The sequence below is a fragment of the Equus przewalskii genome, chromosome 13, assembly GCF_037783145.1.
Source record: "Equus przewalskii isolate Varuska chromosome 13, EquPr2, whole genome shotgun sequence".
Lineage (NCBI taxonomy): Eukaryota > Metazoa > Chordata > Mammalia > Perissodactyla > Equidae > Equus > Equus przewalskii.
The window spans coordinates 39,264,254-39,325,201 of NC_091843.1; the positions used below are offsets into that span (position 1 = coordinate 39,264,254).

Below are 60,948 nucleotides of genomic sequence, written 5' to 3' on the forward strand. Positions count from 1 at the left end.
TCTCTTCAGATTTACGATGCAGATGCTGTCACTTTTCCTTTTGTAAACGTAGTATTCCACGTGGAAGTCAAGGTGGGTGCCACCTAAGTGGGTTCTTGCTGCAAGGAATTTGAAGACATCCTCCTCCTTCATTTATGGGACATCAAGGGATCTGGACGTTGTGAAAGTTTCCCTTTAAGTTATGAGAGGAACCCAGAGCATTGCCGTGGACCGCTCTCTGGGTAGCATGGAAAAGACAGCAAATATTCTAACTGTTGTGTCCTGGACACTGTTTTGTCACTGGGTTTGTGGAAATGAACAAGAAAAATCCCATGTTTTCTCTGGAGGAGAGAGGGCACACTGAAAATTCTCATACTATTTAAACTCTTCCAAAGGACAAGGATGGAAAGTGTCCTAAAGCGCTTGATGAGGATAGCATAACCCTGAGTAAAACTTGAAAAAAAAAAAAGCACAAAAAAGGGAAAATTAAGAATGAACTCACTTACGGATGTCTATGAGGTAGGTAGTATGTTAACACAACCATTTCTCCTTCTGAAAGAGAATTTGGCCTTTCCATTAATTTTTTAGTTCTGTTGCCCTGAAAACTAGATGACGTAAAATATCAACTAGGCTTGATTGGCAAGGTTATCTGGACTGGGAGGACTCTGAGTGAACTATAACTTCCTCATGGGGACTCACAGCCTTGGGCTCCCCTGAATGCAGGTGCCTTGGGAGCTGTGCCTATGGAGCTCTGTGCCTATTGGCTCCTCTGGGGCATGAGGGGAGGCACCCTGAGGGCAAAGCCAACCCCCAGAGAGACAGAGATGCCCGAGTCCTGGTCCCCCCACCTGGGGCCCACTCCCTCCACAGATTCAGCATCTTGTGAGATGGTAAATTTCCGCAATGTTTAAGCCAGCGTTAGCTGGGGTTTCTGCAATTTGTGGCCAAAGCATCCTTGGTGACGTAGGGCTGTCCTCTACCTTTCCAACCTCCCAGGCTTATCCTGGGAGCCTTATTCAGCCAGTTGGGAGGAGGCAGCTCTTCTCGACAGCCAGCTGACTGCAGCGGTCAGGCTGATTCCAGCCCTGCCAACACCTTGATTTCAGACTTCTGGCCTCCAGAACTGTGAGAGAATGAATTTCTGCTGCCTTGAGTCACCCAGTTCATGGTACTTTGTTATGGCAGCCCTAGGACAACAATACAGCTGATCGCTAGTTCTACCTCCCCCAGCCCCAGAACCACACTTTGCATCAAGCGGACTTAGGATTGGGGCTATATAGTTGGGTCGGCCGAAATAGGCATTGACATATGACATAGCAGACAAGAGCACAGGCTCTGGGGTCCAATAAATCCAGTTCAAGTTGCCGGCTGTGTGACTAAGGTGACTTGCAGCCTCTCTGAGCTTCCATTTCCACATCTATATAATGAGGATAATAAAGACTGCTGAGAGGGCTGAGTCGGAGAATGTACATAAAGTGGGTAATATGTTACCTTGTGTGTAGTAAGGGTTCAACAAGTTCTAGTGCCTTCCCTGATGTGATCCAGGACAGGCATTCTCATCCTTTCTTAATTAGATGGACACTACTAAATTGGCCCCAGCAAAGGAGGTCCCACAGTCTCTAACAAATATAGGGGCAGGTTTCAGGTAACAATGGGCTGCGTCGATGGGAGGAAGTAAAATTCCATTTATAAGGATAACATGGATTGTGATTCACCAGAGGTGAGGAGGAGTAGAAGGGGCGAGTGGAGAGAAATGGATCCTAAGTCCTGGAGCTCTGGAAGCTGCATGGGAGCAGGAAGTCTTGTGCTCATGGGACCCAGAATTTGTTTAGGAGGGATGCGAGGGGAGAGGTGCAGGGCACCCAGCTGGAAATCACTCTCCCTGGGGGGAAGCCGTTATAGGGATGACAGCACGTTCAGTGGGGCTTGGCCCCTCACACTTGGTTGGGAAATACTAACCTAGAAGTAACTATTTGATTAAGAAATTAGTGCATGAAGATTCTCATGACTAGTTATCTCTTGGCTGTTTAGAAAAAAAGGCATAATGGGTTTTACTTAGAAATTTAGTGCCTTTTTAGGGGTATGTCATTTGGCACTGTGGTTTCCTAGAATAAATAATCATTTTGCTTTATTACTAGAGAAATAATCTGTGACACATGGGTTTTTATCACAAAATAAAAATGTCAAACTTTTTCTTTGGAACAAAATAAATGGTTGAGTATTGTCATTTATCATTCGTTGTAAATATACTATCTATGCTAAATCTTGATAAGCGTCCCACTGTCTAACTTCTTAATTTTTAAAATAGGTGAGTAATTAATTTCTGAGCTTGGTGTATTTCCTCTGTAGGAGATCATTTGCATACTTAGCTTTCGATACTGAAAGAAATCCTAGAAGCTAACCCTCAAAAGCTGTAGACTTTGCCTAGATAAACATCTGCTGTTTAAACAGTGTTTTGAACTGCAGAGCTACCATTTAAATACCCTTAAGTCTTTCCTTTTTTGTAACTGAGTGGTTGGGGAGATGGAAAAGAATTGTAAAAAATAGTCACCTCTCTCTCTCTCTTTCATCCTTTACAAAGCTGGAGTTCCCACACGGGACACGCCTTCCCCATACAGTCACTCTGAGAATTGAAGGTGAGAAGAGATTGAAAAGCACTTCAAATTCTCAAGGGGCTATAGAACAGGAGGGTTGGTTTCTTTCGTTGCTTAATCACTCTTCGAGTGCTTTCCTGGTTCAGGTTTTTAAAAGTTATATCTGCTCTGTATTTGTAATGACTCACTGGGAACAAATACTGGTTATTTCCCAAATAATATAAATTTAATAAATTTTTTAAAAATTAGGTTTACTCATCATTCATTCATTTAACCAGTAATTCTTGAGCACTTAATATAGACCGTGCCCTGGGAATACAAGAGTGAACAAGAGTCAGTCGTCATATTGGTTCTCACGAAACTTACATCCCACTAGGAGGAATAGACACTGACAGAGTCATCCAGATTGCAATGATTACTGTGGTCAGGGAGGGCCTCCTGGAGGAAGTGGCATTTGCGTTAAGGCCTGAAGGATGAGAATGGGTCATACATGGAAGAGCTGAGGAAGAATATTCCAGGCAGAGCTTAGCAAAAGGAAAGGCCTGGAGGCTAGAAATAGAAAGAAACCAACGTGACTATAGGGTGGTAGGTAAGGTGGAGAGCAGAGCATGAGTGGAATCTGGACCAGAACAGGCCACATTTCAAATGGGAATGTGGTTCATTCCTGAGGAAGCATCCCAAATGGAACACTCCTATGCTTCCATGACATAAAACTGGGTGATCTGCCCCAGATTCCTGTATGGGCGAGTGTTGATGGTACATTGATGCTTGTAAAGGCTAGGTAACCAGCCCACGGAGCACCAGTGTCCACTGGTCACCTTTCCCTGCATCAACTCTTGGGGTGGGTAGGCGGGTGGGTGACCCAAGGCCAGTTGGTCAGGCCGGGAGTTGGCCCAGGAAGAAAGGAATGTTAATTCACCCACTTTTCTCCTGACTTCAATACATAGGGCTCTTCCTGGTAAAGCAGGGTCTACCAGAGATATGGTTTATGGCGGGCACCTGGCTATACCAAGAGAAGACCTTTGGCTCCTGGGGCCATCAAGCTCACTCCACAGACAGCCACAGGAGAGGATGGGCCTCCAGCACTTCAGAGAACCTGGCAGCTGATGATTCCAGGTTCCCCATTCCCCACCCCTCTGTACAGAGGCCTGCGCTGAATAGCCAGAAGGGTAATGGGAGAAGAGACACTTGGGCCACCAACTCCTAGTTCTACCCTTCCCAACAGGGGAAGATAGCTGATGGTGTCTTCTGAAAATGAGGAATGCAGTGTGTGAGCTACACCGGGGTGGCAAACTTTTTCTGTAAAGGGCCAGACCGTAAATAATTTGGGCTTTACCAGCTACGTGCAGTCTCTGTCACACATTTTTCTTTGTTAACTATTTTTTTAACAACACTTCAAAAAGGTTAAAAACTGTACTTAGCTTGTAGGCCTTACACTGGATCTGGCCAAGTAGCTTAGAGTTTGTTGACCCCTAAACTAGACGTTACGCTGACGCCCTTCAAATTGAGGCTACTTAAGCACTGAGTAAACACTTCTTTTAATCTTTACAAGAAATCTCTGAGGGAGGCCTGTACCACAACCTCGCCCCTCTCCCCGTTTTCCACATCCTTATCCTTATCTTACAGTCTGGACATCGAAGCTTGGGTAGGGAGACCAAGGCGCCCAAGGCCATGTGGCTAACAAGTGATAGAAGCAAGATTTGAACCCAGGCAGCCTGATTCCAGGGTCACTGGTCTTACCCACTACGCTATACTACCTCCCACTAGTGACTAGAGACATGGCTTTGAACAGGTCCGTTCTCTTTCTGGGTAGAGCCCCCTCTGGACAGTCAGAGGGGTGGCATCATGTTTCGCTCAGTCGGGGAGGCATGCCTGGTGGTACGTGAAATGCTTTCCGTGGTTCACACAGCATTAACTAACATTGACTCACATCGTGAGAAGATGATGGCCTTTTCAGGTCTCTTTTAAGTCTCCCAATGATGTCAGGGGAAAAGGTTCAGTCTGATGCTACCATATCTTTCACACCTCTCCAGCACATGCTAATTTCCATTTTATCAGAGCTTTCCATTTTTCCTGAGCTTCAAGGCTCAGACTCTTCAGTAGACAGTAATAGCTAGCTAGAATTTAGTACTGCTATTGTATTTTGATTGTTACTTTCTATTGTTGCTTTCGTAGCTTTATTTTTATTGCTTTTATGATTATTTTCTATTTATGCAAAGTGTTGGTGTCGCTATTGCTGCAATTCTCTTGTCTATTCCTTCGTAGTTGTAAGATTGCTGCTGAAGCTCCTGCTATCACACCTATGCCCAAATTGAAATAAGGTGAAAGAGCAGGTTTCAGCTACCTTTGTCTCCTATTACCAGGAAAGCAAAGGAACTCTACAGACATTGCATTGGTCAGAACACATCAGATGGCCACCTGCAGCAGCAAGACAGGCTGAAAAAGTGGGTGTTTGACTGGGCACCGTGCTGCCCTGAACTAATTAGGGTTCTATCAACAAGAAAAGGGCATAGATACTGGACCCCATAATAAAAGTGTTTGCCGTAGGCTGGGGGGCCTTCGAACTTTCTCCTTAGAGCCTGCAAGGGACAGGCATGAAGTCAGAACTGCGGGGGAATTCGGGGACTTTAGCAAAAAGCCGATTCCTTTTTACCTTGTTTGCCACCAAGATGCTCCCCTTCCCCTTAGAGCAGCCAAACAGCAAGGACCCATCATCACTCCTAAGGAGCAACATGCACTGGGAACACCAACATTGCCACACACTCTTGCAGCAGTAGTGGGAAAGTCTTACAGCATTGTCCCTGTTGGCTGCTATGGCTCAAAATGCTGAGCAGAAGAACCGCTCCCCCCCCCCTTTTCAGTTTCTAGTGAATAGAAGATATATCTTCTTAAGTGCACCCACCTCCAAATGTGTACTCTAGAAACCAGATTTGAAACCTTATAAAATCTCGGTTTATGAGCACCTTTCTTACTATAAAAACTACTTTTCAAATTAATGTTTTAATTCAACATGCGTTTAGTGATAGCCCCCTTTTCCCCAGGCACCTTCCCAAGCCCTGGGGATATAGGGAAAAACTAGACCCACAAGGCCCACAGGGCGTGTATCCCGGTAGGAGAGGCAGACGAAAAACACAGAGAGGCAGAAGAGCAGGAAGATTAGGAGCTGGACCCAGCAGCCAGACTTCTGGGTTTGAATACAAATTTTGTTTCTTTCCGGCAGTGTGGCTTTGGCCAAATCACCTGCCCCTCTGTGCCTCAGTTTCCTCATCTGTAAAATAATGAGGAAAATCACAGTACTTACCTCAGAGGGCTACATGAGACTGCTTTCTGGTTCACAGTGATAAGAACAGACCCATCAAAGGGCCGGGAAGCTAAGATACAGACGGTATTTTAAAAGGTAAAAAATAGGCATGACAAATTAGTACCTACCTCATTTGGTGGTAGTACGTATTACATGGTTTAATTCTCATAAAGTGCTTTGTTTTTTTTTTAAAGATTTTATTTTTTTTTTTCCTTTTTCTCCCCAAAGCCCCCCGGTACATAGTTGTGTATTCTTCGTTGTGGGTTCTTCTAGTTGTGGCATGTGGGACACCGCCTCAGCGTGGTCTGATGAGCAGTGCCATGTCTGCGCCCAGGATTCGAACTAACGAAACACTGGGCCGCCTGCAGCGGAGCGCGCGAACTTAACCACTCGGCCACGGGGCCAGCCCCTCTCATAAAGTGCTTTGAATTGTGACTGGTGTGTAGCAGGTGCTCAATAAATGTTAGCTATTATCCTATCTCAATCACTGAGTTTTTACTTGATGTTGCACAGTTCTATGTAAGTTCCCTAAGAATGTTAATGAACCCTTGAGGCCATTTTTACCGGGCTATTGCTGCATTCTTGTGCTTACAATTGAAGAGTCCCTCCTTCGGACACCTGTTCAAAGGAATACTTGCACAAAGATGCATTTGTATGACGTGGAGAATCTGGCCCAGGCATGAAAGACATTGTTAAGACTGGGAAATAAAGTACAGTAACATTGAGGTTGCAATGACTGACTGAGCTTGCAAAGACTGACGTTGCAAAAACCCTGACAGACAGAATAGCTAAGGAAGCTGTACTATGTCTCATCTCCTGCCCCCCTCCCCCATGTCCCCCTCTCCCCCTCCATGGCCTTCTTCTCTGGAACACCTGTGACTGGCTATTATGTCAGCATTTCCAATAAAGTAAAAAAGGGAAAATACAGCCCTGGGCTTTCATGGAAAGTATTCTAACTCTCACAACCAGAATCTCTGCCTTAAAAAAAAAATTATGGTTTTAAGATCTTTAACTTTTCCTGCAGCATCTCAGCACCCACCTTTTTGAAAAGCATCTTTTCTGAGGAATGATATTTCCTGGCACGATGTAACATAGTCTTTGCCAAGTGACTCAATTTGATATGTATAGATATATATTTTTCAATGTCAAGAGGCCCAAAATTACAGAGAAAAAGTGGGCACTTGGTATCAGTTTGATATCAGGGTTTTTCCATGTTTGCCAGGGGGCTTTAAATATGACTTGATCTGAGGCATCCACAGGCAGAGTCCCAGTCCTGTGTCAAGATGCTTCTGGTCGTGGTCCTTGCTTCTGCCCTCCTCCTCTGCTCTGTGGCTGGCCAGGGGTGCTCCACCATGGCAGGAATCATGGATGTCAAGTACCTCATCGACAACCTACAGGTAAGCTTCAGAGAGGGTGCCGGCGGGAAAGGCAGCTATCGGAAATGTAATTGAAATATAAGAGGATGAAAAACGCACCACCTACTATGGGTTCTTGTCTCTCTACTTACTTTAGGAGCACCCACCTTCAAAATGCAGCTGCAGCACCAATGTGAGTAAATGCTCTTTTAAAAACTTTCCAAACTAATTTTAATTTTCTCATCTAGAATCTTCACTCTGGAATTTCTCTTTTGCAGGTGACCGATTGTTTGTGTCTGCCCATTCCTTCTGTGAGTAGAATAAAATAATATAATCTTGTTTTTTAAACGTTTTTAAGGAAAAATAAATTGCCCTATTTGATATTTTAAATAAGAAAGTATTACTTACTTGCAATTGTTACAGATTAGTGTTTCCTTTTAAGACCAGGCTCCTGAAATTCTATACTATATACATGTCTTTGTATTTAGTCAATCTTATGCTCCTTGAGAAGTTTGAACACTTTTCAATATTTAGGAAAGAATCTTGAACGTGTTTTTGACTAGTGGTCTTGAATGGAATCAAACCGGAACTGAGAATATAACAAGTGATACAGCTCACATCACGCTACTTTCTAACCCATTTGCCAGTAACTCCAGGGTTGCAAAACATTGTGAAGAAAATGACAACTCTCTGTCCTTCTTCTGGCGTAAACTATGTGCCATGCCTTCTTTCTCCCTCCCTCCCTTCCTTCCCATTCTTTTATTTAGCTGTTTCAGTGTGGCTCTTGCATGGTCTGAACGCTGTCCTCTGGCAGGAGAGGGTGTCTGAGGGTGTGGGTCAAGGGGAAGTGAAAGGGTTTCCGGGCGGTCATTGCCCTCCTTGGCAGAGAGGAAGCGAGGCAGGAACTTCCCGGTTAAGGCGAGGAGGAAGAACTGAGCTTTACCTGTGCTGAGCTTTGCTCTCTCACAAGCAAGGCCTGGCAGAATCTGAGCTTTTCACTCCAGCTGAGGTCAGACATCACACTCTGTTGCCTTCTGAGGAGGATCCACGCATTTAAAGCTCAGCCCAGCCTCTCGGTTTCTATTCTGTGATTTTAGCTTCTGCTGAAACATTGGCTGTATTCAACTGGCACATCCCATTAGGCTGGTGTGAAAAGGCTTTTCCTTTCTCTGTACTTTCAAACTCAGTGTTCCAAGACTTGAAACAGGAGAGCATCGCTTGAAAAGGAGACTCAGAGCTGGCTGTTTGCCAGGCCCACAGGCCTCAGGTTCCCTGATGGAACATGGTGGAAATCTCCAGGGAGTGTCACTGTGGAAAAATGGCCTCACCTTGAAATAGGAAGGGTCATTTCCTAGACTGGCAAGGGGCCTCTCTAAAATTAATGCAAGTTTAGATTACGTTGGTTAAATTAAAATTGTATCTAAAAGCATTCTCTTTGTGATTCCTTCTCAAAGCTGTCTCTGAGTGTTTCCTTTCATAAATCCTTATTATTTACCAGGACGACTGCACCACAGCATGCTTCCAGGAGGGTCTGTCACAGATGACCAACACCACAGTGAAAACAAGATTCGCCCTGATTTTCAACCGGGTGAAAAAAACAGTTGCAGCCCTAAAGAACAACAAGTGTCAGGTGAGCTTGTTCTCATCCGTGATATGTTCTGGTTGGTTATTTTTGTGTGAATGTCAATGCTGACTCTCTCTGAACGAGAAAGGATAATACAGTTGGAATTGGTAGTTCAAGATTGATAAGGGGCATCTAAGAATTTGAATCAGAACAGTGAAATTAAAGTGAGATCTGTGCCAATAGTCTATTGCTCCCCTTGGTTTTAGAAAACACTCACACCCATATTGCCATTTACTTCTCTCCATCTGCTGAACAGTGAAAGAATCTGCCCTGACTTTAATTAAAAGTGAAAATCTAGAGAATCAGGGCTATAGCTCACACAATACTAAGTTGTCCTAGAGATTCGATTGGTTAGCTGGGTGAATGTGGTACCCTGTAAGTTAAAGATTTTTTTGCTTGGCTAAGAAGGGGTTTAAAGGAAAATGCAGCGAGATCCAGGTGGAAGTTCGCCCTTTGCCCTAAATGCCCATCATCATATACCTCAGTCCATGGAGGGAGGGCGAGAGGGTGGACTCTGAGCATTCACGTCCCTGCAGGAGACCACGGGAGGGAGAGTTCACTCAGCTAACAGCATGTGCTTCTGCAGCCACAGCGCGGAGTTCTAAGTGCTTAGTATATGCCGTTTTCCTGAATACCCACCTTAAAGACAATTGTTAGACTTATCACTTTGTACAGGAGGAAACTGAGGGCTCAGCGAGGTTAACCAATTTGCTTGAGGCTACGTATTTAATAAGTGGCAGAGTTAAGATTTGAAGTCTGGTCTATGTGGCCCCAAAGTCCCGCTCTTAGCCATCGTGCTTGGAAGGACAACCGAAAAGGATAATAACAAAATTTCTAGCTTTAAAGAGTCCCAAGAAAAGGTTTCCTCTAATGAGGAGATTTAGGGCCATTTGATACATCTAAGTGTGTGTGTGTGTGTGTGTGTGTGTGTGTGTGTTTTCAGGACCCATGAAATCCTACCACAAAGTCATCCCACCCACTCTGTCCATACAAAATGCTAGCCTGGGACCTCCCCGTCCACTTGCTCTATGTCTCAAGCCCCCTGCTGCTTGCACACCTCGCTCCCCATGGCCTACCCACCCCCTCCACCGCGCTCTGGGCAAGGGGGTCCCGGGGCTGCTGGGTTCCATACTGTTTTAGTTACTTCGTTGACTTTTATCCCCTTTACAGTTGTTTTCCTGTGAACAGCCATGCAACCAAACCACAAGAGGCAACACAGTGACATTTCTGAAGAGTCTTCTGGAAATTTTCCAGAAAAAAAGGATCAGAGATGCAGAGACCCAGATAGGCAGAGTATGAAGAGGAAATATTATTTATTTTATTTATTGAATTTAAAAAACCTCCTCTTTAAGTTGTTACAATTAAAAAGTCGAGTAAGCCATGATAAGTTAAAATCAGTTGTAATAATTTGTTTAAAATTTTATGTCTTTATTTTGGAATAAATATATATGGGAAGAAAAGCACAAAACCTGGTCTCTAGGGGCTTATTTGCGCCTTGCTGCTCAGATCACAGAAAGCTACAAACTCGGTCAATGGGCTGAACGGGTCCAATATTCCTGTGATAACAATAGGATGTGTTATCCTGAATACTGCCTAGAAGCCTCACGAGCTGTGTCTGGGGCTGTCGGGGTGCAGTTATGAAGGGGCTGGTGGGGACAGTCTGAGGGTTGCTACCTCAGGGGGCTAAAGGGTATGCCCGAGGTGCCCTCCCTGTGGGCTCTGAGGGAGGGAGGCTCAGGGCACTGCCAAGGCGTTTGGGGTCCTGAAACCAACTCTACCTGAAATGGGAGAAGGCTTTAAATTATAAGCCCAGGAGGGGGGAGACTGCTCAAGAACGTGCTCGCGTTCCCAGAGGAGAGAGGAAAGTGCTTGAGGCCAAACCAGAAGGTCACAGAGCAGACTCTTTGGGTCAGAGCACAAAGCAGAGAACCACTGGGATGGATCCAGTTGTCTCTTCACTTGAAAGAAGCTCAGCCAGTGCCCACCACGTGCCAGATGGAGTGCCTGGCTGGCGTGCAGAGCCTCGTGGTGGATATACCCACGGGATCCTTGAACTAAGTGTTCTGGCTGACATAGTGTGGCTGTAGCTATCTGTGACAGCTAATTTTGTGTGTCAACTTGACCAGACCCCAGGGTGCGCAGATATGTGACTGAACATTATTTCTGAGTGTGTCTGGAGGGGGTTCCTGGGCGAGATTAGTATTTGAATCGGTAGACCCAGTGAAGTGGATGCTCTCCCCAGTGCAGGCGGGCCTCATCCAATCCATTGAGGGCTGAATGGAACAAAAGGCAGGGGAAGAACTGGCCTTCAGCCTGACACTTGAGCTGGGACCTGGCTCTTCTCCTACACTCAGACTGAGACTGACACCATGCGCTCCCCTGGTCCTCAGGCTTTCGGACTTGGATCAGAACTATACCACAGGCTTTTCTGGGCCTCTAGTTTGTAGACAGCAGACTGTGGGACTTCTCAGCCTCCATACTTACATGAGCCAATTCCTTATAGTAAATCTGTCTATCTATCTATCATCTATCCATCCATCCTATTAGTTCTATTTCTCTGGAGAACCCTGACTCATAAACTAGCCATCTCACCTAAATACTCAACCTGCCTGCCACCCCCAGTATTTCTGATCCTGGCTTCTGTTCCACAGTACTTAGCACCTTCTAAGATGCTCTCCCATTTTTTAATTTATCATGTTTGCTGTTTACCGCCTGTCTCTCCCTTCTCAAATGCTAGTGCCCCGAGGGCAAAGAACTTTGTTTTGCTCACTGTTGTGTCCTAAATGCCGGTCCTGAGCCTATGCTACTCCTATACCAGAGGAGGTGCTCTATAAATATTGACCGAATGGATGAAAAGCCTTTGAGATGCAAAAGCAAAGTATGAAGTGGTGGGTAGGTCAGGATCGTGCTCGCCTGGAGAAGGGGTGGTACCCAGATGTACTATCTGTGCTCAGAAAGGTGAGGTCCCTTCAAATACCTCCAGGCAGGCCGCAAGGCTGGGATTCCCATGACCAGCCCACTTGGGAGGGGACAGCCTGCTAGGAAGCATCCTGCTTGGCATCCCTGGCTCTGTGTGACGGGCAGGGTGGAGGCAGGGTTAAGGTGAAGGTCTTGGGGTTGGTCTGACAGTCAGAATGGCCCTCTCCCCGACTGCCTGAAGACTCAGAGGCTCGGAAAGAACTTAGAGGAATCTACCATGGGGAGTATTTTTTTAGGTACTAATAAGATTCGAATTGTTTTCCCTCCCTGTTGGGCTAGACCAGCCTTTTGATCACAATAATATGTAAAGTTCAGAGCACCAAGAGACAGAGTTCCTCAAAGGGATTTGCTTGGCTTTTATCTTTTACCAGTTACAACGTCAAGCAATATCCAACGGGACTTGCACTGCGCACAGCTGTTGGCCCAAGGTAGAGTCTCTGAGGATCACGTAGCCCGGTCCTTGGAGTTGTGCGGCTCCTGCATTGATGGGGATGGGCACAGGTTTCACCCTCGGCCTGCAGACAAGTCCCTCTCACATAAGAGAGGTGAAGCAGGAGTTTTAGCAAAGGGGGCTCATGTCAGGGGAGCATTTTATTATCTTCTTGGGTGCAGAAATTGTGGGTTCATGGGCACATCTAATCATAATTTTTTAAGTCTTCATTTGGACAGAAAGAGACAAGTTTCTCGGTGATTAATTTCCAGTGACACGTAAATCTAAGAACAAGTTGGATTCCCAAGTCAAGACGCTTTCAGAAAGGGACCACTGGTTGAACCTTTGTCCTCCCTTAGCACTGAAGGCCACCAAGCATTTTGCAGGGGACAGAAACCTTGAGACAAATAGACAATAGTCATAGTCCGCTCACCCATCTGTTTCCCGAGAGAGGTGAAAACCATTATGTGGCAGCCGTGGGTGGTCGGGGTGGGGCAAGGTTCTATCAAGGAGGTTTTCTGAGGATCTCCCATGACAGTGGGTGTGAGAATTCGTGTTCCAACTATTATTGTTTTTATTAGTATCTCCCAGCATCCGCAAATGATTTCTTCCCCGAGACTCAAACTCTGACCTCTAAGTATCCTCAGTGCCCTCCCATCTCATGCACAGGGCTCCCAGGGCTAGCATCCTGACCCTGCACGGTGCACTGAACGCCATATCCAGGTGTGGCTGTCTTGCCTGGCTACCTAGCTGCTCTCTGGATTCCCATGGACAAGGTGCCGAGAAAAAGGTCTATCAAATACTAATATATTTATTATTGTGTATTAATATTAATCATGTAATTACTAAGCCCTTACTCTGTATATACTAAGCGTGCATTATCTCATTTAATCCCCTAATAAACTGTGGGAGGTGGGTACATAGTATTTCTGTTGTACAGAGAAGGAAATCAAGGCTCAAGTAGGGAGACTGACTCTCCCGAGGTCCGTAGTTGGTGAGGGTGAGAGCAGGAGTCCAAGCCCAGCTGTCTCTGATTCCAAGCCCTTTGCTCTTTCCTTTCTGCTCTTTTCCTTTCTTTTTTTTTTTTTTTTTGATTAACTACTTAACCCCGAGCTAACTACTGCCAATACTCCTCTTTTTTCTAAGGAAGACTGGCCCTGAGCTAACATTCGTGCCCATCTTCCTCTACTCTATATGTGGGATGCCTACCACAGCATGGCTTTATGCTAAGCGGTGCCATGTCTGTACCCGGGATCCAAACTGGCGAACCCTGGGCTGCAGAGAAGCAGAACATGCGAACTTAACTGCTGCACCACCAGGCTGGCCCCTTCTGCTCTTTTCTTATTCTGTGTGTATCAGGTGTGGATGTTGTGTTTCCTCTGACTACAGCCTGAGGGTAAAATCAATTCATGATAATACAGGTCCGCACTCCCTTATCCAAAAACCCGGGGGCCAGATAGTTTTCAGAATTCCAACTCTTCCGCCTTGTGGAGAGAGAGCACACAGTTCATGCACCATATATTACATAACACCCAGAGCAGAGCCTGGGGCCGATGCTGTAATTGAACACATTAATATTCTGCAGAAAAACACGTGAGTAGTTGCATGAGGGAGGTAGGTTTGGCAACCAGATGAGTTTCAACAAATCTTGGGCTTTCCTAGCTGTTTGGATTTTATTTTACTAGATGGCAATAAGGGATTAGCTAGTATTTCTCTAGCTCTGGCCCCGCTTACAGAAGGCAGGCACTCTCTCCCAAGGGCTTATCTGGGGCCGTGCTGGGCATCCCCAGGTAGGACAGAGACATCTATAGCTCCCTGGATTGTCTGCCACATGGTGTCCCAGGTGGCAGCAGCAGGGCCTTCTCTTCTCCTTTCCTCCATCTGGGTTTTCTGAATGCCTATCCCCAGACACAGAGCTGCGTCACTTTACACAACGTGGTTTACAGCCTGCAGCATCAGAAGCCGCCACCTCAGCAATGCTCAGCCAGCATGGGGATCACAGCAAGGGCAGATGCTGGTGGTTGGTGATGGTTTCGGAACAGTCTGGGAGCACAGTTGGCTGCCAGAGGAGATAGGCAGAGAGATGAGCTGCAACCCACTGCCACAGATTAGTCAGCAGCCCAGCCTGGTGGTTTCCCTTGGCTTTTCTGCAAAAGTAGCCTTACCCACAGGATACACCCTTGCAGGCAAGCTCAAAACAGGATTCTCAGGGCCTGGGGTGAGGTGCACTGTAATTACTCTCCTCCCTGTGCTGGGAGAGTTGAGATTTGTCTGGAAGGCACATTGGAGAAAGGAGAAGAAGCAGTCACATTTACTGGATGTTTACTGTGCACCAGGCACTCTGTTAAGCATGTTTTGTGGAATATCTGGTTGGATCTTCACAACAATCCACGAGGCAGGTCTATAATTATGGTGTTTAATTATTCCCAGCACACAGATGAGGAAACCGAGGCCCAGGGAGGTTACATAACTTGCCCAGGGGACACTTTACAAGTGGTAAAGTCAACATTCCAGGTAACTAACTCTAGAGCCACATTCTTACATCTGACCAACAGGAGGGTGTCAGGTCTCAACACACCAGCTGCCTTGTCCAGGTTCCAGGCCCCAGGCAGAGTTGCTTCCAGGAGATTCCAGTCCAGGGCACTCTATCACCTGCCAAAGCCAAGCCCAGATGCTGCTGGCCTTAACGTTGACCAATCCACATCCATCTGTCTCTATCTGCCCACCCACCCAATTTGAAGCAGGAAGATATTGTGAAGTCTCAACCTTGCAATTCCTTTCCTACCCTGCTCCCCGCTCATTCACCTCAGACCAACACCTCTCTTCCTCTGGAAAGGGAGTGCTCAGCAGAAACGCAAAGACCATTCGCCCATTTAAAGTGTACAATGCAATGGTTTTTAGTATATTCACAGGACTGTACAACCATCACCACAAAAGTTTCAGAACATTTCATCACTCCCCAAAGAAACCCTGTACACACTAGCAACCATTCTGTATTATCTCTTCCCACAGCCTAATCAACTAATAACCTACTTTGTGTCTCTATATATTTCCCTCTTCTGGACTTCTCTTATAAATGGAATCACACAATATGTGGTCTTTTTTGACTGGCTCTTTTGACTTAGCATGATGCTTGTAAGGTTCAGTATGTTGTAGAACGTATCAATACTTCATTTCTTTTTATTATCAAATAATATTCCACTGTATAGCTATACTGCATTTTATTTATCCATTCATCAGTCGATAGACATTTGAGTTGGTTCCACTTTTTGGCTATTATGAATAATGCTGCTATGAACATTCATGTAAAGGTTTTTGTGTGGACATATGTTTTCATTTCTCGTGGATATGTACCTGGGAGCAGAAGTGCTGGGTCCTATGGTAATTCTCTATTTAACTTTTTGAGGAACTGCCAAACTGTTTTCCAAAATGGATGCATCATTTTACATTTCCACCCAGCAAGGTGTAAGTGTTCCAATTTCTCCATTTCCTTGTCAACACTTGTTATTGTCTGTCTTTTTGATTATAGCCATCCCAGCAGGTGTAAGGTGGTATCTCACTGTGGCTTGGATTTGTATTTCCCTAATAACTAGTGATGTATCTTTCCATGTGCTCATTGGCCACTTGTATACCTTCTTTGGAGAAACGTCTATTCAAATCCTTGGCCCATTTTTAAATTGGGTTATTTGTCTTTTTGTAGTTGAGTTGAAAGAGTTCTTTGTGTCTTCTGGATATAAGTCCCTTACCTTATATAGGATTTGCAAATATTTCTCCCATTTTGTGGGTTGTCTTTATATTTTCTTGATGGTATCATTTGTAGCACAAAAGTTTTTAATTAAAGTCCAATTTGTCTATTTTTAAATTTTGTCACTAATGCTTTTGATATTCTAAGAATCCTTTGCCTAACCCAATAAACAAAGATATATTCTTATGCTTTATTTTATGGGTTTTATAGTTTTACCTCTTACGTCTAGGTCTATGATCATCTTGAGTTAATTTCCATCTATGGCATGAGGAAAGTTCCAATTTCATTCTTTTAGCATGTGGATATCCTGTTTTCCTAACACCATTTTTTGAAAAGACTATTTTTTTCTCCCTTGAACTGTCTTGGCACCCATGTTGAAAATCAATTGACCGTAAATGTGAGGGTTTATTTCTGGACTCTCGATTTTATCCCATTGACCTACATATCTGATCTTATGCCAGTGCCTACTAGCCTTATAGAAGGGGGGGGTGAGTCCTTCAACTTTCTTCTTCTTTATCAAGATCGTTTTGGCTATTCTGCACCCTTTGCATTTCCATATGAATTTTAGGATTAGCTTGTCAATATCTGTAAAAGAAAAGCCAGCTTGGATTTTGAGAGGGATTGCATTAAATCTGTAGATCAGTTTGGGGAATTTTGCTATCTTAACAATATTTAGTCTTCTGATCCATGATATAGAATATCATTCCATTTATTTAGATCTTTTAAGATTTTGTAGTTTTCAGTATATGTCTTGTACTGCTTTTGTTAAAATATGCCTAAATATTTCACTTTTCAAATGCTATTGTAAATGGAATTGTTTTCTCAATTTCATTTTTGGAATGTTCTTTGCTAGCGTATAGAAATACAATTGATTTTTGTAGGTTGATCTTGTATTCTGAAACCTTGCTCAACTTGTTTATTGGTTGTAATATTTTTTAATGGATTCCTTAGGATTTTATATATATAAGACCATATCATCTGCAAATAGAGGCATTTTAGTCCTCCTTTTCCAATTCGGAGACCTTATATTTCATTTTCTTGCCTAATTGCCCTGGCTAGAACCTCCAGTACAATTTGAATAGGACTGGTGAGAGCAGACATCCTTGTCTTGTTCCTGATCTTAGCGGGGAAGCATCTAGACTTTCACCGTAAGTTTGATGTTGGCTGTGGGCTCTTCACAGACGCCTTTTATCAGGTTGAGGAAGTTCCCTTCTATCCTCAGTTTGTTGAGTGTTTTTATCATGAACAAGTATTGGATTTTGTTAAATGCTTTTTGTGCATTGATTGAGATGATTGTTCTTTATTTATTAATATAGAAGTTAATCCTTGGTTTTCGAATTTCCAAAGGTAGGGCTCCTAGCTCTGGGGCTAGGAAGCAACAACTCTTTGGACAGTGGAATAGGAGTTGGAGAGGAGAGGATAATGGCAGACACTGGAGAGTGCGGGCACCCAGCCGAGCCTTGGTGTGGTGGTGGCAGAAGGAGGGCTGAGGACCTGAGAAGGGAGGGCTCCTGAGCCACATGTCCTGCATCTCCTGGGAGATGACAATCTGAAAAGAAAATGCCTCCTGCCACACAATACATGGTGTGCCATAGGGAGCCCCAGGAAGGTAGACCTTATGAAGGTCCCTAAGTGGTTCCAATGGAGAAGACAAGGCTTTTCCCACCGGACAGGGAGAGGCATGGATGTGTCATGGAGCACACTAAGGCCACAGAGGCAGCGGAGTTGGCAGATACGGCATACATGGCCCACGCGGCCAGCAACAGATGGGACTGAAGGTGCTTCCACAGAAGCCACCGGGGAGGGAAGGCCACACCTGCATGAAGCCAGGACCAGAGGCAGTGCCAGAGAAGAGTTTAACAAACCTCTGCTGCCACCAAGTGTCGATTCTGCAGTTTATCAGCCAAGAGAGTCTTGTGGGTGACTGATTTTTTTATAGAGCAGGGGTTCTCAAAGACAGCCCTGCAGGTCAAAACTATTTTCATAGAACACTAAGATGTTATCTGCCTTTTTCACTCTCATTTTCTCACGAGTGTGCAGTGGAGTTCTCCAAAGGCTACATGGCAAGCGATATCACAACAGACAAAGCAGAAGCAAACGTGGGAACCCAACTGTCCTCCCCTTAAGCCAGACGTTAGGGAGAGTTGCAAAAAGGTAAAACAGTGCAGCTCTTCTCATTACTTATTTTTGTTTGCAAAGAATAGTTATTTTCATAAAAATGTGTTATTATGTTAACATGCAATGGGCTTATCACACTTTAAGTAAATAAATATTTTTTAAATTCTCAGTTTTAATTTCTGATAAGTGGTATAATCTGCATAAACAAAAGTTCTTTGAGGCCCTCAGTAATTCTGAAGTGTGAAAGCTATGAGAGCCGCTGCTGTGGAACAATGGTTATTGTTATTCCTTTCTCTGTCCCCAGCAGGGCAAAAGGTCAAGGCCGAAGCTTTTCAAGCCATGATTCAGACACCAAAACTGGTGCTTGGCTTGGAATTCCATTCTGTCTTCAGCCTTTCCTAAAAACTGAATTCCTTTCGTTTAAAGCCATTCCTTCCGCATGACGACCCGGAATCAGTGCCTAGTACTAAGCTTCCTGAGGGCAGGCTCCCTGCCACCATCATCCCAGTGCTTTACACAAGCCCCGGGCACAGAGTCAGATCCAAGATGTTTTTTTGGTTGATTGAGAGAGAGGCTATGATGTGTTGACTAAGGAAAACCCCACAGCTGTTGGCCCCAATTATTCCACAAGATTATCTCCTCCAGGAGAATCTAAGAGGAAGCAGGGGCCTTGCTGGCAGACGCCACCCAGATACTGGCTCCCACACGAGGCTTGTCTGGCTGGAGGTTGAGTCCTCCGTCAAGCTGAGTTGCATCCTTTCTCAACCCAGGTGTTCTTGTGTGTGCATGTGGGTGGGTGTGTGCCGAAAGGGTGCCGCCGGCTGTGCAGAACCAGCCTGGAGGTGAGTAGGGCAGGGCGGGCAGAGGAAAGGCTGTTAGAGTCTGGTTGAGGTTGGCCAGCGCAGCGGGGCCAGTGGGAGTCTGAAAAGTAAGTGCCCAACATGGAACCCAGCTCTACAAAAGGATGCGTGTTTATTTTAAAAAATTATAAAAACAATATACGCTCACTGTAAAAAATTGAAACATTGTCATGGTGCATAAAGAAATCATCATCACCAAAGTAAAAATTGAAAGCTTTCCCCCAAGCTCACATCCCCAAAATAGCCCCTATTAAGCTTGGGGTGGATCCTTCCAGATTCTTTTCACTACCTATATAATTATGCATATATAAAATATACATATATAATATATATATTTTAATGAGTAACATCACACATTTTATTCTGCCACTTCATTTTTTCACTTAAGATACTGCCAACATCTTTCCATTTCAGCTTGTCTCCTTCTATGGTGGAGAGGAGCCAAGGTGATCAAGAGAAGCTGGGAGGGGTTCCGACACCCAGAGAAGGTTGTTGTTGGATGTCAGCTTCATCAGGAGCGTCCAGCAGAAGACCTCGGCTGGCCTTGTGAATACAACACTATTTCCAAACAAACTGGGCCACCAGGACCAGCCCCAGGACATTGTCTAGTTGAAGTGGACTTAAGAAACATGCTCTGAGACATGATATAGAAAAGACCTCGGGTTCGTCCAGGAGTAGACCAGATGTTAGTGGACATCTCTTCACCAGCATCCACAGGCCCTACCCAGGCCCAGTGATGCTGGGGTGGACGTGCAGACCCATCTCTCCTGTCAATAGAACTGTCTCTAGGAGCTCCTCGAGCCTGTCGCCAACACCAAGGACAGTGTCTGTACTAAATAAATGCTCAAAAATATGTGATGTCTGAAGGAATGAATGAACGCCCCATGGCTGGAGGGATGGAGAGTTCAGACTGCAACCTGTGGAGGTGCCCTGGGGCCCCCACAGTTTCAGGGGCCCTGAAGGAGAAAGCAAGAAGGGCACGCTGAGGGTTCTAATTCAAGGAGGGAGCCCTTTGCTACAGGAACAGGATAAACTGATGAGACCGAATGCTTTCGACTTCTTTGTGCCAGAGCATTGCTTTCTTTGCCTTGGTGTTGGGTCTGTTAGGGCAGGGGATTTTCAGAGACATGTCCCAAATCAACAAGGGAGCGGGAGGGAGTGGAGAAATCAAGGAAGACCCTTTCCAGGAGAAAGAAGAGGAATCTAAGGATATTTTCACCACCTGGATTTAAGGCAGGAATGGCAAATAGATTCATCTGTATGTGAATTCTGACCTGCCGGTGCTGGTTGCCCAGGACACTGTGCTGAGAAGGATGCTGAAGCTGCATTTGGCTCATCAGGAAAGAGCTCTGACTGCTCAGGGATGCCTGGTGTAGGCATCGAAGTGGGAGTGATGTCATGGACACAGGCCACAGAACAGCAAAAGAGCAACGGCCTCCCCACATGGTTCTAGTGAGAAATAATTTTTCTTTATTCTTTCTTTCTTTCTTTTTTTTTTTTTTTGGTGAGGAAGACTGTCGCTGAGCTAACATCTGTGCCAATCTTCCTCTATTTTATGTGGGATGCTACCACAGCATGGGTTCATGAGCAGTGGTAGGTCTGTGCCTGGGATCTGAACCTGCAAACCCTAGGCCACCCAAGTGGAGCATGCAAACTTAAACACTACTCCACTGGGCCGGCCTGAGAAATAAAATTTAGAATAATGAAATCATCCTGGAAACCAGACTGTGGAAAAAGCATTTTATTTTGTTTTGTTTTGTTCTCCACGTGAAAATAAGGCTCAGAGAACACCCACCCCACCCGCTCTCAGTGCTGCCCCTCATCAGCCTGTGCCCGGTGCTCAGGGTGGGAGAGCTCCCACAGGCTCCCTCTCCCTCCGGAGACCTTTCAAGCACTGTGCCCTCCCTGCCTGACTTAAGCAGCTGGGAAAAAAGATGTGAGGCTGCTGGCCTTAGTTCCTCGCCTCACTTGCGTGGAGTGGACTCCTCTCTGGGCTGGCCATGTCTACAAGGGTCTAAACAGAGGGAAGAAGGAGGGTGGCTAGCCTCTTGGAGGACAGGCAGAAGCAGCTGACACAGAAGCCATCTGGAGAGGTTTTCAGAGCTTTTATTTGGAAACTTAGGGACAACGCCAGGTCTTCCGTGAATTCCCAGGAGTTGACAGCAGCCATGGGGGCAGGGTCTGTTTTGCCCTGCTTTCCACCAGGCGCCAGAGTGGATCTGAAACAGACAGTGACGGATCGATGGTCCTTCTGAGGCAGCAGCTCACCGACCCCAGCCGGCGGCGAGGAACAAAGTGCTCGCAGTTGGGAAAGAACGGGTTCCAAGGTCAGTGCGGACGGTGAGGGCCCACCTGGCATGGAGCCGCGTGGCGGGAGGCCTTCTTGCTTTTCAGTAAATTTGCTGCTGCGGGTTCTGGAGATGCCGCTGTCTGCAGCAACGTGCAGCAGCATGAGCCCTGGTCAGGTGGCACCAGCCCTGGTCAGGTGACAATGGCCCTGGGGAAAAAGGAGGAAGGGTAAGACTTTCATCTCACCAGCGTTATCAGTCAGCAAGATCTGGGGGTCAAATAACCCATTTGGAGAACATTTTTGTGAAGCAACAATTGGCAAAGCATCACTATGAGGACGGACTGGCGAAAGACTATGAGGTTGTCTGGGGTTATTTGGAAATGTTCAAAAAAGGTATTATAGGAAGAATGTATCTTCTTTCCTGAAAAGGAATTTTCCTGAAGTTCAAAGTAGGCCGGTGAGGTTTGAATGTCATGGCAGAGAGCAGACCAGCCTTATTCCCGGAAGGTTCTGGGGGCAGGGAATCCTGGTAAGCAGGTAGGGAGGGTGCAGTGGAATTCACGGGCCTCAGACAAGCCTAAGAGCTGACCACTGACCAGTGGTTGGGACCCCACTTCTACCACCACAGGGCATCTTGTGCGTAGGGTCTGATTCTGGTTTCTCCATGTGGACAGGTAAAGGTAACCACATCACAAAACAACCACCTCATGCGCTGTTCGCTGCTTTCGGATGGTCCTTGGGTCACTTGGATGTGTAACCTGGGAGATAGATAACTGAGTGGATGGATGAAAGAGAGTTTTCTTCCTTTGCAGGACCTTGTGGGAGCCAGGGGAGAGCGCTGTATCTGGTTGTTGGAAGGAGGCTGGAGCTGCTTGGAGTTGCACTCTAGCCCCTGCAGGCACCTGGGAACAATTCCGTGCCATTCCCACCACCTGCGCCCGGGCCTCGGGACAGTCACCATCCCATCACTTCCTAGGAACTGTGGGGCTCCCCAGTTCTTCAGTAGACACCATCTCACTCTGTCTTCAGTCTAGACTAGGAGGGAGGCATTGGTTTCCATGACTTCAAAGGGTGGGTGTTATGCTGCCTAGAGCAGGACCTGCCCAGGGCCTCAGAGCTGCTTGGTAAATTCAAATCCAGGACTTGTTCAAGCGCCTTAGTGTTCTTGGGTTAGAGCAGGAAGCTGAATGCCTTGAGTGAAGCTTGCTCAAGATGAGGCTCCAGAAAAGTCTCTGGGAACCACCCCTCCTCCCAGCTGGGAGGTACCAGCCTCCCCCCATGTCCAGCAGAGGACAGGCAGACAGACATCTGCGTCCCTTGTACTTTCAGAAAGAAGAGCTTCCAACTGGGGTGGTCACTGCTCTGAAAAGCCAAATCCAGGACAATCAGGATTTGGCTTGCTAGAAAGTTCTTCCTTCCTCCTGAGGTAGCCAATCACCAGGGTGGTCACAAGTGGCCGGGTGTGACAGCTCAGGCAAGCGTCCAGCCACTGTGGGAGGTACCAGGGCTTGGCAATAAAACCACCTTGTAGCTAAAGATTAATGACATGGGAAAATGATCCTGAACTATTGAATAGGAAGTGTGGATTATAAAACTATGTGAAGTAGGATCTCATTTCGGGGATACACATAAAAAACACGTGGAAGAATAATAACAAGGAATTGGGATTACAAGCACTTTTATTTTGTTCTTTCTGTTTATTTGTATTTCTTACTTTTTCTACAATAAAAATGCATTGATTTGATTATAGTATTTTTTTTTTAAAGTCACCTTCCTCTGCTTGAAGTGGGGAGTGGCCGCTATCTGAGTGCGGCTTAAAGAATGAGACAACTTCTCTTCCCCGCCCTGGACGTGCCCCCAATGCAGTGACTCTTCACCCAGGATGTTTAATTATGCAGAATGCATTGCTACCCTCTTCCTTTTATAAGAGAGGGCAAGAAGCCAGGAAAGCAGTGAATGTGGGTGCCTTACTAAAAAGCTTAAAGCATTTTACTTAAAGCCAGTGTCTGGGGCCTGTCCTGGGCTCTCTCCAGTCAGCCTGATCCAGCATGCCCTCCTTGGCCTGGGGTCTGGCCACATGCAAGCATCCTAGCAGTGGGGGGCTCTGCTGCCCCAGGAGAGGCAGCAGGGGTGTTTGCTAGACCTTCCTGACCAAGACCACCCTTCCTGGGAGAATTTGCAGTCATCAAGGCTGAGGCCAATGGTTTCTTTAATAGACTAGAAAATTCAGTGACTCACCTCACTTTGTCCTCTGAGTTCTGTGGGTAACTAGTTTGGGGCCAGAAAAGGAGAAAGAAAGGAGGAAAAGAAGAGGAGGAATGGAGGGGTTTTTCAGGTCGATCATCCATTCACTCAGTGATGTTTCTGAGTGGTCATTTGTGTGCCAGGCTCTGTGCGAGGCACTGCAATACAGAGGTAAAAAATAGTCACAGCTCTTCTGCAATTTGCACACTGGCTGGGGAGTGAGGAGAGTCATCAGGCAGTTCTGATGCAGGGGGTGTGGTAGGGGCTGAGCAGGGGCTGTGGGAGGGAGCCTACAGCAGGTGCAACTCCTCCCAGCTGAGGCATCAGGGCAGGCTACCTGGAGGAGGAGACTTTTAGATCCAGGCCTAGATGAGAAAGAGGAGTTGATGAAGCCAAGGATGGCGGTGGGGGGTAGGTGTGAGAAAGAGATGTCAGGCTGGGACAGCATGTGAAAAGACCCAGCGATGAGAGTGAGGATGGCATGTTTAGGCTGGTGGTGAGGATGAAGCTGTTAAGGATTGATGCTTTCCCTAGAGGGCAATGGGGAGCCATTGAGGGCATCTGAGCAAAGGAGTCACTTGCTCAGCCTTCTGTTTTTAGATCCCTCAGGCTGCTGTGATCTTTCTGCAATGGGAAAAGGAGGGGACACGGGAGGCAGGAATGGGGCAGAGGCTAACCTCTAGGGCTTTGGGAGCCTGTTGGTGGCTCTCAGACTCAGGCTCTGAGTTCAGCAGGGAGGTAGGGAGATGGTGCCCACATGACAGGCATGGGCATCCTGGGCTGAGTCCTCACTCCTGAGCCCGGGATATTGAATTTGTACAGTGAAGCTAAACTCACTTCTCTCCAAGGGCTGTGGAAGCTGCTGGATGGGAAATGACAGGGCAGCTCACTATAAACAGGTCTGTGTGCCGACTTCAGTTACTGAGCACCGAGCTCTCCATCAGTCATAAGCGGCCATTTTGGAAGAGCTTTTTGATGATTAGAAGGGTGGCAATACCAGCTCCAGACTTAACCCAGATTAAATAGGAAACAAATGACAGAAGGACATTTCAGAAGCCTACAGCATTTTCATGGCAGAGAAGAGTTTCAAGCTCTGGAAGGTACAACTGGCTGGGAAGGAAGCCCACTGACCTGGTGCTCAGGGGCCGGTCACCACGTGGTCCCCGCGGATTGCCTGCAGCGAGAGCTCGTACCCAAGGAACATGGCCGCGCTCATGGGGAAGCCCCGCACAGCGTTCACGGTGATGCCTCTGAAAAACACCTTTGGCAGGAGGTAGTGTTATCATGGGGGACTGCCCTGAACCTCCTGCAGGGCCACCATGAGGGGCAGAGAAAGGGCTGGTGGTGCTGCCCACTCAGGCCCCCCTCCCAGGCTGGACCACACAGAGCTCCAAGGACCCATGCAGACAGAGACCACCCGGGATGCCCCAGCCAGGTGCCTGACCTGACCCATGTCACGTCTGATGACGCTTTTCCTCCCAGGCCCCAGTACATAGGCACTAAACACTATGGGCAAACTGTTGAGTCCTATGAATACCCATGTACACTTGCTTAACTCCTGTTCTCTCATGAACACACACATACGCATACCCGCAGGCACATGCATACACATACACACACATGCCCAATTCTCAAGAAGCTTGAAGTCAGAGCTCTGCACTCCACTCAGTTTGCAGTGGGGGGGTGGGGGGGGACAGGGCACCCAGCCATGACCAACCCCTATGACAGATGCTTCACAGCATGTCCCCAAAGGGGCAGAGTCAGGGGGAACTCAGGCCATGCTTAAGACTGCAGACACGCAGTTGAGGCACAGCTTTGCCATTTAGTAGCTGTGTTCCTTGAGCAAGTGGCAAAGTCTCTGGAACTCATCTCCCCAACAGTAAAATGGGGGTAATAATACCAGTGACCTGCTATGGTTGTTGAGGGAAGAAATAAGATGATGCTTTTAAAGCACTGACACAGTGCCTGCCATGCAGTAAGCACTCATTAACTGTTGATATCACATCAGCATCCTTATCATCCACCGTCAGCGCTTTCTATAGAGTGGCACTCAGCCTCCATCATTAGTGCGAGTGCTGAGGAGTAGCAGCCTGTGTTGATGAGCTACTAAACTCAGCCCTTCATACAAGAAGACTGCATTTGCCTTCCATCCCTAGGGAATAGGATAAGATGCTTCCCTTCCTCCCCGAAACTTCCCTCTGGGTGCTGGGCAGACACTGATCAATGTGATGTGGCTCGAGCCCTTGGGAAGTTTATAAACTACTAGGGGAGATTAGCCCCATTCAGGAATAGTTACAATGTAACCTAGAACATGACAGAACAGATAAGGGCTTTGGTGAGCTGTCCTTAAATGTCTTCTCTGGGAAGAGATACATCTAAAGGCAAATGCCTACCCAAGCATAAATGACCTGAGAACTATCAGGCAAGAGATGTACACATGTTCTCTGACTCTCATGTAATTTACTACATTTACGAAATAGAACTGACACTGTAATTTTATGAAAGTAGAAATCCAGCCCTTTGCATTTCCCCAATTTCCTTGGTTGTTGGGCACTGTGGTGCAAGGGTAGGTGCAGGCCACTGTCATTGGCCAGGATGTCAGGTGACCTTCCTTCAGGAGAGGAACCTGCACCTTGGCACTCCATGGAGCCTGGGAGATGCAGCTTGGTCAGGAAGGGGAGACAAGGGCCTTGGTGGACTTGAGGGGAAACCTTGGCCCCAGGGAAGAGAGCTGACAGACCAGGATCCCCAGAGGCGAGTGAGTGGCTCAGCCAGATTCTGGAATGATCCAGGCAGAGGGCAGGTGGATCCTGGTAACAACTGCACACCTCCATAATGTCTAACCTTTCTGGAATTCCACAGGCTCACCCAGAGTGACTGAATAATGTCAAGGAACTGGGTCAGGCTCTGAGGGGAAAATTCCATGCTGGGTGCCCACAGAGGCTCCCCTGTGGACCTGGGCTTGGCTCTGCGAAGCGAGGTGAGCCAGGCAGGACCGAGCCTGGAATGTGAACCTCCTCTCCCACAGTGCTGGGCCCTGCAGAAGCTGGGGGACACTTCAGACAGACAGCTGTGACCTCCCTGCAGCAGCTGTGGTCGACTCTGCTGTGAGGCCCCGAGATGGCAATGCGCAGACCTGCCAGCTTTTACTCCGAACATTCAGAACACCAAACCACCAGACTGAGTCTTTTCTCAGGAAGCCTCCATGGCTCTCCACTGCCCAGGTCAAGTCCACACCCTTCCCTGGCCTGCCCAAACCCATATGCTCTGGACGAACACTTTCTCTGGGGAGGCTCTGACACTGACACTCTGGGCAGGCTCTGACACTGACACTCTGGGCAGGCTAATGGCCTATCATTCCTCTAAGGGGCCAGCTCTCTCCCCTACCTGGGCCTCTTCTGGGCCCCTTTGCTGGAGTGCTTCCCAGACCTGGCTGCACCTTCTGGCAGTCCTCCCATGGGACCTCGAGCTGAATTGTGGCCCATTGCCTTCTGTGGACTCGGTATCTCTGCCATCACAGCGCTTCTCACATCGTCTTCCAATCACCGTAACTGTCTGTCTGCCCAGTAATGATCCTGGTCAGGGTGGTGAGAGCATGGCTGTGTGCACGGTTCACCTCTGAATCCACTGCACCTGCACTGTGCTTGGGCCAAAGGACCCTCTGTACAGCTTATTGAATGAATCAATGGATGAGTGAATGAATGAATGAACAAACACACTCCCTGATGTGAAAAAGGAACCATCTCTGAGCTGAAAGAGTCCTGGTGGCGGCTGCGGCAGTGGAGGATTCCTGGAGTAGATGGAGGGCTCCAGACCCTCCAAGCGGCAGAACCAAAGAGCAACTGACCCTGATGCCTCAGGAAGCCTGTCCACCTACACATGTTCCTCTCCACTCTCCTTCGAGTCACCCAGTCTCATCCCAAACCCCTTTGCAACAGCCACCTCTGAGGGGCTAAAGGACACGAAGGCACTCCTCCAGCCCCTTATTTCAGATGATAACTCTCCAAGCATGAGCCAGGGCCCATGTGGCCCAAGACGATCCTCACAGCAGACAGAGAATGGATCCCAAACTTCCAGGCCTTTCTTCTCTTCTGACTTGGGATTGCCCCTGAAGTCCACGGACTTTAATTCCTGCTATCATAAAGGCTGCTTGATTGGTAATCATTAAGGGACTTACAAAAGGGCTATGGAAATTGGGCACCATCATCATTTCACTCCTTTCCAATTCTTTATTATCACCAAGTTCTTCTTCCATAGGAAAGTGGGAACAGGTGGGCTCAGGGCTTTGTACGCTGCCTCAGTGAGCTGAGTAAAAAGGTTTGGGAAGGGCATGCCATAGAGCCAGTGCGCAAGCCAGCTGGGACTGGAGCCATCCCTCGGCCCTGGGAAAAGGCGTTCCTCCTGCTACTTCTGGGACTCTGTGAGACCACCCAACTTTCCAGGACTGTGTGAGACTGTTTTTCATGTTACTATTTATGCAAACATATATAAATATACCCACATGTATATGCCTGCACAGGCTATGAATATTTTTGGAACATACCATAAGAAGCTCATAACGGCAATTGTCTTTGAGAGCAAACTGGGGACACAGGAGGGACATTTAAACAGTTTATCCTCTTACACATTTTGAAGATTCCTATGTTCATATATCATTGATTTTTTTCAATGAACTAATAAAAAATCTCAGTCAATGCAGTAGCTAATCAAGCTGAATATTGCTACCTCTACTTAAAACCTGTCTCTAAATATAAACTATGGACCAAATGATATCAAGATTAAGATATTGATTATCTGGCCTCAGTTGCATTCAAGGACTTTGTTTTTTAAAGAGGACAATAATTTTTGGAGAAAATAGTGTCAGTGATATATTTGGCCCCTACAGACTTTTTAGAATTAGGACACATTAATATTTTGGGAAACAGACGAAAATATTCAAATAAAAACAGAGCATTCTATTTGAATCTCTCTTATGTGTCCCTCTGTATTTATTGGTTGAATCACAAATTCTGCTTCTGCTAAAGAAAAAAACTACAAAAGACAACCGAGGTGAGGATTCTGGGAAGATGGCAGAGTAGGAAGCACCAGGAATCTCTCTCCCCACCTACACAACAATTGCACTGGCGGAGTCTGTTTGATGTAACTATTTTGGAATTCTGGAGTTTATTGAAGGCTTGCAACTTCCAGGGGAAAGTTTGGACAGTAAATTGTGATTAATTTCAGTCAATTTCTGCTCTTAGCACAGTAGTAGCTACCCATTCCCCACTCCAAGCCCTATGGCAGGCAGCCATGCACGTGTTCCTGGAGCAGCCTGCACAGAGCTGATGGGAGCCAGGGTAGGCAATAACGACTCTCCTCCAAATACTGGAGATCTGTATTCTGATCACTGATTGCTGCTTCTGATCACAGAGGTGCAAAGAGGAGGGCGGCCAATGTTGTTTCTTCTCCCCACATTGATCCAGGCCCCTCTGCCTCTGGCTGAAGTAACTTACAGGGGATTTAAGGGGCTGATTCCCCCTCCCCACCATTAATTTTTCTCTTTTTCCCCTTTTGGGAGTCAGACATTAAAGACCAGAACGTTCAAAAGCAACTACACTTTTGGGGAAAACTAGAAAGTGACCATGAATGCTCAGAGAAAGGTGTAGCCTTAGAAAAGACCTGAGAAGACCTAAGTTTACCCCTCAGGCTGATCCTTGGCACAGAGACAGCCTACAACAATTAAAAAATAAATAAATAAAAACAATAACAAAAAACACTAAACCCTGGGAAAAGGAGAGAATCTGATTTCCAGAGTCACCACATTATTAGATTCAAATGTCTAGTTTTCAACCAAAAACTACAAAGCATGCAAACAAACAGGGAAGTATGGTCCATTCAAAGAAAAAATAAGTAATAGAAACTGTCCCTGAAAAAGATAGCGAATAGCGAATCTACTTGACAAAGACTTTAAAACCATCTTAAAGATGCTTGAACTAAAGGAAGAGGTGGAGAGAGTCAAGGAAATGATATGTGAACAAAATGGAATTATCAATAAAGAAATATAAAACCCAGAAAGAAATTAAACAAATTCCAGAGCTGAAAAGTACAATAAATGAAATGAAAAAAATTCTCTAGAAGGATTCAAAGGCATGTATGAGCAGGCAGAAGAAAGAATCAACAAACCTGAAGATAGCACAATGGAAATTATTAAGTCTGAGGAACAGAAAGAAAAAGGATTGAAGCAAAGTAAACAGAATCCAAGGGACCTGCAGGAAACTATCAAGTTGACCAACACACATTGTGGGAGTCTCATAAGGAGAAGAAAGGGGCAGAGAGAATATTTGAAGCCATAATGGCTGAAAACTTCCCAAATTTGATGAAAGGCATAAATATAAATATAAAATAAGCTTGACAAAGTCCCAGTAAGATGAATCAAAGAGACCCACACCAAGACACATTATAATAAACTTCTGAAAGACAAAGACAGAGAGAATCTTGAAAGCAGCAAGAGAGAAGCAACTCACTACATATAAAAGATACTCAATAAGATTATCAGCAGATTACTCATCAAAAACTTTAGAGGCCAGAAGGCAATGAGCCAATATATTCAAAGTGCTACACGAAACAACTATCAACCAAGAATCCTATATCCAGCGAAACTATCCTTCAAGAATGAGGGAGAAATCAAGACAGTCCCAGATAAACAAAAGCTGAGGGAGTTCATTACCTCTAGACTTTCCCTGCAAGAAAGGCTCCAGGGAGTCCTGCAGTGTGAAATGAGATGACACTAGACAATAACTTGAAGCTGTATGAAGAATAAAGATCTAAATAAAGGTAGATACATGGGGAGAATGACGTCAGCATCATGGCAGCACAAGACACCCCTCATTTTGTCTCCATCTCAACAACAAAAATTTGGCATCCATCCACGGACAAAAGTTCCTCTATAGGAGTTGTGGGATCCAGCACCACATACTAAGGGACCCAAGTGGATTCTCTCCCACCTGTGCATTGGGTAACAGGCAGACAGACTCAGTATTGGTGGTGGATCCTGCCAATATGGTAATCAGTATTGGCCTGTGAACTGGCTCCAGCCTCTCCTGACCACGGTCCAGAAGCACCTGCAGAATGCTGACCTGGGCACTCACCCACAGATGAGACAGCCTTTATGGAAGTCCAAGCTTCCAGAGGAAAAGTTCCAGCACTCCACTGGAGCAAAAAATACAAGTTTGGATGCACTGGAGTGGGCAGTTCACAAAGATTGGAGGGCTTGGGATGAGGCAGCCATGTGAGAAAAGGCCCAGAGCTCAGCAGTAACATTAATACTAATAAAACTACTCATACTAATACCAGTGCTAATGGCAAATGGCAAACTCTTGCTAAATGTTCTCTATGTGTGATGCACTAAGCCAAGCACTTTTTATACAACAAATTTAACTTAACCTACAGATACCGGTGTCATTCATGGTAGGGATGATTATCCTTGGAGAAATCGAGGCCCAGAGAGTTGAAGCAACTTGCCTGGATTCTCCCAGCTCATAAGTAGCCAGGCCTGGCTTTCAACTCAAGTCTGCTGATTCTAAGAGGCATGCCGAGAAAGCCAGGGTCCCATTCGAGGAAGAGCAAGCATGATGGTTTCTCTGGAGGGTGCTAGGGGGTGTCCTGGGAGGCAAGATAGACAGGGATAAATTCGTCTATAACCTTGGACGCCAGAGGTGGAAATCTAGTCTTCACTCTCAGACAGTTTAGAGGCAGGAAGGGGCTTGGATTAAGAACAAGCCCTTCAGGTGCATGGAGGAGAAAAGAAGAGAAGAGGACAAGGCCAGGGTGGAGGCTGTCTCAGTTGCTGAGACCAGGAGTGATAGTCTGGACTCGCGTAGGGTGGGAGAGTAGAAGGTAGGTGGACTTGTGAGATGTGATGACTGATGTGGTTCTGGCACCTACTATTTGGAGGAGGGGTGAGGGTGAGGCACGAGCCGTGAGTGAGGAAGGACCTCCAGCCTATCTGGATGAGAAGGCAAGCTTTGGTGACACATAGATGTGGGTCCAGGTCCCGGCTCTGTCACGCACCAGCTGTGTGACCTCGGGTGGGTTACCAATCCTCTCTGAAGCTCTGTCAGGTGGGGCGCACACCCACCTCCTCCACCAGTCCAGGGCAAGGATGAGAAGGGACAAGGCCCTCTCGTCATGCTTGATAAATGGTAACCACCAGCACCTTGGTTTCCTGATTCCCTTCTCTACAATCTCACATACCCCAAAATGTCTGACCCACCTTCCAGGGACTGACACTGACCCCGCGTGACTGCTGTGGGGCTTACTTTAAGACCTTCCTTCTGGTAACTCTGGGCGATACAGTCCAGGACACCTTTGTATTTGTTTAAATAAACCCCGTCAGCTTGGAGTCGACTTTTCACAACATCCATAGGAGTCGCTGTCCCCCAAGAAATTGCTCCTGTAAAGAGAGAGACAAACAGGTGTCAGGGGCTGGCTGGGTGGGGTCTGGAGGGGCCCAGCTCCCTGCAGACTTTTGCCATTCAGAGGCTTAATAAGGTGCTGGTGGAAGTGGAAAGAGCTCCGGGTCAGGACCTGTGACAGCTGCTTCTGATCCTCCTTTGCCACCCGCTGTGGGACTTTGCAGACATCTCCCCCTTCCTGTAGGCCTTGGGTTTGTCATCTGTAAAACGGGGCGGCAGGACCTATCGTCATGGGGTTGCTGTGAGGACAAATAAACTGATGCATGTGAAGCATTTAACACAGGGCCAGGGCCACAGCCAGGGCTTTGTAAGCAGAAGCCTTTATCAGCAGCTTTTATTGGAGATCAGGAACAGGGCCCACCAGCACACTGCAGCACTTTCCGGGCACCAGAAGAGAGAACCCAGAGTGAGGCCTGAGGCTGAAGGCTTGCAGCTCCCAGGAGCAGGATTTGCTCTGAACACGAAAAAGCTAAACAAACACCTGCAGATACGCTGCTCGCCAAGGCAGGGCCAGCCCAGAGAGTGCAAAGAAGAGCAGGGGCCGGTCTTGACAAATCTCTTATCTTTTCCAGATATGTGGAATCGAAGCCTTGGGATGATGTGCCGCTGGGTCAGCTTCATTGAATAAGCTCAGGGACCCTGGTTTGGGCCCCTTTGTGACTTTAAAGGACTAGGAAAACAATGTCGGGTTACTGAATAAACACAAAAATTGACACAGTCTTGGATGGGAGAGAAAAACAAACTGATGCCAAAGTCCAAGTCAGCTGGTTTTCGAGGTTTTGCAATTGCTGCCTAGAAGCTCCCCAAAGAGGCCTGAGCTTGCCCCAGGCCCTCTGCCCATCCTGGTCTCCAGCCCCCGTGGCCTCCCGCCCTTGGCCCTCTGGAACCCTCTGGTCCTCTCCTCCCTCCTGCCAGGATAATGGGCCACTCTCCCTGGAGGTGGTCCAGCTGCTGCCCTGGCACCCTCCCCTGTCCCTCAGCCCGTGGGTGAGAATATTACAAAATGAGGCTTGCCTGCCAGGCCGCTCACACCCGCTCTCACCAGAAACGAGAGCAGACAGGGTCCTGTTTGTCCTCTCAGCCAACACATACTCAGTGAGCACTTACTAGAAGCCGGCGGGGGCTACGCCTCAGACATGAGGGGGCGGAAGGAGAACACTGGTGTTTGGTGGCTAAGATGTGGGCTTTGTAATGTGTTTGCTGAGTTTCGAGCATAGCTAATTATGATGAGGAGGAAGATGAGGAAGGACAATTTTCTTCCCTCCAGAGGATCTTTGCCATCAGCATCAAACACGTCATGTTACTAGCCTTCTTAACAAGCAATCCTCCCGTGACTTCCACGTCCCCCTGTGGCTATGGCTGCATTTCCTTCTTCCCCATTACAGCCCAAATCCCCCAGATGTGTGGGGTATACTCGGGTTCTCTAATTTCCCTCATCCCATTCTCTCTTGATCCCCCTTCAATCAAGTTTTCACACCCTTCGCTCCATCAAAATCAGTTCTGTCAAAGTCCCCAGCGACTTACAGACTGCTAATCCAAGCAACAGAATAGCAAGCACAAAGGTTCTGTGGTGGGAGAGAGCCAGGCATCAAGATGCAGCAAAGAGACCAGTGTGGCTGGAGCAGAGCAAATAAGGGGACGGGAGCAGAAAATGAGGGCAGAGGGGTAAGAAGTGCCCGGATCATAGAGGGCCTTTAAAACCATGGCAAGGATGTTGACTTTTATGCTAAATGAAATAGGGATGTGGTACAGGGTTCTGAGTAAGGAGCTTAAGTAACTGGTTCATGGTCACAAAATGCTAAGTGTGGATTTGAACTTGGATCTTTCTGACGGTAGAATCCCTGCTATATGGTCTACACTAGCTGTGTGAACTGAGTTGGTTACTTAATCTCTCTGAACCTGAGTTTTCTCATGGGAAAAATGGAGAGACTGCTTCCTACCTTATGGAACTAATGAAATCTTCACATTAGAAAGGTTTGCAGGGTGCTGATATTCCAAAAAAGTGAACCATGATAACAGATTTCCTTTTCAAAACTTAGTAATGCCTGATGGAGTAAATGCTCAGACTCTATCTCTGACTGAAAGTCGGATGAGCCCATCCCCACAGGTGCAGAGGGAAGGGGAAGGGAGGAAGAGGGGGGCCATCCCCCATTCCTAGCCCTTCCTCTGCCTGGCTGAGTCACACGGTAGGTACTGAACAGAGAACTGTTGGAAGAGTGGCTGGATGAACCTGCTCTTCCTCGGGGCTGAGAAGGGAAAGGTGGGCTCCTCAGCCGTTCCACTGCAGTGGCCGGCACAGGGACAGGATCAGGGCTGCTGCCTTACCTGCCATGCCCCCTGCCAGCCACACGGCACAGGGGCTGGGGGCTGCACAGGCCTCAGGGGTGATCCATTCACTCAGCAACACATAGGGGATGAAGTAGAGGCAATAGCCTGGGACGTCCCTCAGCAGCATGGCACTGGCACCCCGGTACAGCCCCGCCAGGCCCTCAGTTCGCACGATGGTTGTGATGCAATGCACAGGCCCCTGGTAGGCTGGCTGCTCTCCAAGAGCCACCGCCCTGGACTTCAGACTGAGGTTGCCTGCAAAGACAGCAGGGGGAAGATGACTCAGGGGCAAGAGACTAGCCATTCTCTGGCACTGGAGCCAGCCTGGTCCATTGACAGTTCCCACTCACGCGGTCCATCAGTTTTCACCAAACTTTCTGACCTTCTTGGCAGCTCAAACCATTCTGACGTCCCAACAGGGAGCCCCTGCCAACAGTGCAGCCAGATTGGAGACAATCCCAGCCAGGTGATAAAGTATCAGCTGTCTTAGAATGCCTGGAGGTTTCCGGTCAACCGTCACCATGTCTTTCTAAGCAGATATGACTGTAGAAAGCCTAGGGTCAAGTATGGCAGGCCATACCAAGGTCTTTCTTGATACAAAGGCTAGAAAATCCAACACACTATGTGTGTGTGGGTGTCTACTTGTGCACGGTGTGGTAAAAAAAAAGTATATGAGCTTTAGACCCAGACTGTCCTAGTTCCAAATCCTGGCTCCACCACTTACGAACCTTTCGATCTTGCTGGGCCATCTTCTTCAGCTTTTGTTTCCTTATCTTTAGAAAGAGGCCAACACTGTACTCTACACTTGCGAGTTGCTAAAAGAATAGATCTTAAAAGTTCTCACCACACACACACAACGTGGTAACTGTAGGTGCTGGATGTGTTAATCCATCTATCGCGGTAATCATTTCACAATAGACATGTACATCAAATCATCAAGTTGTACATGTTAAATTTACACAGTGTTATATGTCAATTATATCTCAATAAAGCTGGAAAAATCTTTTATTAAATAAAAAGGAGAACAAGCTGTTGTGAGGATGAATGAAGTAATACTATAAAGTTCTCAGTACGGTGCTAGGGACAATGGAGGTGCAAGAAGTTATCAAGAGATTAGTAGGAAGATGAGGTGACTGGCATGAGTTGGGAGCAGGACACACTGGCTGGAGGGCTGCATATGTTCTCACTGACTCCCTCCAGCCCTGGCCAGGCTGTGCCCTGAAACAGCTGCAGGCAGCACTGGTGCCATCGGTCCCTCAAAGTCCAGGGGCACAAGGCTGCTGTCTCCTAGCCTGACCTCCAAGGTCTCTGCCAGCAGATCGTGGGTTATTATGTCTGTAGCTTCCTCTAGGGTTGTATGCAGCCAGCAAGCGGTGACTCTCTCTCCCCCACATAATCCCTTCCACCTGGCTCCCCCGTCTCCCTCTCTGCTGCTCACCTCCTCTACCACAGACCCATTAGCACAGCTTTGACTCCTGGCCAGAGAGACCTCCCAGTCCTAGCTCAGAAAAAGCACCTCTTACTCTCAACTTTCCCTTCTTGAAGAACAAACATGACGTGACCAGGAAAGAAATAGAATGAAGCTTGCCTGTAACCGCACACCTATTTTTCTGCGTGGGTCTAATTCCCTATTGGCAGTGCCTCAGTTTGGTCTTGCGCATGCTGGCGCAGAAGCAGACCACTTTCATTATACAGCTGAACTTCTAAGTCCCCCAAATAGGTCCATCTTTATCTGATGAAAGGTTAGGACAAAATCTTCAGCTTCAGGACTCCACAGTCCAAACTGGAGATTCGGAAGTCAAGAACAACCCGTCCTGTCACTCATCCCAGAAGCCGCTGAGGTCGAGGGGGTGGTTTCTAGCGGCCTGGGAAGTGTGCTTGAGCAAACTAATCTTACATTTTCTTTTTGTGTTGGAGGAAGAGAGTAATCACTGCCATGCACGTTAGGACACGGGGCAGGAGGCCGAGTCCCATTCACTTCTATGTGGATCCCAGAGGAAGCGAGCAGAGGTGGTGGCCACTTTGTGGGGACAGGGTCCTCTGAGCTCAGAGCAACATCAGACACTGTGGTCTTTGATAGTCCACTGAGAGGTCACTGACATCCCTTCCTCTCCCAAATCCACTATGATACTATGGGGATCATCTTGGGGAATTGTGGCCTTAGATAAAATAGATGTAGTTGTCCCAACCTATAAACTCTGCCTGGGCCATGCTCATATCTAGTGATCTGACCCAGGAGTCAAGGTTTTCATGAATCATCGATGGGTATGATATGGCTTTCAAAAGTTACTGATTGAAGGAGAATGTCCTGATAACATTCTGCTGGTTTGGAGGTACAGATGTCAAAAAAATACGTGACCAACCTCCAATTGGCCTTGTCAACAAAAAACCTGTACTTTTCCCCTTTTCTTTCCAGAGTGAGCAATAAGGAAATTCTCTCACATTCTCTCAGGTTTGTAACATAAGCAATCTAGCTTTTATTGCTTGAGACTGAGCCATTTATGACCACTAAAGTAATATAATTGTCATGGTAACTGCTATCATCTGGAATACACATGTATCTGAACTGATGGCTAGTACCTTCTTGACACAAGCTGATACTGTGAAAAACAATATCCAGCCTCCTCATCCCCAATGTTTAAAAACAAACCTTTATTTGGAAATAATTTCAAACTTGCCAAAAAGGTGCAAAAAAGAAAAACTGTACAAAGAACATCCTTATCTACACTTCACCCAGATTCACCTATTGTTAACATTTTACCTTGTTTGTTTTATGGTTTGTGCGCTCTCTCTCTCCCTCCCCCACCTCCCTTCTGGCTCAAACACGTGCGTGCAATTAAACTGATCAGATGCCATTGTCCCAGTGCATAAACTCCGCCTGGGCCATGTTCATCTCCAAGTAACATTGACCTGACCTGGAGTCCAGGTTTGCATGAATCAGCTATGGGCATGGTGCGGCTCTCAGGAGTCACTAACGGGAGAACAGCATCTGATATAATCCTCCTTGTACGCAGGTGCCAGTGTTGGAAGAATGCTTGCCAAACCTTGAACCGGCCTTGTCAACAAGACCCAAACCAGACCCAAACCTGTACTTTTTCTCTTTTTTTTCCCCAAGGTAAGCAATAAGGAAATTCTTTTGCACACACATACATTTTTTTTTCACACAGACATATATAAATTTATTTTCTGAACCATTTCAGGGTGAGTTACATACAAAATGGCCCCTTACCCCTAAATACTTCAAGATGTGTTTCCGAAGAACAGGGATATTGTCTTACATTCCACAGCACAGTTATCAGTTTCATCATCTACGCGGACAATACTTTTATTTAATGTACTGTCTGTGCTCAAATTGTCGTTTGACCCATAATGCCCTGTAGAGCATCCCCCGTCCCCAGTACAGGATCCAGTGGAATGCAGGATTGCATTTAGTTGTCCCGTCCCCTTTGCTTCCTTTACTCTGGAGCATTTCCACAGCCTCTCTTTGTTTTTTATGACACTGACATTTTTTTAAGAGTACACTGCCCCCTTCTTGTTAAGAGAACTTTTCTCACTTGGGGTTTGTTGATTTTCCTTGTTATTACATAGACATGATGCATTCTTGGCTGGACCGCCCCCTCATTCTCACCTCTTTTCCCATGAAGACCAATCACCGTTCAGAGCCTCTGGTCTTCTCCTTCTCTGGCTTCCTATACCTGTTTTTATTAGTTTGTTTTTTAATTGAGGCATAATTCACATTCAATAAAAGGTGTGGCTCGTAAGCACACAGTTGATGAGTTTTGACAATTCCATGCACCTGTGTCACTACACCCTCCTGAGAAAATGACATCTTATACTTGAAACAAACTGTTTTGGTCACAGCCCGATTACGCATAGCAGAGATTCCAAGCCTACCTACCCCCTCCTGCTTTTCATGGTAAAAGAACTCTGTGACATCAAGGATGTTCCTGACGTAATGAGGAGCAAATCCTTCATTAGGTGATAGCTGGTACGGGTCTATCTGCATTAGCAATAGTGGTAAGGACAATTCACACGGGACCACAAAGCAAATAGTAGGAATTCCTATCAGTTGCTCAGACCACGAGATGCTCTGTGGGGACATTGTGGCCCTGGGAGGTGTGGCCTGGGAGCCTCAGTGGCTAGACTTAGAAAAGCACTGAATCTGAGCTCTTGGTAATCTAGCAGTGGACCAATTTTAGTTTGTGGAAAACAAATTTCGGCGACCCTTCAAAACTGACTTGGGAGGTTGCTGGCAAGCAGCTCTAGGAAATATGCACAAGCGAAGTGTGCAGATGGCGTGCGCTTTGTGCAAGGCACCTGGGAGGGAAGCCAGGCCCTGGGTCGGCACTCTGCTCACACTGAACCACCAGCTCTCAGCCTGTTGTTCCTGAACCTTCCAGACTTGGGCTTGGGGGAGCACACATGCGTGTGAAGGGACTCACATTAGGTATATTTTCTTCTAGGGTGAAATGTATTTAGTTTCTCCAATTAAAATTTTTTGTTCTAAAACAAGGACAAAATGACGATCAAACTTTGACCATTTCTTATCACGAGTGCTTTGCCATTGAGGCATTTTCTGCTGGGCTCTCTAATCCAGAGCCGATTACCTTTCACTAGGCTAGGGATGAATTATCTACCGCAAACTCGGGATGCCTGTGGTTTCCTTTGTTTTTCCAGATTCAGTTAGGATCAACTCAACGCCCCACACCAAGAGAAGCAGGATGTTCAGAGTCAATGACGTTGAAGCCCAGCCAGCTCCTGATCTTCCCTTAGCAGTGGAGGAGGGCTACACAGTTCTTTTTAGACCCCCTTCTCCCGACCCCCCGCCTCGTCCAACTCAGTCCACTCCTTAGACCACATGCTCTGACTATCTGGCTCCACTGCCCTGCACTGGCGGCCAGTGCCTTGCTTGCCTCCTTCCTGGGCCAGGAGGTCCCTTTGAAGGCGGGTGCCTCTGCAGGAGATCCCACAGGGGGCAGGGACTTCCAGGTTTGGCCAGTCCTAACAGGTACCCATGCAGCACCTCTAGGGGGGGTGGTCCTCCCACCTCAGAGGGGCTGAGCTGGCCCAGACACAGGCTGGGGTCCCCACAGATCTGCCACTATTGCCTGTCTTCTCAGAACCAAGGGCCCTAGCCACAGCAAGCCACTGTGCGCTTTTCAGATACAAACACGATGAAGTTTCATTTCTTTCTCTTTCTCAGAAAATGTCCTTCAATGACTTCAACGGGCCGTGACTGTGGAAACAGGAAAGCCAGCTGAACCACAGCACTGGTCACTGATCCAGGAGGTAAGGAGGGCCCGGCCCTGAGGCACACAAAGGCCAGGCCCCTCTCTGAAGGCAAAGCACTGCCAGGCCTCCCCTGTGTGTGCTGTACGTCAGAGGTGAGTGGGAACACCACATCATTTCTCAACGGCTCACTTTCCGCAAAAATGCCTTGACAAATCAGCCATCCACTAACAAGGCCCTGCTGGTGCCCAATCCAAGATGCGCAGTTTATCCAGTGTTTTGTGCTCAGATATGGCAGGGCCAGTGGGCTCTCAAAGGGAAGCCGGGAGCATGGAGTTATCTGAAGGATCCACAAACCCATAAGCATTATAGATCAACAGAACTCCTAAAATATCTCACACATACTAGTCTGACCATTTTCCTCATATGAATAGATGCAATTGTGGGGGATCACAATAAAAATTTATTCAAATATACTAATAATCTATAGTGTCACTTCTTGTCACATGTGGGGGTTTTTTTTTTGAGGAAGACCAGCTCTGAGCTACCTACTGCCAATCCTCCTCTTTTTGCTGAGGAAGACTGGCCCTGAGCTAACATCCATGCCCATCTTCCTCTACTTTACACATGGGATGCCTACCACAGCATGGCGTGCCAAGCGGTGCCATGTCCACACCCGGGATCTGAACCAGAGAACCCTGGGCTGCACAGAAGTGGAACGTGCGCACTTAACCGCTGGGCCACCAGGCCGGCCCCATATGTGTTTTTTTACTCCAGGACACTCGAAGCACAGTTGCTTTTCTGTGGGTTGGACCCTGTTTTACATATTAAAAGGTGCTCTTAGAAAAGGCCAGGAGCCCCCAGCCCATGCCAGAGGCTGTCCCCCATTATGGTGGCTGCTGTTGGTTTGTCCTGACTGATCCAGTGAGTTTCCTGATGACAGGAGTCACACACTGTGTCCTGTCCCAGAGCACCGTGCCCTTTGCCTGACACTGTGCCCCATATGTGCCTCAACATCCCTTCAGTGAACACTTGAGCCTCTGATCGGACTGGTCTCTGCACAGGGGCCTCTCAGAGGCTCACCTCCCATGCTCTGCATTCATCCGAGCCTGGCCCTGTCTGGTCCTTGTGCCAGAGGCTGTAGATACCAAAAGAAACTCCCAAATCGTGGTCCCAGGTACCATGCTGGTCTAAGATGCTCTAGAAGTATCCAATGTATGTCCTCCAGCAGACGGGCTGGGTATAATCTCTGTGGTTGGGGTTTGAGCAGGCTAGTGGACCCCTCAGTTCTCTTTACCAGAATATTATCATCTGGGAAACTCCTGCCCAGCTCCTGCTTCCAAAGAGGCTGGCAGTTTCCTCGTGACTTGAAGTGTCCAGAGAGGCAGCTGGTTTAGTGGAAAGAGCCCTGGATTATGAGTGGCTGGGGTTTGCTTTGCTGCTCACTTGCTGTTTACTGCATACAGCCTGGCACAAAGCAATCATCCACCCTGGGCCTCAGTTTCCTCATCATCTACAAAAGAGAAGACTAAGTGGCCCCACCACCTCATTTGGCTTTTGCAAAAATTAACTGAGAATGTCGACAAGTATACTTTATGAAAATGAGTTTTGTGCAAATGTACTTTTCTTGAGGCAAATAGTTATCATTCCTATTTTTATTACCCTGTCCTAATGTGACTCTGGATTCCGGAAGTACTGGACCTGCCAACCTCAGGCAGCTGTGGCCTGCTGCCAAGCCTACTGTGGGAGACTGAGGATGCCCACACCAGGCCAAGAACTCCCAATACTAATGTCAGCTCCAGAAATCAGGACAATACTTACCCTTGTCAATTGATTGAAAGAACAAACGGAAGTGTCTCCAATGTACATAACTTGAACAATGGCATATTATGTTGCATGCACCTTCATTAATCTCTGCTAGGTATACGGGATCAAAGTTTGAAAAACATTCAGTCAAATTGTCCAGCATGCAAGGACTCCTCTTGAACTGCATGGCTATATGCCTGGCCTCTTCACAAACCTCCTCCCTCTACTTCTGGGCTGCCACTGCTCCAGCCCTCACTTCCTATTGACAGCCCATAGCCTACTTAAGAAGAAGGCCCAGGACTGTATGCCTCTAGGTTTTTGTGCCGCTTGTCATGTTCCAAGGGTTCCTGCCTTCCCACATAGGCTTCCTTCTTTAGGAGTTGAATGGAGCAACATGTGCCCTTTGAGGGAGCTTAGCATCAATAATTCCAGATCTAGACTGGGAAAGTCTTGGAAAATCCACCGTGTCAGAAGGCTGCTCCTCCCCAAGGCCAACCAGCCTAGAGAAGAGTGTATTTCTTGGCAGCCACACATCTTTATGGTCACAATAAAACCGTATTGCCAAAGAGACAAACTGATGTAGCCAGGGCTTCTGAGACACAACTAGTGAGCTTCCCAGCCAGGCATTTCTGAAGATTCAGGGAAATCAGAGAAATTGTTTCGCCCCATCTTGTCATCATGCAGATCCTTGGGCTCAAATGGGCCTGTGTTCTGGTGCATGATGATCTTACTTGCAAGAAACCCCCTCAGCTGACCCTCTCTGCTCTTACCACCCAGCCCACCTTCTCTCCTCTTGGCATGTCCAGAAACTAGGACCTTCTTATCCTCAAACCCTGGCCACACTCTGCCCCTTTACTCTATTCAGATCATCTTGAATATGGTAAAGACAAGTCTTCTGATGCAAGCTCCCTCAACTTCCTCCTCTCACCCTCAAAATTCTCTCTGAATTGTCTCTTTCTGTCTCCTCTCCCAACTTGGAAAAGAAAGCCTTTTTCCTTCTCCACCCATTGGTCTCCATCCCCAATGTCACCCCAACTTCAGAAATTCTCCCCTCTTTACTCTCCTTCCCCCTCCTTTGGTGACGTGAGTTTCTCAGGACCCTGTTTCCAGGGGTTGTGGAGTTGGACGGCCTCGGGCAATGCCCTGCCTCATTGTGGAACAGCTGAGTGAGCACAGACAAGTCACATAACCTGAGCCTCAGTTTCCCCTCCTATAAAGAAAGAGAATGACAGTGCCTGGTTCACAGAGTCGATGTGGTGATTTAATCATGGAATGCGTGTTAGCACAGCTCAATGGTACGGGCTCAGTAATAATTAACTACAGTTATTAGCATCATTACAGCTCCTTCCCAAACTCCTTGACTGTGTTTTCCCATTAACGTCCACCTTCTTCTGTTTTGCAGCTCTCCTTGGCACTGGCCTCTGATGTCATGACTTCAGCTGTCACGTCTATGTCTGCCACAACCCTGTCTATACCTCCAGCCCTGACATTCCAGCTACAGTCCCACAGGCACCTCACACAACACGAGCCAAGCCAAACTCACCATGTTCTTACTCAAGCCTGCCCCTCCAGCCAGACAGCAGCAATGACAACAAGCATTTGTTGATCACCTAGTCCACACCAAGCACTGTCTCACACACATCACTTGCTGCTTAATTCCCCTTGTGGGATGTCCCACCAACCTCAGAGCCACAGGACTTTGTATTCCTGGGTCATTTTCGAGACACTTTCCTCTCTCCCCCTTGGCCCGTTGGGTCTACATCATTGATGCCCCTTCAGTCTGCCCCTCTCCTCCATTCCCAAGCCCACGGCCCTGGGTCAGGTGTGCTTGGCCTCTCACCTGATCGATGGCAGCAACCTCCAAGTCAACCTGCCCGCCTCTACTATTCCCACCCCCTTCCATCCCTTCTGAAGGCCAGCGCCATCTTCCTGCCACACAACTCTGCCTGGCTCGTTCTGGTGTCCAAGATGCATCATTGCTCACCGAATAGCATCTAAGCCCATCCTTGGCCAGGAAATCCAAGCTCTTCCCCCTCAGCCTGCATCTTCCCCTCCCCGCATTGTACATCAGCACTAACCAAACGGCTTCCTAGTCCTGCCACGTGCCTGGCTTTCTGGCCACGGACTCTTTCCCTATATTGTTCCTCAGTCTGAAACACCTCTCCATACCCTTGTCCCCATCTCCAGATCCTAGCCAATATTCAAAGAGCCAGTCAATGGCCACTTCCTCTCTGGAGACTTCCTGACGTGCAGAGCCAGACTCCGAGGTTCCAGGGCTTTCCAAGAGCCCTTCTCATTCTGGTACACATCTGATTCCCCCCCAGTGCTCCCTGTGTGCTCCCTGAGGGCAGGGGCTGTGGGGCTGATACTTCTGATTTACCTACGCTGCTTGGTTCAGAGCAGGGGTTTTGGGAAATGCTTGTGAGCGAATCACTCAGAGTGAATTCAAACAGGTGTAACACTCAGCCCTCTGCCTCCAGCCGGGCCTGGACGGTCAGCACAGAGTTAATGCCGAGTCCTCCTCTGAGCCCCTAAACTCTGCCCTCCTGTGGTGCTGAGGCTTTGTGATCTGCACGTTAATTAGGCTCTTAATGAAAACACAGACTTGAAAGCTTCCAGACAGGGGAGGAGCAAGTTTCATTGGCCATCGGTCTCCAGAATGTGACCTGGCGCAGACAGCAGAGGGACCCACTGGCGTCCGAGACCACAGCCCCGACTTCCAGCTCGGGCCCAACGGGGCACCCAGTGAGGCTCATGTAAACGGTAATAATGACTTAAAAAGGGAGAGTTTCTTCACAGGTGCCTTACTGTCAAGGCCACATCTGACCGAACTCAGGCCAGTTCCTCCTTGTTTGCCAAATGGCAGAGGCCCCAGGAGGAAACCTCTAAGTTGGACAGTTTCCATGCGAGATAACTGCCGTTTAGTACAGGAAGATGGTGCCAAAAGGAAATTCCCTGTAAACTTCAGCAACTGCCGATGTAATCTGGTAAAACCCTTCTGTATAACAATTTGACAGTATGTACCAAGAATCTTAAAAATGACCATAGCCTTTGACCCCCTCATGAATCAAAGAGCCCACACATTCAGGGAAATAACTCTAAATGAAGGCAACTCTTTATGGACACATTTGCTGATCACATCACTATTTTCAAAAGAGGAAAAACTGTAAACAACCTAAATGTTTATCAGTAGGCAGACTGTTAAACAATAAATTTACTAATATCACAGCTAATGTTTACTTCACGTTTTCAATGTGCCAGACAGTGTGCTAAGATCTTCTTGTGTAATACCTCATCCCATTCCACCCCAGTTATGAAGTAGCTACTAGAGTTACGCCTGCTTTGAAGATGGGTAAACTGAGGCTTGGCCGCGTTAGGTGAGTTGTCCAAAGTTTCTTGATGCTGGTGGAGGTCAGATTAGGAGCAGGTAGTCTAACTCCAGAAACTGAATTCTAGACCACAGTATATCATCACTCTCAACGTGTGTGTGTGTGTGTGGGTGTGTGTGTGTGTATTTGACGGAATATTGCACATCTTTTAAAAACATTATCTATGTAAAATAATTTTATATGCTATTTTAATAACCTGGAAAATGTTTCTGCTATAATGTTGAGTTAAAAAAGGATATGAAACTGTCTATATAACATGAGTACCACCTCTTAAAATATTTAAGCTATGTATATATATGTATGTAGGTACATATATGTATATATATGCATATGTATATAGAAAGGAAAAGGAAACATGTGAATGTGTTAACAGTGATTATATTTGGGTGAACGGGCGTGTTCTCCCTCTACATTCAATGTTCTGTATTTTGTACACATTCAACCACGGGTCACCACTAACTGACAATCAGGATGAACTTGCTGGCTCTTCATTTGCAAGTCCCTCAACAAGAGGAGCTGACCTCTCACCTCACCGTGGTCTCCAGTCCACCTGTCAATGTCCCAGAACAGAGAAGCCAGAGGCCTCTGGGACCTGGCTTCAGCATAGGAGCACAGTCTTTCATGGCCTCTCGTCACCACCCAGGAACAGGACTGGCAATTCCAGGGTAATGGCACCAGCCCTGAGAAATCCCACAAGCCACGCCCGAGGCTCCCTGAAAATGCCGTGTCAGCACAGGCACCACACACAGTGGGCCTGACCCAGAGCAGGGACCACAGCTTGCAGCCAGTCCCCACCCCACGCTGTCCATCCACACAATACTTAGGGCTGCCCAGTGTTTTGTTTGTTTGTGTTTGATTTTGTTTTCAATCAAATTATCTGAAAATTTCTAATTAAAAGACCCCACAGAAAAAAATCTAGCTTTCTGCCTTCTCTTAAAAATCAGAAGATCCAGGCCACACGACAAAAGTCAGCTGGAGGAGTCGTAGCCACCCTCTTCGACAGGATGTGGGCCTACCTTGCAGCAGTCCCCACCACTCGCTACTGTCTCCCAGATGCTGGAGTTGACACATGTGCTTGAACGGCTGCTTTTCTAATAGCAGAGTGATATGGAAAGTGAAATACGTTCTAAGTCCATGTTTCATTCAAAGAGGAAAAGTGAAATGCAAATCAGGAAGGCTGTCGGTGTCAAGAAAAATGGAAGAGGGTACATTTCCAGGCACCTCTGCTCATTTACGTTACCTCCCTGATCCCAGTGGTCTCTGAGTTTTCTACCTCTGGCCTAAAGGGTTCTTGAGGAGCAAATCAAAGAAAACCATAGCCCCCATCACTTTTTGCAGAGATTCCTGGTAGAAAGGAGCACCTGCTGCCCCTTTGCCTGCCTCCTCTGTTCCTGCCCCACTAGCTGATCCTCCACCTGCAGTCACCAAAGACCTTCCCCTAAGCGGCTGGGGTGGGAGGTAAGGAAGAGTGGATGCTGCAGAGAGGAGCTGCCCAAGGCCACAGAATTCAGACCCATCCCGTGGAACCCACGAGCTGCGCCCATTACTTGAACAATGTCATTTTGGAGATGTGCTCCCAGCCCACATGCCCCCTAAAGTTTGAAGCTGGTTTGGTGCATGATGATTTTGTGCAGAGGCCCAGGGGTTACCAAAGTTCCCATAGCCTCGGCTTCTACAAAATTCTAGGGCAGAAGCAGAAACAGCATCAGTGGGTACTGAGCCGGACTGCCTGGGTCTGGATCTCAGCTCCACCTCCCACTGGTGGAGTGACCTCAGGCAGGTTATGGAACCTCTCTGTGCCTTAGCCTCCTCCTTTGTAAATTTCTGGGAGTCAGGTTGTTGTTAAGATTAAATGCACACAAAGCTCCTAGCACAGTGCCTGGCATATAAGTGCTCTGTAAATACTGGTTACTCAGCCCTCAGTGCTGTGATCTGATTGATCCCAGATGAGAGGCTTGAGGGGACCTGAGGTGACCCTGCAATCCTGGCCTCTACCCTCCCTCCACCCACTCAGGTAAACCATCTTTGCCTTTGCACCGCTAGCTAAGCCCTTGGGACCAGGCACAACCAACTTAGAGCTCTGCAGGGCAGAGAAGTGCTTGCCTGCAGGAACCTCCCCCAGCTTATTAAGGGGCTTCCTAATAAGCCCCCTAATAGGCCAGTTTCTGGGCACACTTGGAAGGTCAGAACAAACACACATTCATTTTCTGTTGCTGCCTTGGGGGATTTGCTGAAGAGAACCAGTTTCCTTCTGGCAGCACACATGAACGGACACCTGAGGCCGAGGGCAGGATCCCATACTGGATGGGATCAACGAATCACATCCCTCCCGAGATGCTCTCAGTGCCTCCCGTGGTGGGGGCGCAGAACAGCGTGCTGGTCCCCATGTTCTCACTGCTCAGAGGCCTAATCCAGGAGACAAGGCCCTAGAAGGGTCTAGACTTCCCAGAGGGGCAGTACTGGAGACGCTGGGCCTGGGTGGCCCATGTCCCAGGCTCCCGTGGCCCCAGAGAGCAGGCATGGGCAACCCTCAGTGCTGCCCTGATGATGCACAGTCCTGACCACCAGGCTCTCCTTCCACCCCTCCTACCACCTGCTCCAAAGGCCTTCCTGAGCCCCAGCCTGGCTGAGAACCCATCCCACTCCCTCCTACCCACCATGTCTGATGTGGCCCATTCTCGTCTGCCTGTCTGTGGACGGAGCACCACAAGAGGGACAGGACAGAGTATTTTGTACACCGCTGTGTCCCCAGCACCTAGCCTGTGCCTGGCACACAGCAGGGGCATAACTATTGTGTATTGGGTAAATGAACAGGGCTAACAGTCATGTCAACCTCACACTGTCATGGTGGATATGACATGAGATGATGCACGGACAGTACTTAACACAGTGTCAGGTACATGACTTGCACTTACCAACTTTGGCAGCCGCTGATGGTGGCTGCTCAGCTCCCTAAAATTGGCTGGTTGATGCCCACCCAGCTTTGGGGCCCTTTTTGGGTCTGGTCTTTCCCTGGCTGCCTCCTATCCTTCCTCTAGTCTCCTAGCCTAGAGGCTTCTTAGCCTGGCCTCAGGACCCCTTGAAGCTCAGGCCTTGGCCTGGCAAGTCGGCCACCATTCTAGCTCCCCTCTGCAGGGCAGGTGGGGGTTGGTGAGGATGGGACAGAGGATGGAACCAAGCACTGTCAAGAAAGCTCACCAATTAATTTGCCTCCACACATCCCAGGCTTTCTGAAGGAAGGCACTTCCTGAGAAACATCTCCCTCAGTGTCCCAGCCGGCTATACCCACCCCCATACATGCACAAATACCCCTATTTCCTCCCCTTACAGGGACAAGGCGCCCAGGTTGTGAAGGAGGCAGAGCTGCCCCCAGGAGCTGAGGGGCCTCATCACCGAGACTTTTCCGACATCTGAACTCCAAAGAGTTTTAAGACTTCTGGAGAGATTTCCTCTGCACCCGAGACTAACACGAGCTTTGCCGAAGTAGACAGGATAGAGCAAAAAGCCAGCCTGGGGGCCAGGGCTCCTGGGTTCCAAGCATGCTCACAGTGCCCTTCATTCCTCTACCTCTTTGCTTTTGACTCTGGAATAGGACCAGATCAGCGAGCTTCAAACGCTTCTCAGAAGCGCAAGCCTTTAATCAAACTAAGATGTGCCAAGACACAACCTAATATGGCAAGTAGATAAAGGTGGGGAACCCCTGCCTTGCATCTCCCTGGGTGGCCCCCATGGGGGTATGCTCTGTGACCCTCTGCATGAGCCAGGCCATTTGTTGCCCTGTGTCTCCCCACATGCTGACAGTGACTATGGGTTTTGGGGCACTGAGCAGGTGTGACCCACCTTCTGGGAGCAGCCAGGTCCCAGGCCCTCTATTTGCCCCAGTGGGAAGCATCAGCACCATGCTCGGAGGATGCACAGCCCTGTCCTGGACACCTCCCGGGCTGGGCAGGGAGCACAGGCTTAATCAAGGGGCGGGGGTGGGAGAGGTGTCAGGCTGGGATGCTCCTGATGAGCCATGTTGGGGCTTTGGCTGTGGGCACAGCTGAGTCCCAGCCTCTGTGGGCAGAGGGGTGACAGACAGGCCATGCAGAAGTCTTCTAGGGAGAGGGGTCTAGCCACAAGAGCTGTCAGCCCCAATTGGATATCTGAGGTGACAGGAAGGACCACGGTCCAGCCCTTCCATTATACGGAAAAGGAGACTGAGGCCCAGGAAGGGACAGCATCCTTCCTGAGGGGACAGAGTGACACTAGAGCCAAGAACCAAACCCCAAGCTATTGAAATTTGTCTTCTAAGACCCCCAGCTTGGCCTTCCTCCACAGTTGGCACTTTCTACTCTGCACAGCAAGTGCCACCCTATTGTTTCCATCCTCCTTGATCAAGACCACCCCCAGGAAAAGACGCAGAAACCTCCATTTCCAACGGGAAGGAAATAACAGATGCAGCTTGTGGTATGGGAGTGGCTGTGCGGCACACCAAGAAATGAAGCTCTAACTGGAAGGTCAGGGCTAGGAGCAGGTGAGGTTGAAGAGAGCAGCGGCCCCCTTCCCAGCCCTGAGGCCAGCCCAGGTGCAAGGCCTCCACGGCTGCTCGCAGCTGGCACATGGGGCCATCACATGGGGCCCCACGCTAGCTTTAATGCTCTGCTCTTGTTCTTTTAAAATTCTTAATCATTTTTGAACAAGGGGTCCCACATTTTCATTTTGTACTGGGGGCCGCAGATTATGCAGCTGATCTTCACTAGCCAGTCATTAACTGTGTGTCTTTGGGTAGGTATCTAACCTCTGGGAGCCTCTGTTTGCTCCTCTGGAAACCACAACAGCACCTGCCTTCCAGAATTGTTATGAAGACGAATTAGAACATACGCAGAGCTCTCAGCAGGTGCACAGCACACATAATAAATACTTAACCAGTGAGAGTTAGTACTATGGATGAAATAATAATAATTACAGACTATTACATGACAACCTAGATGTCTTGCTCAATCAAAAGTATGCTAACAAACGCATCCCAGATCTGGTGAACCAGATCACAAGTCCCAAGACACCAGGCCCCCTCCCTTGGCCTCTTACCTTCCTGAAATGGCTGTGTTTGCATCTGCAGCCGGATCTTGATGAGGTCCACGGGCGCACCCAGCCCAACAGACACCACGCCGGCCAGCATGCTGGCCAGCAGCAGGTCAGACAGGGTGCGGGACGGGCTGGCCCCAGGCTCCCTGCAGTGCTGCCAGCTGAGGAACCTCTGCGTGTTACTGAAGACCCCAAACACCACTGAGTTGTAGACGGCGATGCTGGCGAGGGGGAAAGACATGCCCTTGAAGAAGCCAAACACCTGCGGGGAAACCCAGTGGGAGGAAGCATGAGGGCCCAGGGCCGTCTGCAGGCAGGCGCCAGGCTCCCCGTACTGCCCTCGCACAGTCCCTGCCCCCTGGGGCCCGCAGGCTGGCGGGGTGACACTGCAGAAAAAAGAAACCAGTATGTCAGTGAGGAGAATAACAGAGGATGCCGATGAGACAGGAGAGACAGGGCGGGTGAGGGAGTGCTCCCCACTCAGGAGCAGGGCATTCTTGCTCTGGAGAAGCCGGCTTCCGTGTGATGTTTTGTTTCCTGAGCGGTAATATGCTGGGCCTGGACCCTATCTTTGCCACCGGGTTGGCAGTACTCTTGGGCTGGAAAGAAATCAGGCTGCGGCCGAGGGGGAACGTGTGGAGCCCTAGTGGGTAGTGGACTTGCCAACACCACATACACCCTCCTAAGTGACTGCTCCAACAAAAGCATCCTCCAGGCACTTGTCACGTGCCAGGCTCCGGGGGACAACATAAGAAAAAGACTGTCCACTGAGCTCAGGGTCTGGGGGCCGGGAAGGCGAGAGGGACAGGAAAGAGAAACTGATAGGCAACTATAATACAATGTGCTAAGTCTGTGGTTAGGGGCTAAGAAGAGGGTCCCACAGCCCAGAGGGGCACCTGGGCCAGCCTGTAGATGGGTGGCCCTGAGCACGGGAGTCTCTTGGCAGAAGAACTGGGGAGGAGAGCCCCAGGAAGGCCTTCTGCACATACACAGGACGCAGCAGGCAGAGGAAGGTGCTGGAGCTGAGGTCACAGTTCTTTTCACACTGCATTCTCAATGAACACCAGAGACGCTCCGCCAAAACCAGCAAATTCCATAGGCTCTTGGAGGAGTCGGGGCAGTACAGTGTTTTAGCTCCGTGCCAAAGATGAATGAGCACCGGGAAGTCGTCGTACAAGCTCCAGGCTCTACACAAACCCACTAATCCTGACCTTCGTGCGTACACTCTATTTGCTAGAGGCAGGACCCCCTCACACGCACAGACATGCACACACAGACACACACACCCTGCTTCAGCCTCTTCCTCTACAACAAGCTCCCACAGATAACTGGGGACACTGCTTAGCCCTGAGCTACGGTGTCTCAAGGGAACACCCACAGTTCCCACAGCTAGGACGCTGGCTGGCAGACACTGCAGGGAATGTGCGCCAAAAAGGAGAATCAACGACCGCCTTTCAGGGGACGGAGGAATCACACATCACCCAGGAATAGGGTACTAGGTCTGCAGGGCTCGCCGTGATTTTAAAGCAGCCCATCAAGAGAGTTAGAACAACACTGACACAAGGCACACTTCATCTGAGGAGAAGCTCCAGGTGCAGCAGCAGACGCCAGAGCTCCAGGGCACTTGCACGAGGGAGATGAGTGGAGAGAGCAGTCAACAGTGGGGCCACATTTCCTGTGACTCAAGGCTAAGCCTCAGGCTGCCACGGGGCTTACACTCGATCACTTCTTTAATCGACAGGTCGTCTCATCCTAAATTTTAAAATTTGTTTATTTATTTATTTTCGCTGAGGAATTTGCCCTGAGCTAACATCTGTTGCCAATCTTCCTCCACGTTATATGTGGGTCGCTGCTACAGCATGGCTGACGAGTCGTGTAGGTCTGCACCCAGAACCCAAACCTGCAAACCTGGGTCACCAAAGCGGAGTGTGCCAAACTTAACCACTATGCCACTGGGCTGGCCCCTTAAAATTTATCTTAAATTCGCCAGAGGGGCCTTAGAAAGTCTTCTGAAAGCACATGCTATTCTCAGGAAAGGTACCTGATACATCTTCTATAAAATGTTGTGCAGGATTTCCCCTTTGCAAAGAAAACCCTTGGGTCCGCTGGTCTTGAGCGACCTGCAGTGCGAGCCAGCTCCAGGCATCTGGAATCAGAAGTGCTGGCTCCCGTCACGCCCGGATAAAGGGAAGCCTGTGAGCATGTGGTTTACGGGCCACTCACTCAGTTTTGAGAAACTGACAGGCCCCTCTGTTTTCCCAGGAAATTTCCACACTGTGGTTCTAAATTCCTCAGTATTTGTCCAGAGAGGTTACACAAAACCAGTTTTTTTCCCCAATAACATCACACTGGGTGGCAGGGCTATGTTTGGGTAACACATCATATTTGAGGAGTGGTGTGAGATGAGTAGGGAAAATTGAGCCCAACGTGATGATTGCTAACAAACAGGCTTCCTGCCCGCCGGGCTGGTGTGAGAGTGGTGGCCTTGGTCCCCAGGCCCGAGTGGGCTTCACCCCATTTGGTGGGAGGCCCTGGCAGGTATGGTGCCACCCACCCACTGAAGAGCACTTACACTCTCCCTCCTGTACACGGTGCGGATGCAGCTGAGGGTGTTCCCATAGCCGATGCCGGCCTGCAGGCGAGTCTGCGGAGAGAGGGAGGGGTCAGGGCCCAGGCAGAGAGGATCACGTCCCCACTGTCCCCAAGATGCCGAGCCTCCAGCACCGAGGCCCAGAGAGGGGACAGCCCTTCAGTGAGAGGTTTGTGTTTCAGTGCTGGCGAGGCTGGCCCTCTGTCCTCTACCTGCCTTGCCTCCCTCAATGTCCCATTGAGACCTTGCTAAACGCAGCAGAAGCCCTCTTGGTCTGAGAGAGGAACAGAGGCTGGTTTGTTGTGCAAAAACAATGCTTGTGTGGAGACATAGGACCCCTGCCCCTTGAGTGCAGAAAGCTAACCCGTGGCTCTGCTGCATCTGCTGTCCATCAGTCTGCCCTCCTAAATAGTCCCGGGAGCAACCTGTTCTTCTCACTTCCTGAACCCCCTCATCTCTCACCTGGACGATGGGCTGGTCTCACCACCGCCCTTCTGCTTCCCCCTTGCTCCTTCACCTGTGTCTACACAACAGTCAGACTGATCTTTTCTGAACAACAATGAACCACATCACTGCTGTTTAAAGTGCTCCAGTGGCCTCCCATCAAAGGCAGAATCAATTTCACAGCCTGTACCAGCACCCAGGAGGTCCTGGCTGAGCACCTGTGCCTGGTCTCATTCCCACATGCCCTTTCCTTCATGCCCCCGCCCTCTGCACCCGCCATATGCCACATCCCCAAGTCCCCGGAGCATCAGCTCTTTCCTGCCTCCAGAACTGCCCCGCATTCCCCATCTGGAAGGCTCTTTCTTCAGCTCCTGCTCATCTTTTTGGGTCTGAGCATAAATGTTGCCCTGGTGTCATCTGTTTGTCTGTTTACTTAGGGTGTATTCGAGCTGCCTTTCTGGGGCAGGGCTGTCTCATACTTCCCTCTCCTCCCTGGGGCCAAGCGGGAACCTGGCACTCGGCCCCATGAAACTGGCTGAATGAGGGGCTGGGTAGTGAAGGCATGGTGTCCTTAGCGGAGGCTGGCTCTGGTGGCCAGGGGAACGGCTGACAGGCACAGAGGGTCTGAGTGAGCCCACAAAAGTGCCCAGGTCCCAGATGGTTCCACTTCTTTAAAGATGTGCAGCCTACGGTTCTCCATCAAAACAGTTTCTCAGCACCCACAGTGTGCCATGCTGGTAGGAAGGAGCTGTGAGAGCCAGGGAGGAGGAGACCCAGACACTGCCCCCCAGAACCCAGGGTCCCGTGAGGAGCAAGACTCAGTGTGCAGACTGACTCTTCACCATTAATAGCATCAGCTCCATCTGCAGACAAGTAGAGAAGACTTTGGGAGAACACACCCCCCAAAAGTGATGGTCTCTGAGGTGAAAATCATGGGTGATGTTTTCCTGCATTGAAGTTTTCTTCATTTTCTAACTTTCCTAAAATAAGCAGGGTTTTTCTCCACTATTTTTAGCTTATATAATTTAAGAAATAATTTTAAGTACACAGCTAATATGGGAATACATTCTATCAATTAAAAAATTTCAACACTACATATAAGGCTGAAGTCTCCTTTGCCGGTTTCTCTCCCCCTCCACCTCCCCCAACCCCCGCAGCTAATCACCATGGCTCATAGCCTGGCTAACTGTTTGACAGGCATTCATCTAAAGAGTTTTGTAAAAACAGATAGCCAGAGAGAAGATGTAGTAATTCATAGGTCTGATACATAAATGGCATCACACTGTTGGTAAGTCTTATTTTCACAGTCAGAGAAATGTACTTACTGACTAACTCCACTCGTTGATTGGGTGCCTGTTTCCTAGCAGTCACTGTTCTGATCTCAGGGAATTCAGCAGAGAAAACAAACTCCCTGCACTCGTGGAACTTACAACCAAGCGGGGTCAGAAAAGACCATCAATAAGAAGTAATTCCCAAGTAAGCATATATGTCAGATGATAACAAGTGCCATGGAGAAAAATAAACCAAGGATCAGAAAAGCTGGGTGGCAGGGCAGGAAAATGCAATTTTAATCTGGGTGGTGGGGAAGACATCCTGGAAGATACAGCAAGATGAGACCTGGGCCTCCACGGTCCTCTTGTTGAGCAGAATCACAGAGGTCTACCCTGGGGCGGAGTATCTCCAGTCAGGACAAGGACGTGGGCCAGGAGAGGTGGGGCACAGGCCTCTCTCTTTGCCCCATTTAGGGCTGGCATGAGGCTGCATGCTCTCACCCGCTGATCCCAGCTCTGTCGGGGCTGTCCCTGGGTAGTGCATCCACGAAATGGTGGAGCCCATAGGAGGGATCAAGTTCCCACTAAGAAGGCTGAGTGGTCGAGTCGCTCAAGCAAACGGTACCTGAGGAAACTCAACCCAAGAGCCAAGCCCAGATCACAGAACAGTCTCAAAGCCATGGAGCAAAGGTCTGCCAGCCATGCGGAGCACTCAGGGAGCCTGTCACTGAGGCCAGCAGCACAGCTCAAGCCTCCAGGGCCTCCAGTTACAACAGGAGCCGGCATTTAGTGTGCACCAACTTGGTGCATGCTTGGGGAAACATGGGCCATCTTCCAGAACTTATCTCACTGAAGCTCACAAATGTTATATAGCGTCGATACTATCCCCATCTTACAGATGAACAAAGATGATTTCCTGTGTTAGTTTCCTATTGCTGCTATAACAAATTACAACAAATTTAGTGGCTTTAAACAATACCAGTTTATTCTCTTACAGTCTAGCTGGTCTAAAGGCAGCTAAGCCCTAATTAGAAAACCCTGGTCACACTGCATCAGGCATAAATCCTGTGCCAGGAGCCAGGGGAGAATCTTGACCCCAGCTCCACTGCCACCAAGCAGCCAGTGGCTGGCTCTCCCATCTATGATGGGGAAGGAGCCTTTGACCCAGGTCAGCAGTTTGGGTCCTTTTAGTTTGGCTCTTCCGCAGGTGAGCCATGGGACCTCAGACAAGTCACTCGTCTGCCTCCCCACACCCCAGCGTGTGTTCATCAGGATGGGAATGGCTTGCTCATTGCTCTATCCTTGGTGCCACAGTGACCATCTTCTTGACAGCCCTGCTGGAGAGGTGCTCTTTGCCCATTTTACAGACAAGGAGGTTAAGTGTTGTGCCCTGCCCCACAGTAGGTGGGGAGGCTGGGACTGGACTCCAGGTTATTCTGACTCTGAAGTTCTCACCCAAACCTTTCTCAGTGGACAGGGAGCCTACAGAAAATGTCAGCCAGAAAGAAGGAAGATGTTCCAGGGAGAGACAAGGGCCCCTGCCCACAGCCTCTGAGGCCTCAGAGGCCGGTCATGGAAGCTGGGATCTCCAGGCTGGAACCCACAGGAGGGAGGTTCTGAGGCTGAGCAGGGACTCAATTTTACATATCAGGAAGGGTTCCCTCCAGAGGCTCAGGGCACAGAGTGGTGAGGAGGAGAGCCCCAGCCTTTTCAAGTGACATGTGGCCAGGCCTGAGGTAGCCAGACTTGCCTATGCAAGGGCCAGGGGTCTCCAACAAGCTCCACCAGCCCCTGGTCAGCCTGCAGGTGAGGGAAAGATACTACCAGGGAGCCACAAAGGTTGCCTGTGTCAGAAATGTGGCTGGAAGGCCCTCAGGGACAGGGATTGGACCTGCTCTGTCCACCACCGAGGTCCTGCCGTCCCCACAGCACCTGCACAGAGAATGTCCACTATGCAGTTGATGTTTGAGCAAAAGGTAGGGCCTGTATGAGGGACACGAGGAGCCAGGAAATTTCTTCAACATTTAAGAGAAGCAGGCTGACCTCCCCATCAAGAAGAGAGCAGGCCTGGGCCCTGACCTGGGAAGGGGCCCATTGTCACGCCAGAGGAAGACAGGAGACAGGAAACTACAGCGGCCATCTGAGAAGGACCTGCGAGATTCCTCTTTGTGCCTGATCCAGGCAGAGCTGTAGAGATGGATGTGGAAGTCGGGGAGGAAGGGGCACTATTTGTGGCCATGTTCTCAGGGTTTGGCTCTGAGTCCTGCTTACCACTGGGGATGGGTAGCAGAGATGGAGGTGGAGTCAAAGAATGTGCCTTTATAGCCTCTCACTCAGCAATGCTTTAACTTCTTGTATGACCTGAGGCAAGCCCCTTCCCCTTTCAGGGCCAGTTTCTACATCTGTAGAAGAAGGGGTCTGGATGATCCCAATGCCAGATGGCTGTGCTGGCTCCAGAGTCCTCACACCCCATGCACTTCACCAAGTTATAATGACTTCCCATTCCCAACCTAAGTCCAGAGTCCTGAGCTGATATTCAAGACCTCCAAGGATTGAGTGCTGACCTGCCTTTCTTGGATTCTCATCCGTAGATGCTCTCGGAAACCTGATGCATCAACAAAACTGGACATGCTGGCCTTTCCCAAGCGTACCCCCCACCCAGTGTCCCCACCTCAGTGCCTTTGCCCATGACGTTCTCTGTACCTGAAACATCTTTTTTAATCACCTGAAACCCAACCCTAAATTTTGGGCTCAGATGCTGCCTTACACTTGAAGGCTTTTCTGGTTCTTATTTCCATAGGGACTTGCAGGAGGACACTCATCTGTGCCCCGGCCCCTCCCCAGCAGGTCCTGAGAACCCGAAAACAGAAATGGGATGATCACAAAAACAAAATCACTGCCAAGTAATGAGGGCAGAGCCTTCCAAACCAGGCCTCCTGGCACCCCACCCCCATGGGCTGGCACAGAGAGCCTGCCCTGGCTGGAGACTCTCTGGGGATCAGAACCAGCAGGCACATTCCTGGAGGCAGTCACACCCCAGGACCCCTTCCAAGAGGTAACGGCAACAATGGCTACTGTACCTTGACTGTGTCCAGAGGGTGGCCAACGATGACACTGGCTGCACCTGCGGATTGAAGAATACCTGGTCACTCAGCCCCTGGGCTCCTGGCTTGCACCTGCTGGCTCGTGGGACAGGACAGAGGGCTCAGGCACTTACATTCACTTATTCTGTCACCAAAAGGGATCCCTAATGTGCTAGGCACTGGCCCAGGCACCAAGGAAAGCAGATAAAATGGAGGAAAACCTGCGCCCTGCCTCAAGAAACAAGCACCCCAAAAAGGCAGGTGAAGGTGCTGAGACAACTGGGTATCCACATGCAAAACAATGAAGTTAGATACCCCCCACCTCACACCATATCCAGAAATTAACTCAAAATAGAACAACGACCTAAATGGAAGCACTAAAACTATAAAAATCATATACTAAAACATAGGGAAAAGTCTTAACAACCTTAGATTTGCAATAGATTCTTAGCACAAGTAACCAAAAAAAATAGATAAATTGAATAGCATAAAAATTAAAAACTTTTGTGCACCAAAGGATACTGTCAAGAAAGTGAGGACAACCTACAGCATGGGGGGGAGATATTTGCAAAACATATATTTGATAAGGGTCCAGTATCCAGAATATATAAAGAACTCTTACAACTAAAAAAAAAATTTTTTAATAAAAGACTTAAATAGGCATTTCTCCGAAGAAGATATCCAAATGGCCAGCAAGTACATGAAAAGATGCTCAACATTATTAGTCATTAGGGAAACATACATAAAAATCACAATGAGATTCCCTTTCACACCCACTACGATGGCTCTAATAAAAAAATGGAAAATAACTAGTATTGGCAAGAATATGGAGAAATTGGAAATTTGTACATTGCTGGTGGGAATGTAAAATGGTACTGCTGCTGTGGAAAATGGTTTGGCCGTTTCTCATGAAATTAAGCAGAGTTACCATATGACCCAGTAATTCCACTCCTAGATATACACTTAAAAGAACTGAAAATAGACACCCAAACAAGTACACGTCCATGCGTGGTCATAGCAGCACTATTCACAATAGCCAAAAGGTGGAAACAGCCCAGTGTCCATTACCGGATGAATGGATAAATAAAATGTGGTTTATCCACACAATGGAATATCATTAGCTGTAACTAGGAGTGAAGTATGGATACACGCCGCAGTGTAGATGAACACTGAAAACATGCTAATGAAAGAGGCCCAGACAAAAAGGGTCACATATTGTATGATTCCATTTCTATGAATTATCCAGAATAGGGAAATCCATAGAGCCAGGAAGTAGATTAGAGACTGCTTCGAGGGAGAGGGAGGGGATAGGGTTTAACTGTAAATGGGCACGAGGGATCTTCCTGGGGGGGGGAGAGAAAAGGCTGTAAAACTAATTTATGGTAATGGGTGCACAACTTGGTAAAATTACTAAAAATGGTCAAATTGTACAATTGAAATGGGTGAATTTTATGATGTGTAAAATAACCTCAGTAAAGTTGGTTTAAAAATAGAGACATAGCACTTAAACAGCACCTGGTACCTACCAAGGATTCACTGTTACTACACTCATCCTTATTTCAGGGAAGCCAAAAGAAGAGATGTGTTAACATGAACAAAGCAGGACAATGTCAGAACAAACGACAATCCACTACTTGCTGTGTGAGCAGGGCAGGGAGGTCTCTGTGTCACCAGAGCCTCTGAGCTACTCTGACAGCCTTGCCCTCCAGGGTGTTTCTCAAACCAAGCTCCTGGCAGCCCTCCTGAAGCTGGTCTGGCTGTTCAAGGGACAGCCTAGAGAAGTGTCTCTCAATGAAAGGCTGAAGGGGTGTCCAAAGAGGGCCTGGATATGCCCAGTGGGCCTCTGGGCACAGCCCCCTGACTGGGAAAGTTAGGAGGGGCAGGTCTCAGCCCACCCAAGAGAGCCTGTACCAACAGAACTGGCCACCGTGAAAGGAACGGCCTGCGCTCAGGACAGTGAGGAGCAGGGGCCCTGCAGCCACCCGTGGAGGGAAAGAGAGAGACTCCTGCCAGGTGGGAGGGGCCGCCCGAAGGGGATCCTGGGATGCTGTCTGCCTTACGGCTCTTTTTTTGTTTTCTGTTTCCTACAAATCTTCTGGTCTCCTCCATACTCAGAAGAACAATTGGTGGGGCACAAACATGCTACTGTAGCCTGTGCCTCACCAGCTCAGTATTTAGTTTCGTCTTTGGGATGGGGCCGCACTTACCAACATCCCTTCCCAGATGACCCTTTTAGAGATGGGACCAAAAGAAAGACACTTTACAATAAGTAAAGTCCCTCGAACCCTCCCCCAACCCTCACCAACAGCTGAGAAAAGAGGAGGGTGGACCCATTGGAAAGAGAAGAATGGACAAGCAAAGTAGTGGATGCAACTCTTGCCCAAGCAAACCCGGCCCAAGCCCAGGAGAGAAAGGCTCTGGGAGCGGTACGAAGGGACCAGGGGGCCCAATAGTGCCCGGAGGAGAGGCCTGACAGTTGACAACGGCTGAAAACAGGAAGGGTTCCTCCTATCTGGCAATTGGTACCTGCAGCCTGGCGCTCGGCTCCCTCTGGCCGGGGCGCCCCCTAGGGCCGGCCAGATCACGAAGTCGGGCTCCCCATCCCACGCCGGGGCGGACGGGCAGGGGGGTGGGGAGGGGGGCGAGCGGCCAAGCGCCACCCTCACGCACAATTCCTGCGAGGTACGTCCCCAGATTCAGGCGCGCACTCGGTCACCAGAAGGGTGTGTACGCGCCTGGACGCTCCATTGGCTGCCAGCTTTGACCAGAGGTTTAATCATTACCGGATCAAGTTCCGCGGATCCTAACTTCGAGGCAAATCAGCTCAGGGGGAATCTCATTAAGGCTCGCGGAATTTAGCTCCGGCGGCAGGCGAGGAACAGCAAGACCACCCCTGCGCCGGGGCGTCGGGGCACTGCCCGCAGCGGGCGCGGATCTCGCCGGGGCGCATGTCGGGAGCGCACGGGCGCGGGGCTCCCTCGCCAGAGCGCGGTGTGTAAGCTCGGCCCGAGCGGCGCTCGGCGAGGCTCTCTCTTGTTCTCTGGCCCGGGGGTCTCCCGTGAGCACACTCACCTCTGGGGGACCCCGTTACCACGCTCACCTCCGATCCAGCCCGCCGCAAAGTCTTCCAGCTGGAAGTTGCCCATGGCCGGTGCCGCGGCGCCTCGCCCTCCCGGAGCCGGGTCAGTGCCCATTCAGAATCTGCGGGGCGTGGCCCGCCGGCCCGAGCGCACCGGAGCAAGAAAGTCGGGGACTGGGAGCGCACGGGAGGTCCTACTCCACCCCTGGCTCCGAGTCACCGCGCGCGGGCTGCCGCGCTCACCTCTCCAAGAGCCCGCGGGCAGCTGACATCACGCCCCCCGTGGACCTTAAAGGCGCAGCGCTCAGGCTGGGCGAGGTGCGCTCTGCGCCGCGCATCCCGGCGCCGAGAGGAATTCCCTATCCCTCCCTTCCCCCGTCGTCCTCTCCCTCGCCACCAGTGGAGCCTCAGCTCCTCCAGCCGAGAGTGCCAGCCCCGTGCAAGTAATTGTTCACATCGGGTCCGACTGTGGAAATGATTTCAGGGACATTTTTGCGAAGTTCACCACAAGAGAGAGGGCGGAAGGCTTTATCGAAGGTCGGGAAACACTTGACAAACCTGTGATAGAATTACTTACCTGTGAGGGTACATCCTCTTTTAGGCTGAAAAAGCGCTGAAATAGTTCTATCTACTAAACTGTCAACTAAACCAGAATTTCTTCTCTTTGAGGAACGAAATGAAAGCCAAGGA

At 48.6% G+C, this 60,948-nt stretch overlaps 2 protein-coding genes and 1 pseudogene across 3 annotated transcripts; 1 reads left to right on the forward strand and 2 right to left on the reverse strand.

Annotated features, from left to right (window-relative positions):
• LOC103543561 (small ribosomal subunit protein uS2B-like) overlaps positions 1–6,928 on the reverse strand; it is a 7,616-nt pseudogene extending 688 nt beyond the window's left edge.
• A 229-nt stretch (positions 6,929–7,157) lies between these two features.
• Positions 7,158–10,152, forward strand: IL9 (interleukin 9). The gene is made up of 5 exons (XM_008510363.2): positions 7,158–7,271; positions 7,387–7,422; positions 7,508–7,540; positions 8,728–8,859; positions 10,024–10,152. The coding sequence occupies exons 1-5, from the start codon at positions 7,158–7,160 to the stop codon at positions 10,150–10,152; spliced, it is 444 nt and encodes a 147-aa protein (XP_008508585.1).
• Positions 10,153–21,071: 10,919 nt separating this feature from the next.
• SLC25A48 (solute carrier family 25 member 48) lies at positions 21,072–60,659 on the reverse strand. Of its 2 annotated transcripts, XM_008510347.2 has the most exons (8): positions 60,280–60,659; positions 57,177–57,220; positions 52,364–52,435; positions 49,795–50,053; positions 34,298–34,555; positions 31,817–31,950; positions 24,651–24,780; positions 21,072–21,482 (listed from the first exon to the last, which is right to left on the reverse strand). In XM_008510347.2, the coding sequence occupies exons 1-7, from the start codon at positions 60,371–60,373 to the stop codon at positions 24,658–24,660; spliced, it is 984 nt and encodes a 327-aa protein (XP_008508569.2). In that variant the 5' UTR covers positions 60,374–60,659; the 3' UTR covers positions 21,072–21,482; positions 24,651–24,657. The 2 variants fall into 2 exon arrangements, with proteins under 2 accessions (XP_008508569.2, XP_008508577.2); XM_008510355.2 differs by lacking the exons at positions 52,364–52,435; positions 57,177–57,220; positions 60,280–60,659 and adding an exon at positions 51,833–51,863.
• Between the last annotated feature and the right edge of the window lie 289 nt (positions 60,660–60,948).

Coding starts and splice junctions, on each gene's coding strand:
- IL9 (XM_008510363.2), top strand. CDS start 7,158: ATGCTTCTGGTCGTGGTCCTTGCTTCTGCCCTCCTCCTCTGCTCTGTG. Junction 7,541..8,727: donor TGTGTCTGCCCATTCCTTCT/GTGAGTAGAATA, acceptor ATTATTTACCAG/GACGACTGCACCACAGCATG. Junction 8,860..10,023: donor TAAAGAACAACAAGTGTCAG/GTGAGCTTGTTC, acceptor TCCCCTTTACAG/TTGTTTTCCTGTGAACAGCC.
- SLC25A48 (XM_008510347.2), bottom strand. CDS start 60,373: ATGGGCACTGACCCGGCTCCGGGAGGGCGAGGCGCCGCGGCACCGGCC. Junction 50,054..52,363: donor CCGTGTACAGGAGGGAGAGT/GTAAGTGCTCTT, acceptor GTTTCCCCGCAG/GTGTTTGGCTTCTTCAAGGG. Junction 31,951..34,297: donor GCTGGCAGGGGGCATGGCAG/GTAAGGCAGCAG, acceptor CTCTCTTTACAG/GAGCAATTTCTTGGGGGACA.